Source organism: Trachurus japonicus, chromosome 21, assembly GCF_045865225.1.
Source record: "Trachurus japonicus isolate A0001 chromosome 21, Traja_1.0".
Taxonomy (NCBI): Eukaryota; Metazoa; Chordata; class Actinopteri; order Carangiformes; family Carangidae; genus Trachurus; species Trachurus japonicus.
The window spans coordinates 16783772-16848186 of record NC_140927.1 but is presented as its reverse complement, the minus strand read 5'-3'; the positions used below and the strand labels follow the sequence as shown (position 1 = coordinate 16848186).

Here is a 64415-nt window from a genome sequence, read left to right as displayed (position 1 = left end):
GGTGAAAGGAAAAAAAAGGTATTACAATTTACTTTCTCTCTTTCTCTCTCTTACACGCACACAAAGTGAAAATTAGAGAATGCACAGGGGATAAAAAGTGATTTTTATCAGATACTAATATTAAGCTTCATATTTTAGTGACAGTTTCTCTCACCAAGTCTTTAAAAAATCCAACTCTAACGATCATGCCCTCGGAGTCAATAGGGAGATCAGTTTTGTGAAGGGGGACCCTGGGTTTACAGTGTACAAGGATGATGCCTGTGTGTGGAGCTGCACATAATAAGCTGGACGTACCTCTACTGCCCCATTCACCCACATTCATACATGGACACTCATACACCGATGGAACAGGTTCCATCTTGCCCAGGGGCACTTTGACAGGTGGACTGGAGGAGCCAGGGATCGAACCACCCACCTTCCACTCTGTGAGCCACAGCTGCCTACACGTTGGCAATCTAACTACATAATATCTTTCTAAATCTCTCTCATTGTTCAAATATGTGACCACTGCATGACCATTACATTTGGAGTTGGTCAGTAGTGACTTTAAATATAGGCTGATGTGTCTTTAGCAAGTTGGAAAATCTTTAAATTCTTTAACATCAGTATGAAGCTTCAGGATGTTGCTCATGATTTTGAACAAGAGAGAACAACAACAGAAGAGAGCAATTTCCAATGAGTACAGACAGGCTGTGCGAGTAAATGCTATTTACTCCCTCAGCAACCATCAACATGCCCATAAGCAAGGCACTAAAGCCGGGGCTGCTGCTGCCAGAGAAATGGCTCATTGCCAGGCTGCAATGAGCCTAGCGTTAAAGTATGAATTTGCAAACCTCGCTCCTCTCGCAACAAGTCATCCAGGCTGTAGGCTCTTTGTCATAGTTTCTGGTTAAATATGCTTAATATGAAGCAAAGGAAATGTCACTTTCATAAAAGCAGATATTACAATGGAAAAATATAGTTTTTATGTCTGAGTCAATCTAGAGATTACAAGGAAATGTCATAATGCAACAATAGCTCTGTTTATGCATAAACAGAGTCATTTAAATCAGTATCTTGATGTGATAGCTACTGGAGCATCACTGTAATACAACATGAAGCAATTCCCTGTGTATGAGAGCCCATTATGATTGCACTTTTTCCACACACAAACACACATTTCTCTGTCTGAGTTGTCTCAGATTTTATGCAGAGTTTCACCTGGACTTGATTGTCACCTTGTGCAGTAGTTCTTATAAAGAGTAGTCTTGTAGTACTTGGACAATAAAATGGGCCGATCCAAAACGTGGACACTGTGTACAAAAAGGGCCAAGGCCGTCTTTATTTCCTGAAATGGCGAAGGTCGATGGCCAGGGCCATCCTATATACTGTAGTCTTCTGGGGCAGCAGCCTGGAGGTAAAGGATACTAATAGACTCATGTTGCGAGAGGAGCCCTGGACTCTCTGACAGTGGTGTTGGAGAGGAGAATAATGTCCAAAATAAGGACAATATATCTCTTTCTTTCACACGCTCTCTACCTGATGAGGAGATCAGCCACAAGAACTCCTTTAGCAACTCATACTGTACATCCACGCTGCACCACAGAGCAACACAGGAAATCACTCCTGCCTGTTGCTATAAAACTATACAACTCTGAACTTTAAGAGTCACCTGCCCTATGTATACTGTGTGTATATTAAATGTAATAATATGTATATATGTAAATTACTTCATTTTATTATATTCTATCCTAATTTTTGAAATATTCATATATCGTTGATCAAACTCTTATTACATTTTTTGTTGTTCTTCCATTTACTACTCAGGAGCTTGTAACTAAAGAATTTTCCTCCTGGGATCAATAAAGTAATTCTGATTCTGATTATGAACTGTCTTAGAAATGTGCAGAAATGAGTCACTGCTAATGAACAGAGCTGCCATCAGTATCAAAAACTCACCACAATAACAATTCATATTCAATCTGCAAAGAAAAAATAATTCCTGACAGTCACTGGATGTCTGGATGATTATTTCCTCTCCACTATATGAGCACTGAGACATTTTTTGCTTTTCAGCTCTAGTGTGTGGTCCACAACTTGAGGAACTTGAAAAGCAAATACTTCATGTGTTTTTTTGGAAATGGTGTGCGCAGTGTTTTCGTTTCGATCCTCTCCCCAGTAGAGGTTTGGTGTAGCTCACATCAGTGAGCACTGCATGCGGACCACAGGCAGATAGCACCATGGGATGCATGACAATGAGCCACATCTCCGCCAGATGCCATTAGAAGTGAGGCTGTGAATCGCAAGGGTTCTTGTATTCACACACTTTGAAAAGAAAAGCTTTTCATTATGGGGGCAGATTTTGTTCTTGTTTTAAAACCTCAAATTGATTGACGTTTTGAGGCGACAAAAACAGCAATTATTCACAAGTGCGGCTGTCTAGCTAAAAGTAGAAGACTTAGAGCACCCATCTTGTGAAATGAAGAATGTAGATCTCCCCAGTGAGCGCAACAAGCCTAACTGATTATGTCAGGTCTGAGGGGTCAGTGATATGCTGTAATTTAAGAAGTGGTACGAGGCCACTCCAGAGTGTCTGTACACTGTGGCGTCACGTCGAGTATAGTAGCTTCTCTTAGCGCTTCATAGCCACTGCTCTGTGAGTGGCGGTCTCTGTCCAACACTTTGTGCCTTTGAACACAAGCCACCTGGCGCCACTGAAGGGAGCCACACAATTGGCCAGCCTATCAGAAAAATGCATGTCTACCAGATAACGGGGAAAAAAAAGATTAGTTTACATCGGGAGCAAATTCCACTGTCACAGAAACTAAATGAAAATAGTGGAAATTTACAGCAAGAGGGTAAAATAATGCACTGGTGTACAACAGTTTGGTACCAACTCTATTACTATAGTGAGAGAAAACCAAATATAAGAGGAAGCCATTTGTTCATTATCAGGAAGTCCATTATCTTTGACAAGCCAGGTCTAATTTATAGCAGACACACAGCACACCCACATCAGCCAGCCCGGTGTTGACCGTCCCTCCTGTTTTTCCTTAGAGACTCAATGAAACACATGAATGGACAGCTGAAAACAGCTGGTAAAGTATGAAACAATATATTAGTCTGTCACCTTTCTTCTTCAGCATCTTGTATTAAACAAATCTGAGCGCCTATAGCATGGATGTACTTCACCATGGTGCTACCCTATTCCCTATATCATCAGTTTGCCATCATGCTCTCAGTGATGCGTTTAGCATTTAACATGTTGCCATGTTCACCATCTGTGTTGGCATGCTAGTGTCTGAGTACATCCAAGGCTGTTTGAAACATCATGTTTAGTCATAAATGTGGCGCTGGAGTTAGATGGAAAGTTACCAAAGTTATAAATAGTTCATCCAGAGAGGAAACACTGTACCTTATTTCTGTTGTAATAGTTGGTTGACATATTTCACTCAAAATCACAACCTCACAGTCACCCTGAAGGAAAAGTCAGGGGATCCTCAAAGTTTGAAAGCTTCATCACCAGGGAACAATGTATATCTGTACAACTCTACATCCATCAAGTAGTAGTTGCAAGTTGCTACAATATTTCAGTTTCAAACGAAGCTGTGAACCAAGTTCATTTATGAGTGTGCTACTGTGTTTGTGTACCAAAAAAAAAAAAAAAAGTAAATGATCAATATGCTGTGTTAACACACTGTGTTGTGAATCTGTGATGTTTTTTTGTTTTTTCTACTGTGCTATGGCTACAACAACATATACTTATTGAAAATCTCAGCTTAACCCTTTACCGGGCAAGTGACTGTTTTTGGACACTTCCGCACATGTTATATTTCCGCCCCGTGCTCCCCGTCAGTAAGAGCAAGAAACATGTGGTCTTCACCAAGCCAATCAGCAAAGACCAGGCTACATTACGGTATACATCATCATAGCCTTTGACCAATCAGCAGAGACCAGGAATGCCGCTAACTTTCTCTTTTTTTCGACCGCGGAAAAAGACGCTCAGTCGGCTCGGCTCGCGGTAGTAATTAGATCGATACATCACAACTAATCAAGCTAAGTTGATGACACTCACACATTTTACAGTTGATTAGTTGTGCTAAGTCATGACATAAGTATTGTTTGTGGAGATCTTAGTGAAATGAGTGAAAATACACCATGAAAAATGCAGTGACCATATTTGATCATACGCCCGTTTATGGTAAACACTGAAGTGTCCGTTTTTGGACATTATGCCCTATTCAGGTAACAAACCATATAAGTGCATTTCCCTCACAAATAAGGCAATAAAACTTAGGAAATTGTGTTTTAATGTTGCCTAATGTTTTTATATAACTTAACAGTGATTTAGAGAGAATTTTAGACATTTGAAGCTATAAATAGTGAATATGAGTGATTTTTCTCAGTTTATGACTTATAAACAGTTGTGTAAAATTCTTTAGATTAATTAATGTTGTCTAAGGTTTTTATATAACCATTCAGTAATTCAGAGAGAATTTTAACTAATTTCAAGACATTTTGAAGCTATAAATAGTGAATATGAGTGACTTTGTAATCGTATAAAATACGATATACATATTATTTATACAAATGCTTATATACATATATATTATTATTATTACAATAATATTATAATAATTCCAATTTAAAAGCCATACATGTTCTAAAACTTAATAATTTTTGCACTTTATGTGTTTTTCTTATATTTTCTATACATACACTTCTTGGAATTTTTCTTTACCACAAACGGGCAAGGAACCAAAAATGGTCACTTCGTTGACCTTCAATTTCTACATGAAAATGAAAAATTTTGAAAAATGTCAAAATTGTAATTAAGTCTTGTTATGTCCTAGAATAACAATCTAAGGTTGGAATTTTGAATTTCAAAGTATTTCAATGAGTGCCCTATAAAGGGTTAAATTTGTCATTTCGTGATGTTATATTTACACATTTACAATTAAGAGATTAATGAGTGGCAATAAATGAAATATTCACACAGGCAGCAATGAATGAGATTCAAAAGCTTTTCTACAAAAGTAGTCATAATCAATCAATCTTTTTTTTTACTGCAACTTCTAAGGTAGTGTTTTATCACCTGCAATTTCATATTAAAGCTCTTCCAAAAAGAAAACAAACAACACTTGCAAGAGCAGATCAATGTCACTGCTATGGATGCCGTAAAGCGAGAGTATTGTAGATAATAATGTGCATGCATTGAAAACTCTATATATGTAAATGCTCTTCAGGGTGCACCAGAAAGACTGCGATGAGGATATACTGCTTAGCTTTTCTAATCAGCACTGTAGGGCACAGAAACCCCTTTCCTTTGGTTTTCAAATTGTTTGTAAACTAAATATGTGTGTTTTCTCCTGCTGCATCTTTGGGAAATTATAGGTAGAACATGTCTGAAGCCGTAGCAGCAGTAGGCTACACTCCTGCATGGAACCTGCAGCAGGAAACCTTCTCAACCCTCACGTCAAACCACCTTACGGGCTTTAAATCAAAATTCTTATAAGAGAGAAAATGCTAAATGGGCATCTGAGAGACAAGAAACAAGACTGCAGAGATTTCTCGGGAGGCTTTCTCCACCAGATCAAAATATGTCTTTCCGAACTGTCTTCAAAATATCTGTGCTCGTATTGAGAGTGACATCGTGATCTTATATCTCTCCTGCTGCCTCTCACAGAAAATGATGCAGGTGTTGTTGCTTGGGGCATGAGTAGAGAATGCCAACATACCTATTTTTGACGTTTTAGAGCTGCTGTGCGCAGATTAGATGTTCACTTTAGACATGAGCTAGTTTACAGTATTTAGACGGCAGTTAAAGCGTCTCAGACTCTAAGTTTGTCCCTGATATATTTAGTGTGGTGTTGGGTCACTGGCTGCTGTAGAAAGGTGGTTTCCAATATGATCTTTGAATCACTGAACACAAACAGCATAAACACACACCAACACACATTGAGGCAGGTAGCTGGAGTACCTAGACTGTGTAATATATACAGTATTTGAACCAAATCATGTCATGTGTCAACCAAGAAGCAGCTCTCCATATGCCCACTATGCCCACATCATCCTGTCACAGCCCACAGGACACACAGAGATAAACAAGAATAATTGTTATTTCAAATTCTTCTGAAGTGTTTTAATCATATTTTTTATGATCAGATTAGGACCTGAGATTCAGCATGCTAACATTTTCTAATTAGCGGTAAACACAGCTGATATACTGTACAGTATGTGTCCCTAGTTTTGCTGGTATTCAGTAGAAAGTACTGGAAAAAATTCAGTTCTGTCTTGACATTAGGGTTGGTAAAAAGTCTGAGGTCAATTAAGGTATCAGGATTAATCATCTGAGAAACAACGTCCCTACAGGTTTATGTGCCAGTGCATTAACTGTAAATGTTGAAATATATCATTAGATAAATGAAATGTTTGACTTACTGGTGGTAATAGGAGAAAAGTCAGGGGATCACTAAAGTCATTTAGATAGATTCACCCCTGAGCACAAATGTTTGTACAAAGTTTAATGGAAATCCAGGTTGCCGTCACAGAGATATTTTACTCTGTACTAAAGAGGTGGACCTAGAGACCAGCATGGACAATTCATTTGATGATGAATATAATGGATTCTTTTCCACATTTTTTCCACAATACACTTCGGGATCCTTCAGAATTGCCTCTGAATGGGCGGGGAGTAGTTCCACTTTTGGGAAATAAGCTTAGAGTTAAATGAGGAGATTTGTATCTGTCTCATGTCTGTGCATTATGGAGCTTGGGCCAGGATGTGATTATCTTAGCTTAGCATGAAGAATGAAAGCAGGCGACACAGACGGATGGATCTGTCAAAAGTTCAATTTGTGGTTTTAGATAAAGCTTTCTGGTATAACCATTTCTTGACAGTCACTTTGCTCGCTCATATCAAGATAGCATGCAACTCAGTGCGTTCTCCTGTTTTCTTTTTCTTTTTGGTCTAAGCTGTGCTAATCACCCCCATAATTGACTTCTGTACATAATGCAGAGACACATGGGGTCAGCCTTCTCCTGTATCTCTAAAGAAAGCAGGATCATGCCCCCCACCCAAAAAAAAAAAAAAATTCAAATCAGTGTTTACCTAACAAAACATTTCAATAGACTCTCATACATTGTATTATCACAAGGAACATAATCCTGCAAGAATCAACACATTTGTCCCTGCAGACTTGCAGTTGTTATTGCTTACTGTACACCACAGAGCCAGACTGAGCTCCGAGTGTTTGTGCCTCATAAGACACTGAAGACAGAGGGATTTCTGCGAAAGCTCCAATCTCTCACTCCCAGCTGTCCAAAGCTGCCCTTTAGGAAAAGCCTCACTGGAGAACGCTGACGGACAGAATGGACACATCGCACACATCAGGTAAGTTACTGGAAAACTCAGACAACAATCTACTGTAGCTGGGTTTCTTTGAGGAATTTGCAAAATCGCTGAAACTAGTGGAGTGTCACTGGAATACTTTATATTACACTGAGGTCATTGATGCAGAGAGGAAAGTGTCTTTGGAGCAAATAATCAATTCTTCCTGGTACTGCCTAGTGCCTACCCACACATGCAGGTACTTTGTGCTTTCAAGCCTTCAGCCAGCCTTCAGCGCACAAAAAGCAGACAGCACTTTGTTTCAGAAGCTCAGTGGGGTGGGGCCTGCTTCTGCTCACTTCGTACTCTGTGTGTGTGTGTGTGTGTGTGTGTGTGTGTGTGTGTGTGTGTGTGTGTGTGTGTGTGTGTGTGTGTGTGTGTCCATCCTTGTGTTTTTGCATTCATAGGTGTTTGTGTGGGATGGTAATTGGAAGTATGCTAATAAAGCTGTGTGGCTGATCTTTCCTCCTGACTGGAGTGAGGAACAGGCAGCACAGGGAAAACTCTGATTTGGTTCACTTCACTGTGACACACACACATACACACACACAAATGTTGTCATAGATAACTTTTGGGAACATTACACAGACTTAAACTTGTTTTTTTCCAACTGGGGACAGAGGTGAGATGCTGCTTTTTGACAAGCCATCCACAATTAACTGGTCTTTAGTTTTTCCCAAAAAAGGCCAGACCCAGTGTACTCGCTGTTTTGTTCATGGACTCATGGCAACTAATATAATCCATCATTAACTGAGTAGCACACCAGTGTATTCAGTAAAAAATAATCACTCAGGTGCCCAACAAGGTTAAAATCCAACAATAACACCTAGGGGTATTCAGTGCAGCAATTCCCTCTGTCCTTGACTCCTTAGTATGTCACTGAATTCTTCTTGTAATTTATTATTATTAAATTCATGCAGTGGTAAAGAGCATGGATTGAGGGAAAGTTTCAGTTCCATTCACTGATTTTAAGATTTTACATTCATTCATGACGTTTCACTTTTCTGAAGACTTTGTGGTGTCAAGATCCTTTGCAATTATTAATTTCCAACAGATCAGCTCTTAATAGTAAGTAGGTCACAGAAGTTCATAAAATCTTGATCACGTGTCAACTTTCAATTAACATGTAAGACATTACAAATAAAGGGGGGAAAAAAAGTACACAAGCACAGTGCAGTGCAGCGGACTCATGGAGAAAGGCTGTGTTATGCCCTCCTTGCCCCATGCTGAAGGTTAACGTGTGACTGGAATGCGCCGAGGCATTTTAAATATTTCATCATGTTTGCTGAATTGGGGCAAAGGGATTGCCATGCAATGACCTCTATTCATAAACCAAAGAAAAAAAAACTCAATAACTTCTGGTACTGTTGGGTGGTATTCACCAGCTTCAATTTTGATTACACAGTTATTTTCAATACGGTTTTAAAAATCAGCAGATGTAAAGATGTTACAGCCCTTCACCTTGTCTCTGTTGAATGACACCAGCAAACAAAAGATGGAGGGCTCAGTGAAGTTCAAACACTGCTCATGTTAATTAGATATTTTACATCCAGAAGAGGATTATTATGAAACAATAAAGCAGAAGTAAGCGATCCGGTCGTTTTGGCTAATGCTGCGTTCCAGGCAGGCTTTTGAAACCGTAAATTACAGCTTCAAGTCACAACTTATGACTCTGTAGCGTTCCAGGCAACCCACTCGTGTTTTTCCGACCTGTTTTACCTGTGAAAGTCACTATAACGGCCACTCGTAACTTCCGACCCGTGAACTCGTACCAGATCGAACTGGTACGACTTCACAGGTCGGAAAAACATGAGTTACGGGTTGCCCTGAACGCACCATAACGTCTTGTCAGCCGATGGAGTTAGCAGCCCCCGCCCTCGTCATGGATCTATTGGTCCTCGTCCCTACATCACCACATTCACGCGCATCCCTTGGCTGCACACACAGCCCTTCATGCCGTTCTCTCTCCTCATTGGATAAAACTTGTAGGATACGAGAAAAGTTTTCTCCTCGGCTCAGAGCAGAGTGACTGACAGACCCGTGTTTCGGTCCAAACACTCTATGTAAGTGATTGCTGTCGGAAGATATAACTATTTAAGACTTATATTAACACAAAAATATCGCTTACTTCTGCTTTAACACTTAAGTGGCCTGATTTCTTCAGATAATTGCCCTTTAGAATGATTAAAATAGCACTTCATGACATTAGAGTGACTCCTTGGAGTGATTTTGTCATGTATTAAGCTACCTCACACATCCCATCACAATTTGATCAATTTAACTTCCATCTGCAGAAACAAATAACACAGTTTCCTTGAATCTGGGTCATTCTTGCAGAGGAGGAACACCATTAAAATGGAATGGCAAGTATGCGTTTCCTATGATCATCATGACGGACTGTGTGGTGGCTCCTCACTGCCTCCACCCACTGCTGTCCGTCAATTAGGGTGTCAGGTTTCTGTAAAATAATCAGCCAACCAATAATCAACACTTTTGCCCTGATCACACAAGAGTTTGTAAGGCTTGGTGTAACCAATAAGCTGCTCAAAAGAGGGAAAAGATGATGGCACATGTTCATGACAGATTCTGACTGAGGTAAAGAATAATCAAGACATGCTGACACATGGAGGTCAAGAATAACCATAAGTATCAAGTTCCAGTCATTAACCTGCAGATACTCTGATGCCGGCGACAGACAGACTGTGTGATAACACAGACAATGACACAATCATTTTGTGCAAAAACACACAACACCATCAACATTCATAGCAACAGGGCGTATATTTAGCCTCTGCTTGTCCTATAACACAGTCATGCCTGACACCTAATCTCGGCACCAAAAGCCACGACGGAAACTCAAAAAGAGCCTAAAAATAACTGTCTCAAGTGACAAAAGACTAAGCACCATGACTCAAAGAAGGGTGACCTACATTACTATCAATAAAATGTTCAGTATGCTCAAATGCATCCAAATGACAAATTAGTCCATATATCTAACCTGAGTAGATAGACACTGCCCAGTAGACATAGTGGTTAGGAATGGAAATCTGAACAAGCTGAAATTCACTGGAGAAAAGTGATATTTACCTTACACTTGAAATATTAATGATATGTTTTTAAAATGAATCATCCCATGATTCTACAAAAGACTGAATCTACAAAACTACACAACACGTGTTCAGAGATGACACAGTTGGCTTTCTTTGTCTGTGCTCATGTCTATTTATCTTCCCTGAGCCCTGTCCCTTTCACACTCATCAGTCAAAAATCTATTTACACAGCATTGTTCCATTTCACTCTGGCTATTTTGTTGCTACAAGCTGTTGCAAGGCCAAGAATCTTGACCCCTTGTTTGGTTCAGTGTGTGTACTGTATATACAGCTGCACTACAGCATCAGGGTGTAGTCTACTTTGATGTGCTGACTTAGTATGCTGACCCATACTCATATTAAAGAACCAACGATCTTAGACACTCCAGACCTGAGCTGAGTCCTGATTTTTCCCACTGAAGTGTCTCCAAAAGTTGTTGGCTGACACTAGAAGTGGCTCTGTGTTGGCTGGTAAAGTAACAACAGAGGCCAGTGATGACGTTCCCTGAATATCTATGTTGGTGATGACATTTTCACAAGTACTCCCAAAGGCTCTCTGAAGCCTGGTAGCAGTGTTCAGGTTTTTAAAACATGTTAACCATACCATTAGGGTCATTTGAAGAGGCAATTTCCCCCTTTTTTCTCCCATTTAATGTAATGTACAGCCAGTTGACCAAATAATATGCATGAGTCTGCATGAGCAGGTTGTGTTTTGCAAAATCAGATTTTTAAAGTTACGCATGATCATTGAGTTGTAAACGAAGCGTGATGCCAGTGTTTGATGTTTGAATGATTTTACTGGGTTAATGCGAATAAATAAAAGAGAATTTCCACATGGTAAAATGTGAAAATGAACAAAAATTAGACAGAATACTATCAAGCTATCAAAAATAATCTAATCAAATCACAGATGTGTAGGACATAGCTTTGATATCTAAATATGTGATAGGGCTTTTTTTTTAACTCAAATTAATGGCTTCTTCAATAAAGATTTCTTTTGATCTCTCAATTTAATACATTTTGAACAGATCAAAAACACCCGAGGATGTGTTTTTACATTTCTATTTGCTTCAGTTTTGAGGTAACATTAAATGGGAATATTTAACTTCAGGATTGGGACTGAAACAACTAGTCAGTTTTAATTGAATTGCTTGATCGCAAATATTGTGTATTGTGTTTTGTACGATATGATATGATATGATATGATATGATATGATATGATATGATATGATATGATATGATATGATATGATATGATGAGATGAGATGAGATGAGGAACACACATACATAACACAATGCATTCACACAATAACCAAATTCAAGCTCTAACCAGCTGTCTAAACAGCTCAGTATGTAAATGAAACAGACCATTCTCAGGAACTGCACACACTTCATTAAATTGTGGTAAACTTGAGGTTGTTGAGGTTTAAGGTTCAACTTCAATAATGCATTCGAGCTCATACAAAACACATTGGCTCACATTAATTAACAGGGCAGTGATGAGACACTCTCATTTAATGTAGCATTAACTGTGTTACACAAGTGAGCAACAGAGACATAATGAAGGTAGAGTGGCTGTACCCATGCAGGCAGTGAAAAAGCTTCGGTTCAACTCTGCAGTGGTTGGAGCAGACTCAAAGATACCCACAAGACAGATTTTTCTTCTTGCATCAATTACCAGACTGCCCATAGTGATTTATGTTAACTTAAATTGTTTACTAAACACAAGTGCCCATTATGCAAAATGTATCATGCTTAATCAATCTTTGCTGCAATGAGAGTGTCTTGCGGAGTAAGCATATTAAATCATAAGTCACATCAGCTTGATCTAAAGTAGAAACATTTCACCATTGCACCGGTTTGGCCCATGAGCGATTAACAGTAGAGCAGTCAGCTTTGCAATAGAGATGTAATGAAAGTTTTATTTATGTTGTTTTTAGAAGCGCAACATGTTTATTTGAGTTTGATATATTGAAATCAATCATATTTCCGTCATGCAGCATGTTGTGTACAACAGGGGCACACATTTAAAGTGGAGCCCCAGCAGCAGGTGTTATGTTATTCCATAACACTCATTAAAAAGTTTATGTGCAGAAGAAAAAAAGTCAGGTAGCATCATCCAGTGGAAGAGGAGGAAAGGTATCTTTAAAGAAATTTACATACATTATATGAATAATTTGAAGGGTATATTTTCAAGAGTAAACTGCTGTTGTTGCTGGCAGTAAGTTCAGTAATTAAAGTATAATTTATTCTGTTGTGCCTGGAGAAACAGCCCATCCTCATTGGAGGAGCTTCAAAAAGCCAGTCAACAAAATATTCCAGTCAGGCAGTGGCAGAGTCTTTTCATGTTTTCTGTGTGTGCCTTCCAGCCATCTTGTGGTGAAATACAGTTACTACAATACCAGTCTGGATTAAATGAATGCAGGTGATTCATTCAGCCATTCAGTCTCCTCTGCCACTTTAATCCTTGTCATGGTCATGAGCAGCTGGAGATACTGCACTGCAAGTGTATAACAAGAAGAACACAGAGACAGGAAGTACTAATGACTGAGCCAGTAATCCTATTGCCTTAAACATACAGTAACACACAACACAACACTGATGCCATGTAAAGTTGCAGGTTTCAAGGCGAACAGAAATAATATATTCTATTCCAGGGCTTGGACGTCTGTGCATATATCAGCTATAATATCTCACGCCTGTTGCTCCTGCAGAGGAATGCAAATGAGGACCATGCATAAAGCCAGCCAGCCATTCAAGCTATAACCAGTAAGTCACTGCTGTAAAGTCCCACACAGTGTAACGTCCATCCAGTACTTCTCATTATTTATGTAAAAGAAATTCTGGCTGTGCACTGTCAGATGCAATGGGAGATCTGAAATATGTCATTCAACCAGGCCAATATGCCGCATGCCCCATTTGACATAGATACTGGATAATTCAAACTAAATGAGGATTAACTATTGTGCACATGCTCATTTGTTACAGTTGCCATGGATACCCTGTCATTCAAATTCGTCAGCAGTGTTGGAATATGACGTGATTTGCTCCCACACAGCGAATCATGCATTTCTTTGTTTTGCCAGAGTGTCTCCCTCCATTAAAATCATTCCTGTTGGACTGATTGAGAATTGTTCTCACTGTGTAAAATTAAATAGCAAACAATGAGAAGTTACTGATTCTATACTTTTGTACTTTTGATGCCAGAAGAAAAACAATCATCAAAGTCAAACTTGGCTTTGCCAATTATAATAACTATATATATATATATATAGTTGTTTTTTTTTTAAGTGAGCTTCTTTGTGTGCTCTGGGGTTGCATGGGACACAGAAGTCACTAAACTAAATCAATTTATCTCTGACCTGCATTCCCTATCCACTCAATTTCAGTTTACATGTTTGCACAGAGAATTTCTCATAATAAAGACTGTAGGCCTACCATGCAAGAAAAAAACAAATTAGTACTGTTTACACATTCATGAGACATAAATCAATGCGGCCACCTGAGGGATTTATGACAAATATTGGATTTTCTTTAACTCAGTTTTAGTAACTCTTCAGGAAAACTAGCCACTAACTTTGACGTGTGTTGTTTGATGCAGGTAGCATCCAGAGGGTTTGTCAAAAACCTTTGATAAAAACTGTGGCTGGGATCTTAACATCAAAACAGGGAACAGAAAGACATCCAAATGTTCTGCCAAGCTGACGGGGCTGCATTGTGGGATGATGATTCTTTGTGGGTTCTTTACTTCAACCTCTTTCACATTACATGTAGTGTTGTTAATTGGAAAATATTGATTAGTGCGGCTTCAAGAAAGGTTTGCACTTCTTAGTTTATGTTAGAGCTCATGCTTGTGCCACAGGCTTGTAGGCTTGTAAGAGCTTGTTTGGATGTAATTAACTGCCTTTATATATATTATTCAGAGGCAAATTGTAAACAAGTGTTAAATAGCATTCATGGAGCTAGATATTTCCTGCTAATTCCTCCACCGCAGTAAATGTGAATTCATAGTAACTCGATGCAGTAAAAGGAGCAAGAACATGGGAGGTTATTGTTCATGAAATAATGACAATTAAAAGCCTTCACTTGAAATGGATGTGTCATTGGTGACATTAGACATTTTAAAGGCTAACATGTTACCAAAAGTTACCTTTTCTTTCAGGTGAATAAACATAGTTTTGACTTGCACATCTCTGACATTACAACTGGAGCACTTTAAAATGAATAAGTCCACATAACAGGTGGATTTCTCTGACATTTCTAACATGTAAACGTAATAAAGCATGGTCTGTCAAGGTCATTTTTCCTGCCTACATACTCTACATGTAACTGATTGTGCTAGTAATGCCACATTTATCACTGTCACTTTCCACTTGGCACAATCAACGCTGACTGAGCTCATGGTAATGGCTGTGTTTTTTAAAGCCTTGGCTGGTGGTGATAATTGCCACATACACCTCCCATACCTGACACCGTTATCAGCTTCACACAGTCACACACGTACAGAGACATAAATAGAACAATAATTGTACTTACAACTGATGAGAGTGAAGCTGTTGATCCCGTCTCTAGCCATCCTTTCAGCAGTGAACTCTAATCCAGATGTGTTTAAAGTTCCCCCTTGGATGAATTGACCGATTAGCCGGCGAGTTTGAGAAGGACACGAAAGCAGTTGCATCTCACTCCGGTCCATCTCTTGATTGAATTTCCATTGTGGTGCAATTGTATCACCAGGTACTCTGACTACAGGAGGGAGAGGACACAGGTCACTACACTCGACAGGGCTCCACTTTCTTTGCAGCCTGAGGGGCCTCTATCAGCGACTCTGTAAAGGCACAGAATTGACAGGCTGTGCACAAAAGCCTGAAAAAAGCTCCCTAAAGACAGACACACACAGTAATACGGGTACTTCACCGAAAGCGTTTCACCCACAAGCACAGACATTTACCCACAATTACACCCATAATTGTTCACCAGTAACATAGACAGTTTATAAATAACACAATATATTAATTACTTCTGATAGATATGGAATAATCCTTTTCTCCAAAAGCTTTTTGTGGCTGCCAGGGGAAGGAAAAAAATAGAATAAAATGATTCATCATGGATCTGTCCACTGTGATGTGTTGAATGTGGGACACCAGATATCCACAGTTAACCTGAGAGGAATGCATAATTCAGAAAGGCCAACGCAGAGTGTCACGTATATACTGGTCCTTCACCCATTCACAGCCATCAGGTTACACTGGTACTTTATACTTAGAAGGCACCACTTCACAGCAAACCAGGGGTAAACAAAAATACAATTTCCTAATTAGCGAGAAAAAAAAACAGTTAAAGACATTTCTCTCTGAAATTAACCTCATGAAATATATAAACACATTCATTATCAGCTTCCCCCTGTTTTTTTCCTGTTGCTAACATAAGATAATACATTGTAACAGCAAATTCTAATTAGCACTAATGAGGATGCCAAGAGAGAGTCATGCTGAAATTAAACAGCATTTAGAAACATAAAAACCTTTAGAATACATGGATCCTGAAATGAGGTCTCTTTATGTCAGAACAGTTAGTGCACTGTCAAATCTTCCAATCCAATTTACTGACAGTGTTTATTTATTTTTGTCCTGTAATGCAATATCAGCTAATACTTTAGAAATAATTGTGCAGTTTCCGTGTTGCTCTGTAATAGCTTCATAAGTGTGGTGACTGCACTGAGTCATCAGACGCAGACGCAAGACAATGAAGAAAATAAAAAAAGACACAGGTTAGTCCCATGTGCTGATACAACATGGAGTACACAGTGCAGCAAAAAGTCATTACTAAATATTTGATTGGTCAAGAGCCAGGAGTTATGTGTACGGTTTCTGTGTCGCAGTGGTTGTTGCAGTCATTGGTTGTATTCAAACACTGTATGTGCTGTGTTTTTTGGGGGAGCACAAGCTTAAGTTGCTTACTGCTATAATAAGTAGTTTGCAACCTTTTTCCCTCCAAGAATGATCTTTACATGGAGCCATGCCACTATTATAAGAAAATTAAGTGTGGAAATCAGGGAGAAGCTATAATACAATACAATAAACTTATTTTTTACTGACATGCCAAAGTGGGAAAATCAAAGGTGTAGGCTAACTAATGAAATATTAAATGAACATTAATGAAATTAGAAATTGAGATTCCATTGTGGATAGGGACTATCAAGCTTTAACGTTAGTGAAAAAGACTGTGATTGCTGCAATATAAAGCTTTAGAAAATCAAATGAGAACTACAATTCTATCTACCATTTTTTGACACTTATATGGGATGATGTTGGACCAAAACAGTCCAGTACAAGGTCCTCTTATGGCTGACATTGCAGCAGTCCACTTGTCAATCTCCTCCAATCTCCTATCCTCACTCATAAACAAGAGTCCAAGATATACAAACTCCTTCACCTGGAGCATAAACTCCTAGCCTATAAATCTTTACTTTACTTTACTTTATTTATTTCTCACAACCACGCAAGTGGTATGGAGCACAAACATCTAGACGCACCCTAGCGGCAGCAAAAATATTTTAATGATATAGTCTGGCTTGTCAGGCTAATAAATTCCATCATTTAGGAGAGAAATCTAATCTACAGAGACAAATCCAGTGTTTTCTGCCAGAGAGTTGTGCTTTCAGACAGCACACCTACGACCCTGCTTTGATAAGATCAACAGAATATCATCACAAATTCTGAGGAGCAATTCTGAGTCCCACCAAAAAACTTCACACACCTCTACTGGCTGCGCCCTGAAATCCTGTCGATGAAAATCATAAACAGTATCGGTGACAATTAAGCAACAACCACGTCCAACACCCACCAGGAACATGTTTCACTTCCTGCCAAGAATATAAACACCAATCTCACGTTGGCTGGCAAATTCACCACAGCCCTTTGTGTAGAATGGATCGCTACCAGGATAGAAAATCCAGAAAGCTGCTTCTGAATCGGTGATGCTGCGAATCATTTGAAGCCTCATTTACAGCATCCTTGCATTTCCCGGGGAGACTGAGCAGTGTATCCTGAAAATTTGACCACAATCTCCAACCGGCCTTTCCGAAAATAGCCATTGTCCCCATCTTATAATGTGACACTGAAGAAGCATGTCAGCCAAGACAGCCTTGGCATACAGACCCTTCAGCATCACATCTGCCCTAATCTTACAAATTTCCCCAAATCTCCTTGAGGCCAACTGGAAACTCCACTCATTGGCCTCCCTAAAGTCCTCACGACCCACTTAAAAAGGGGAATTGCCGTTTTTTTTTTACAATCTGGACCTTATTTCTAGCATAAAATAGGATAGGCTATGATCATTTACTCACCCAGATAACTTTGGTGTCATTACAAGTCGTTCCAATGAAATTGGATCCAGCCTAGATGCGAGTACACGGGGCAGCGCAATGCAGCCTCTAACACAGTATCTGCCGCGAAACTCGTTCATTTCACCAATATTTTGTTATGATACGCTCTGAGTCCGGGGTTACCTGTTATCAACATACGGGGTCTGTAGGTTGACCCACTAACCTCTGACCTGGATGATGTCATCTCTGAGCGCTGCCCGGTGTCAGAGCCAGTCTAATGACTCATTAGAAGTTCTCTGGCCCGACTCATTCTGAAAATAATCATTCCGCTTCGGCATTCGGGTCCATTTTAAGCGCAACTAGCCAGAGCTTTAGTAAGTCCAGGTTGCGGAGAGGAAGCCTGTGGAAGTTGAACTTCGTCCAGCTGCTCATTTTGTTCTGACAAGTCGGAAACACACAGAAACGGATCGTAGCATTAGCGGTAGCAACAAGCCGCGCCACACGGCGCTCAGAGATGACATCATCCAGGTCAGAGTTTAGTAGGTCAACCTTTAGTAGGTCAACCTACAGATGTTGATAACAGCTAACCCCAGACCATGGATCCATGCCCCAGACTCAGAGGGGAATAGCACTAGCATATCATAACAAAACATTGGTGAAATGAGTTTCGAGGCAGATAATGTGGCTGCATTGCGCTGCCTCGTGTACTCGCATTATATGGATAGCCTATACGCGGCTCTCGGCTGGAGCTAATTTCATCGGAACGACTTGTTATGACACCAAATTTATTATCTGGGTGAGTAGGCTACATGATCGTATTTTATGCTAGAATTAAGGTCCAGATTGGCAATTTTAAAGAAGGGACAACAAGGACCAAAAAACACCTTTAGCTTGGCAGCTTTCCTCACCTCCTGTGTCCACCATTTGGTATGACTGGCATTGTCGACCCTTTGCCTGTTAATGCTTGGCAGCTGTGGTGCAGTGGAGGCTGTGCATATGGTCCACTCAGATTTCATCCCCAATCTCTAGGAGCTGGACACCCCATGGACGGGGGCCTCAGTAGCCTAGATGTTCGCAGTTCACCACTCCTTGTTTAGGTTTACCAGGTTTATCTGGCTACCTCTCATGTTATGTAATCAACTCACCACCAGATGATGATCATTTGACAGCTCCATCTCTCCTCCTATGAGTGTCCAAGACATGTGGCCATAGATCTGGCAATTCAATCACAAACATGATCACTGATCTTAGACCTGCAGTGGGAGCACTAAAATTTTTAACATTTTCCAAATATTCTCGTTACACCCAATAGGTAATACACATAAAAAAAACTAATTACGTTGAATATGAGCCAAAAGCACAATTTCCTTTCCTCTTGATCTCAGCAGACGCAGAACCAACCATACCCACCCACACTTTTGGCTCTGTCTGGAGTTGAACAGGAGACAGGAGGTTTATAAATTGTCCTGTTCCTAGAGAACAGTTGCAGTTTGAGATTATGTCCACAAGATGGCAGTGTACTTCAACAATTTTCTTTGCCCTCGACCTTGACAAGGCATAGACTACCTTAAGTAGATGACTTGATGCTGAACATTTTATTTCCATTTTATGTTAAATAGAGGAAGCCTCCTGTTGCATCTCTCCTTTTCCCCCCTACATTTGATACATATAGTGGAGTCTGTGGTGTTGCCAAGACAGATTTCTTTCATAAGCCTCTTAACTTCACCTGTTTCATTACCACATTTTAAAAACATAATTATTCCAGAGACTATATGGTAATACAGTGCACTTGAGAGGGATCTCACACACTGTTGCAGCAGTGGCACTGAGATCAGTTTGTAAAAATAACTTGAAGATTAGGTGACAAAATATTTCTGCATGTGAAATAATAAAATGGTAAAAGTCAAAGACAAACAGATCCTCTGTTTAAATCCTCACTCTGAAGTCCAGAATTTAAAAAAAAAAATGCATTTTTGATTGACTTTTCCTCCACTCAAATGACTAAGACTCTGAGACAAAAATATAATTAGATTTGCGTAAATGAATTGCTGCCTGTTATTATATAAATCCCAGCTGAAATATTTTAAACCCTCCCTCTCTCGCCAGAGTCATCGCACATGATGATACAGAGGGATTTTGCGTTGAAGCCACGGTGAGCAGGCAAGCAGCGCTCTGCGGCTGATTCCTGCCTCATAAAACCATGATTGGACGGAGTAAGTCACGTTGTCCGTGAAGCTGTCAGTCTGATGCTGCACCATTGTTCCCCGAGCAGCCGGAAGGGGAACTTGTAATAGCAGTGTTATGTGCGACAATTGTGCCGGTCTGTCCAGTCTACTCTTCGGGAATCCGACACCGGTTTTTAAAACGGTGAGACAATGGTGGTGGAGGATTTCCGCAGAAGAAAACCGAGACAAGGTTTAGGGAGAAATAGTGAAGTCCAGTAAGAGAGGGGCGTCATTTTACCGGTTGGATATTGATAATAGTAACGAAATGAATGGTAAGTATGAGCAAATCTCAGGTGATAGGCCTGTATTTTAACACTTGCATATTAATCAGATGGATTTATAGACCTGATGTGTTTGTTTTGTCATCTATTCTATGTTGCTTAAAGTACCTGGACATTTTATATATTTCCCTGTTGTTTTGTCGGGCTACCTCAGTATGCTGGGACACATCCCTGAATGGTCCATTTGTCAAACTCTTCTGGGCATCACACTTCAGTAGTCACTCTGTTTTGGTCATCTGCTCCAACTGTGTTATCATTTAGATTGTGAAAATTATACAAATATTCCTAGATCACATTTCCTTTGTTCCACCTGAACCAGCGCAGCTAGAACACTTGCACAAAAGGTTCACTACTACTCCTCCACATGTATATATGAAATGGGCACAGAGCCAAAGGGAACATGCATGATAGACCTCCTGTGCCTTTGTGTATTATTTTTGAGGGCATACATGTGTGTCACACAGGCTGCTACACTAGAAGCCAGTTGACTGGTCTATGGCCAATTGGCTGAGAGCCTCTCATGCAGACCACTGGGAGAGGAGAGTCTGGTTCCCCGCAGAGCCTCCAACCCACCCACCCCACCCCACCACCCCTACACACAAGTTATGAAAGGAAAGAGTGGCTCACAAAGAGATTTAAATAAAGCTGTGTAATTCAATCAATGCTAAAACTATCCTTGCATTGTTGTTGTTTTACTCACAATGGACATTACAAACCAATGGCTTTGTGTACATCTTGCTCTGGTCCCTTGTGTCAGCGGCTTAAAGAAATCTTTTAGCTACCTTTTGTGTGATCTGTTGTGACTCCAGAAGTCATTCATGTTTCTCTGTATTTCACAGAACAGAAGCGGGTTGCTGCAGTGTAACATACTAAGCTAAAGGTAAGACCACATCCTCTACTTCCTTGTTTGACACATCACAATCCCAGTCATCTTGAAACATTAACATATTGAATTCATGCCTGCAAGATAGACGGCATGTTCGCAAAGCTTGCACAACTGTTGCTACACTGCCACAAAAGACCCTCTGATAACAAGATATGATGTGATGTTGATGCAGACAACAGTGTTTAGTCAATACAGACAGCTGCACTATTCTCAATGGATTATACTAGAGAGATGCATCTGATATCACAGTGATGAAAAGAGGACATATTCTTTCTAGAGTATGTTGTATTATATGCTTGATATTTATTTTATTTTTTTTGTCTGTGTAAATTAATGTCTGGGGCTACAAAGATGAGAGAATCACAGGCCTCAACCTATTTTGAAGGCTAAAGATAGAGAGATGAGTCTTTCTTCTCTGTGAAGCCATGTAGGTCTAATATTATTATAGTCAAAAGATACAACAGTATGAACTGCAACATATTAGGCCTAAATATGGCAACATCATTGTACGTCTCTGCCTACTTCATTGTTCCTCCTCCATTCACCTTTGTCAGGGATGGTAGATAGATAGATAGATAGATAGATAGATAGATAGATAGATAGATAGATAGATAGATAGATAGATAGATAGATAGATAGATAGATAGATAGATAGATAGATAGATAGATAGATAGATAAAGCAGCACAGTCCATGGCTGTGCACCAGCATGTACTCAAACATGCGGCCATGCATACACAATCACACAACCATTTCTCTTTTTGTGATTGGGATCTGAAAGTTGGGGGTGGGTGGATGGGTTGGGGGGTGGGCAGATGGGGGTGTCGGTGGGTGGGGGGTTCATATGACAATGTTTGGAGAGTGGGGCTATTGTGCTCTTGTGACTGTATATTTTTCCTCCTCAATCTGTTTCCTCAATCCATCAGCACCCAGTCCTCAGAGGAGTAGAATTTAATTAGTACACGTGGCACTGAGTTAAAGGACACTGAAACATTGAGTAGATGTATTTACTTGTGAAAAGCTGCATCATTAAGCTGGCTTATTTGAATACAGGATTCAGCCACGCTGCTATTACATACTGTGGCACAGATGGCTGAAGCTTGATAACAGTAAATGTCGTCCATTAAAGATTTGCAGGAAAGGTGTTATGACTTAACAGCACTAAGGGGAATGGGTGAACTGCCTGGTTCCCAAAGGTTCACATGCGCTGCCTAAATGGATTTTGTTTTTGTTTTTTCTACTGTGTGGGGACAAAATTATGTCATGGCTTTAGGCTTGATCTATACACTGAGCCAGGTTAAATGTCAGATTGTTGATAGTGTGATGGGGGTAGCTGGTTTTTTATTTCACTCTCTGGGTTTGTCAGCAAGGTATAAAACAATCTGCATAAATGTTAATTGTGATTGTGCTATAAATGCAGTGGGTTATTTTATCACCCCCCCGGATTGGATGTGATGACGCTAACAAACTGTCTTTTAAAAATGATTGATACTAACATGATGCAAGAGTATACTGATTGCCACTGCTCCTTGAACCTGAAGTATTACATAAAGAAAGGAATTACTCACACACATAGAAATATACTATTGGTAGCGCTCATTCACAGTTTTATTAGACCTGTGTATAGGTGCTCATATATTCCAGATTCTCCTCTAATTTCATAGATAACCCCAAAGATGGGTTTTAGATATTTACAGTTAACTGGGATAAAACAATGACCATCCATTGAAGGCAACGACCGAGTAGCTGTTTTATCTAGTTTTTATATAGACTGTCTTCTTGATCAGTTGTACACAATTTCGCCAACAGCATTTGGCACTCTCAGTAATTCCACATGCACGCTCTACATTTAACATGTTTTTTTATGAATTGTCGCTGTGCATGTTTTTTAATTGGCGTTTCTCTTTCCAAAACACAGCAAATTAAAATCACTGCATCAATGAATCACACTGCAGTCACACTAATATCAACCTTTCATATTACAGAGCAGCTTTGTGTGTGTCAGCAGGGTTCGTGGTTCCAATTTAGAAGCTTTTGATGTGACTCGTTTTGTGTCTTTGGCTCCTTTCTGCCTGAGCTCTGAGCTTTCACGGGTCAGGATTGTGCTCTCTTGAGATGTTGCCATGACACCTATTTGGAATCTTTTGTCTGTTGCCAGCTAATTAGGTGTTAGGAGAAAAAAAAGACATATTTTTTTCCTCTCTTAATGAGTTTCATATGTCAGTGTAAGGTAATCCACTACATAAATGCTTTATAAATCAACATGAAATAATACATTTAAAGCAGTAATTATTTGTACAATCAGTACAGAGCACATGTTTCAATTTTGATTTCACAATTAATATTCTGATTCAATGATACTGTTGATGTTATACAGCCTTGACTTGTAGGTTTCACCATGCTGACCAAATGAGATATAAAGAGACTTCCTGTTTTAATAAATAAAATAAATGTGCTACATTTAGTGCATAAGATCAGAGTTTAAATCTGAATGAGACTTTTTAAAAGCACTGAAGACATAAATCACATAGTTTACTGACACATAAAATCACATGACACAGATCTGGTGGAACATTTATTTAATTGTTAAACTCTCAATTGTTCTTATTTTGTTGTGCCAATTTAATGTTATAGTGTTTTTCTCTAGTCATTTACAGTCAGAAAGTGTGTTCAGTGACAAATGAGTTACACAAACTGCCAGTAATGTGACCACAGAAGTTAGAGGTTAGTATGTCTCACAGTCACCAAAAGCTGAGATAATGAATGTTTAAACATGAGTCTTTTCAATTCAATTTCAATTTAAGTAGCTCACCATAATTCCTCTTCTTTAAAGCAGATATCAGTGGAATTTTTTTGTTAATATAAGTCCTAAATAGTCCTATTTTCCGTCAGCAATCACTTACATGAAGTATTTCAGCCTAAACACGAGTCTCTCCATCACTCTGCTCTGCTGTAACCCGAGGAGAAAATTTTCCTTGTGGGATACAAGTGTTATCCAATGAGGGGAGAGAACGGCATGAAGGGCTGTGTGTGCAGCCAAGGGATGCGCGTGAATGTGGTGACGTAGCACGAGGACCAATTGATGCCTGACAAGGGCGGGGGCTGCTAACTCATGGTGCGTTCAAGGAAACTCGTACTTTGTGTTTTTCCTTCCTGTGAAGTCATACCAGTTCGATCTGGTACGAGTTCACGGGTCGGAAGTTACGAGTGGCCGTTATAGGGAACTTTCACAGACAACAGGACGGTAAAAACACGAGCTACGGGTTACCTGGAACGCTACCAAGTCGTAGTTGTGACTTGAAGCTGTAACTTACGGTTTCAAAAGCCTGCCTTGAACACAGCATTAGCCGAAACGGCCGTGCCGCTGTTATCTGCTTTAATTAAATTGAACCTAAAAACAAAACTCCTAATATTTTGTAGAGTGTTCTTGCATTTTTGTTACAGGCTGTGAAATAAAAATGTTATACGTTCACATCAAAAACGTTTTTGATATAAACATTTATGAAATGTAATTTCACATCATTTATTATTACAGCTTTTTGATTAAATGCCTCCCATTTGGACTTAATCACAATCATATAAACCTGAAAACATTTTAATGGATTTATAGTAAGTCCTTTGTGTCACTTTGGTTTTCTCCATCACTCTAATTCACCATACTGCAATCACAGGCGGAGCTAGCCTACTTCACAAATTTTCTCAGATAACAGTGCGGATATTTTGCATATAAAAAATGATTCAAGATCTCAACATGATACTGGCTATATATAAATGATAAGGCTTGTCTGCAGAATATGAACCCCATATCCCACAGCTTTCCCAGCCTGCGTGAGAGATGAAAGCAGCCCTGCCTCTATGAAATGTTTTGGCAGCTCTGTTTCTGCCAGCAAACTGGCTTTTGCGAACTTTCAGGTGGCATGGGAAAATATAGTCATAAATAAAATATAGACCCATGAATAATTTAGGTGAGCATTGTGATTGACATGAGGGTGAGAGTACCTGATTATGCCTCTGCACTGTGTGACTTGAATTACAGCAAATCAAAACATTAGTGTGACTGCGGAGCATGTTCGCTCCTTTTTTGTCTGCTGCGCCGTGTTTTGATCACTGCTTGTAACAACAAAGACAGCAGAGATGCTGGATGAAATGTCTTTTGTAAGATTGCGCTTCGATTTAAGGTTAAAACTCTGTTTCATTAAAGCACTGCTAATGATGCAGTGTATGTTGGGAAAGATTTCAGAGTTCACAAGCTCTCAACAAGTTCTTGCCAGAATATTCTCACTCAAGTCATAAACCACAATACTGCTCTGCTCACAAATAATCCAGGCTGTTATCTCCAACTCTTTATGCTTTCACAAGATGTTACAATGAAATGGTTTGCATGATGTCAGATGTGTGCAATTGAAGCAGTGGTCACCCTTTGCTTTTGAGCCATGTGGTTAATAAGGAGCCATGCTTCCTCTATTGTTCCATGAGGAGAACAGATCAATGATTCCCAGCACTTGGCTGTACTGTAGCTGCAGGATGGAGGCTGCAGCAGGCATTACCAGGCTGCGGCTCCTCCGTGTGCTGAGTGCTGAGCAGTGGGCTCCACTTCCCCACCCACCCTCCCTCCCTCTCTCCCTCTCTCTCTCTCTCTCTCTCTCTCTCTCTCTCTCTCTCTCTCTCTCTCCTGCTCTCTCTCCTATTTCCCCCCTTTCATGTGTGTGGAGCAGATCTGTCTGCAGCCTCAGGCAAGTGCAAGTTAACAAATGTACAGAGCGCATGTGAAGCCTCATTTGCATAAATCTGTAGATGTCGCTACATTTCCTTAAATGGATTCCTTTGTGTTTAATTGGAGAATGTTTTTTCACCCTCCTGTTCATGTGTAATTCTTTCAAAGCTGACGGAGAATGACAACAACCAAATTTGACAATTAATATTATTTATTTGCATAATTTGTCCATCTGACCTTTAGTGCAGTACAACGGAAAAACAGCCCGAGCAAATGTTTATTGTCGCTGTCACTGAATGCTGAACTGTCAGGTCTTTTTCCTCACTGTTCATGAATAAAGACAAGCTGCTTGCCAAGTGTGTATAGGTGAATAAGCTATAGGTACAACATGTAGTCAAACTGCAGCAAATCCATTTGGGTTTTATTTATATATAAAACACAATAATGTATGAGAGTTTTCTACTGTGGAGTTTCTTTGTTGAAATATTTTTTCAGTTAGGTGTTTGTACAAGCTATAACCCTTTTATTTTTGACCCTCCACTGCAATAATTTATATTTACTGTGTGGTCCCTATATGTTCTCCAAGGACAGGATGCAAATGATCATTTTCCTGAACATAACAGCAGCACAGATTTAGGCAGCCCCTGACCTCTTGCAAAACATGTTGTACTATAGCATTTTTTTTATATATGATTTAGGAATGTGTCTCACCCCTTCTTGCAAATCAGTGCCAATGAATATAGGAGCAGTGTGTTTGTGTTCTCTCGGTGGCAGGGATCCTCCACTGACATCATCTGTAGCTGTATAATCATCCAGGCCACAGCCTCTCCTCAGGGGAGTCCAGCTGAGACCTAGCCTCTCGCTCTCTCTCTCCCTCTATCTATTTATTTATCCTCCACCCCCCACCCCCACCCCCTTCTCTCTCTGTGCCTAGATTTCTGTCTCTCTCGCTCGCTCTCTTTCAAGGTTGCCGTTTATTGCAAACGTGACACCGGTGATGGATGAGTTTGAACGCAACCTCAGACTGGCTGCGATCTTTTGTGGTTTCAGGGTTTTCTCTTTGCTCTGTGATCCCCTCAGTTGGCTCCGTTGGAATTCACCCTCAGTTACAGACGAAGTGGTATGAAAAAAAAATGTTTCTCATCCAGAAAAAATAGAAATAAAAAGAAAGAATTAATAAAAAGATCTGCCAAGCCATCTGGGAAGTATAAATGTGTTCTTCATCACTGTGGAAACACTAGTAGTCTGTGATGGGACCAGCCATATTGAATAGCATAGGCATTTGGCTGGCACATATACACCACAGGGAAGCAAATTTGGTTATAATATATACCCATATTATATGTCAATAATGACCATATGAATATGTAACTTCTTATATTCATATTCACCTGCAACATTTGATACAAAACCAAATGGGGTGTTCAGATACACCCAACTAGTGTTGCTAATTGAAATAGATTAAAATTGTGTTTAAAGTGACAATGAGCACTTTTTAGCCAGCAGGGGTACATGCTAGTGGCTAATTGTGTAGGTACAGTTTATATGTAAGCAGTTACTTATTTCTGCTAAATTACACAGCCTGCACACACACAACAATATGTCATATCTCACCAAGCACCTAAGTAATAATTCCTTTGTTCACTGAAATATCAGCGTCTTTTCATTGCTAGCTGCTAGTCGTGTCATGAAGTCGTGTTTTTTTTTTTTTGGCTCTTTGCTGTTCCTTGCTGCTAGGATCTACTTGTCCTGTCCAGTCAAGCTACAGTGCTGTTAGAAACTAGAATTTAATTAATTTGGCTATTTCATGCTCCTGTATGAACTGTGTGCTGGTGGGCCACCAGAAAGTGAACTTGCTCATCCAAAGGAAATATCTCCAGCTTTGTTGGTTGGAAAACATTGAAACAGGCTGAAGCTAAAACTTCCCAGCCAACTGCTAGGAATGAGTGTGGCAGTGGGTAGGACCACCGACATAAAAAGCTAAAAGAGGCTCAAAGCTGAGAGCTGCATGTCAGCACAGTGTTGAAAAGCTAATCTTAATCAACCAGGTGTAGCAACTGTAGTACAAACACAATCCACATAAGTGTACCTCTCTAATACACGTGACTCCTTACTAATATATTTATCAAGAACTCAGACACCAGATCTGCCCATTGTCTCTAATAAGCAGGATCCTGCTAGACCAGTCTGAAGATGAGACTGCTGTATTTACTTTAACATGACTCAGCCGTTCTAACAGCATAGCCAGTCTGTCTGAGCTGGTGCCTGGTGATCACTGTGGAAATCCAGTCAATATTTTTCTCCAACTGCTGCTGGATAGCGCTGTGGCAAGTTTGCAAGGCTCTTAAGATGTTGATACGACGAGTGGTCAAGCCCCCTGAGCCACACAGGAGATGAGGCAGCTCGATTCAGAAAAGGCCTGCTAACACAGCCGAGGTGATGTGTTGTGTTTCTGTGTCAGTGTCAGCTTTAGAGGGTAGACAAATAGTACTGGCAAACTTCTGTCTGCTCACTGTTTGTGACTTGTCCATGCATCTTTTATGCCTTTTTTTTTAAATGCACAGTGGCTGCACTGCAATACCTGCTCTGAATAACAGTAGGTGGACTCACAATCTGTAAACTGCAGCTCTATCATGCAGCCACAGAGACCTGATGGTGACTATTATAGTCTTGGTCCTAAACATGTATGTACTGTTATATTGAAGAGCCTGCCATCTGTTCTAAATGGCATTTGAACACAGTGTGAGATAGTTGTGTTGGTTGTTGGGATGGATAATGAAGGTGATAAACAGCCACTGCATATTGCTGATATGCTGTCATAAAACCAGACAGGTCAGAGTCTGATTTGTGGACAGATCGTGGAAGGGTTTAGGCTATATTGGTTTTACGCATACATCCTCCAAGGGTATCATGTAAAAGACCCTGAGAATAGTTATTTCAGGATGTTTTTTTGCTAAAGTCAACCATGTGCCGGTGCATAAGAAAGACAACAGCTCTTAAATTATTTGAATCCCATTCTGAAACAGATCACAAAGAAAGTGTAATTTGTATTCTGTGCAGGATTTTTCAAAAGACTTACAATCTGGTCTGAGAATAAGGTCAATACAAACACTCCTCTATTTTCTGATTTATCTGAAACAATAGCACTGTGTTGGAGATATCATTAAAACATATTCAAAATTTACCTTTCATCTCACAGCTTACGTTACTGTGGGAATTGTGCAGGTCTTTTGCATATGACCTCAATCACAGTATTGCTGCACAAATAATGTTAGATTAATTCTGAACCTTTTTCTTTTCTTTTTTTTTTACATTTTGCCTGCTGTTTGACAATTTCCTTCACTGGAATACGAAAGCCTCTTGAAAGTCAGAGCAAATATAGGTCACCATCACTGGTGCAATGGTGTAACAAATGCTATCTCTCCAGTTTATGTTTTGCATTTTTATGTAATAGGGCAGCCACATACATGTGATGCACATGGATGAATCACTAAAAGAATGCAGATGAGGCTGTCTAATAACGCATTTCATCAAAGGTACCTGAAGAAGTGATGAGAGAAATAATGTGACTGAGAAAAAACGATAAGACTGTATGAAATGTATTATCACAGAACACCCTCCCACCTCCTTCAATTTTCACAATGAAATTGTAACTTATACTCTAATGATCAAATAGTTTATATTGTCATTAAAAGCAGACAGGTTGTTTGTGAAGTACAGATACATTGTCAAGATACAAAATGCACTTCAAACTAACACTCTGATCAGAGGTGGTCTTGATTGATTATTCACTGTATACATTGATGTTTTTTTTACAATGAAAATTAGAAGGACGAGTAACATGACTGTAACGCATAAAGTTAACAGCCCATTCATGGGTTAATGCTGATTTGTCACCATTTCTAACAACCCACTTCGTTGAATATATTATACTTTGTTGACAGCATCAAAGTTAAGAATAGCCACTTAATTTCTAAGCCAAAATCCAAAGACAATCAGGTGGTGTTAAAATAGATGTTTCAAGTCGATCAAAATTGTAGATGGCATTTATTTAAATTCACATTAGGAATGAAAATGGCAGTAGTCAACAGTGTAAGACATGTAAAACCAATTATCTGTTTATGCCCACTCACTTCCATTTTACAAATTGGACCACAGGTGCACAGTAACAAACCAACAATCACACATGGGATTATCATTTTTAGATTTTAGGCACAGTCATAAGAACCACATAGAGTTTAATGTAATGTACTGTAGGGTAGTCCAACAGCACTGCACTACTGCTTTTCTCAGTTCGAAACGTTCAGCTTGGTTAAGACTGCGTCAAAGATACTTACAGACCTGGACAAAATACATTTCAAGTATTGCATTTTTCAGATATGATATTTTTGAGCCATCCCTATCTTGTTTCTGATGCTGTTGTGTTGTTGTGATTGGCTCCTCTTTGCCATGATAGCCAACTATAATCTCTGCTACTACAGAAACTATAACTGCTGTCTAGATTTTATGAATGTGTTGGGTAGAGAAGCTGTTCAGATTGGTTGACCATAGTGGAACATCAGCAACAGAATAAAACATTTTCCATATTAAAGAGAGATTTCATACTACACCGATGTTTGCTTTAAAAGAGTTGTTGCTGGCATCTGTGATTATCTTTGAAGGTACTTGACCAACACGACTTGTTTCTCTGCTTTGTAAAGTGCCTTACTGTGGCTCGATGGTGTTGTGTGGTAAACAGTGAGTGAGGCAGTGTGAGCAATGTTGGGAAAAGACAACAGGGATGGAGGAGGAGTGAAGGAGGGGGTTCAGTGAGGACACTGGTGAGGATGCAGCACAACGCAGAGCTGAATGACATTTGTTGTCTCGGTTAAATTGTAGGAACGACACAAATCATTTCGCATAAAACTCTCAATAAATGCGGGTTTTGACAGACAACTGCTGCTTTTGTAGCAGCCTCGCTAACTGAGCCCTCTCCATCATGTATCTGTCATCGTCTGACATCTGATTTTGTAATTTCTTTTTCCAGAATACTTAAAATACTATTCCTTTCTGCTATACTTTAAAAAAAAAAAATTTTATTCTGTGTATGTGCTCAGACACTGCCTTTTGTTTATGACTACAATACTATGTGGGCTGCAAAAAAATAAAAAATAAAAAACCTCTAGGCTTAAAGCTGTCCTGTAAGAGGAAGTGCAGAGCCTTTCATGTTGACATACAGTCCAATTGAGAGCAAGAATGATATCTTGGCTCTTTGGCTGCACAGGCTGAGGCCCCACTAAATGTTCTGCAGGGCTTCCTGGCATAGGAAGTGTCAGGAGTTCATGCACTTCAGTCCTGGCAAATCTGATTTCCTGCGAATGAGGTAGTGTATGTTAGTATTTACTTGTCAACCTCCTCCTCCTCCTGCAGTCTCCCAGTGCAACGTTTCCTCCTAAAGCTACTTTAATACGAAAAACTTGTAATGTTCAGTTATCGAATTAGATTTATCTAGGATTTTTCCCCCCTAATCTTTGCAAGTCATTCAGGCTTTTATTTTGTAGTTTTTTGCTCTGATGTTGGCTCTATTGTGTTGTTCTTGGCATCAGATGTTTCCCCTTTTCCTTTTCTTTGCCCCACTCTCTCTCTCCAGTCTACCTCCCTACTCTCTCAGTCCACCCCTTCCTCATTCTCCCCCTCCCCTTTACTATTCCCCTCTGAATCCCCCTCCTCTCTGCATCTCTGTTATACCCTCCTCCACCCCTTTTCCCACTGCCCCCCCCCACCCCCCACCCCCTTTTTATCCATTTCTCCAACATTCTGTCTTCCTCCCTCTTTCTGATCCCACCATACCTCTGCCCCCCCCCCCCCCCCCCCCCCCCCTCTCCTCCCCAGCTCATGTTGGTAAAAATATCTGCAGACAGCAGGAGCAGAGGCACGCCTGAGTCTCTCTCTCTCTCTCTCTCTCTCTCTCTCTCTCTCTCTCTCTCTCTCTCTCTCTCTCTCTCTCTCCCTCTCCCTCTCTCTCTCAGACATCCCACCCATGTGATCTCACAGGCTGCTCCACTATACTCCAGTCAGGCTCCTGCCTTTCTGCCGGCTGCAGCTAATGAGCCTTTGTGTGGCCAAAGACAGAGGAAGAGAAAGAGAAACAGAGAGGAACACATTGACAGAGAGGGATTTTAAGTGAGAACGACTGTCATCTTGCAACAATAAAGCATATGGTACAGACAGTGCAGCCAGAGCTGGAAAATTACAAGTCTCGCTCACACTCCTGCACCGGTTTTTTTTTCTCTCTTTCTTTTTTTCTCATGCCCGTGGAGCTCAGGGGTCGCTGCAAGTCAGTGGACCGAGATAAAATGGGAACCTCTTCATTCATCATGTCTCACCTTCTTTGAATTGCCACATTTATGATCGTGTGGCTGTGCTGCTGTGAGAAGAGGTTAAAGGAGTCACGCGGTCTGCCAGTGGATACAGGTCAGTTGTTCCTGTGAGGGCCAACAGACACACACACACATAGAGAGAGAGAAGTGTAATGTGGTCAGTGTAGGACTGATGTGTCATGACTTGCTCCAGATGCCATAGGCTTGCTGTCAGCACTTGGGATGAGTGTTTTGAGTCTTGTGTTGTCACATTGTTTTATTATGACTGTGGGAACCTTGTGAATGACGAGGGGTTGGGGGGGGGGGGTGATTGTACTGGGATGTAAGTGTGCTACAGTGCTGTGAGCACTGCTGATTAAGGACAAGAGTTGGTCTCCACAGTTGATGTGTGTGCACAGAGAGGCAAACACAGGGAGGGGCTTTCCAAGCTGGCTTTTTGCTGCATTATTTTCTCAGGGATATTCTCCCTTGTACCATAGTGCATGCTGCCCAGCCATGATTAGTGGTAAGGCAATACTGAAGACAAAGAACAAGCTGTTGGAGAGGAGCAACAACCTCTGTTTTTTATTTAAGCTGTGATGACAGAGGTTCACCCATAATCCCCTCAGCTCTGATGATGTCAGTAACATCGGGCAAGCTAGTCCAGTTTCAAGATTTTAACTCTCAACTCTTTCTGTCATGACGCACGTAAATGTACTATTTTGAGAGTTAAATGTATAAACATCATTCACTAAGACCTGTGCTGCACTGTGAAAAGCCCTCATAGACAATATGTAACACTGTGGAAACCCTCACAAATGGTAAAGCACTAGTTGTGAGAGTACATTAGAATCTCCATGGAAACCACTTTTGGTATCAAAGCCCAGTGCAGCATCAGCAGAGAGCTGAGAGCTAAGCATACGAATAGGTTTCCAACAATGGTATCTAATTAGGACCCTTGCAAGGAAATGGACTAAAATTGCACAGGCCATTTCTGCTGGAAATTTCCACTCTTGTTTAGCAACAAATGAAGAGGATTTAGAATAAAATCTATTAATCTATTCTATGACTGTTTTGATATTGAGATTAGCTCGTTGATGAATATTCTAAATCTCCCAAGACTAATTTAATGTATTTCAGAACTAGTTCATTAGTTAATGTCATTATGACCTGTCACAGTCACTCAGCAGAGGAAGTGGATTGATGGCTTCTCTTCTTTATGGAATTTAAAAGAGATGATTTCAAGCAAAGTTTACCTCTGAATTAATGTTGGTTCCTTTTAATAAGAAATCCTTTTAATGATTTTACCCCGACTGGCTCCTCTTGCCTCCAGATGGAGGATGCCTCACATTCCTTAGTTGTAGGTCGAGTTGTTGACACTGGAGGTTCTCCAGATGCTGGTGGTGCCATGTCACCGCACTGAACAAGCACAGCATCCTGGGAACAATGACCCTCTTCCTGCCAGTGCTCATCCTCCCTGCACCTCTCTCTCTCTCTCTCTCTCAGGCAGCATTTGCATCTGTAATGACTCAATAGCAGAGCCCAGATGAAACACTGAGGCTGTCTGTGAATGGAACTCCCCCACAAGCTGCTCTGGCACATAGACAGTGTGGGACTGGGCGAAGATACATGCTGTCTTTACCGATTCCAGTTTCCAAGAGAGAAGGCTGTGAGGGAAAAGCTGCCAGTCATAGCAATCCTTGCTGTGCCACAGCAGCAGTGTTGTTCCTGGGTTTATTTTAAAAAATGACATGACGCTCCAGCTGCTGCCATTAAAAACAGGGAACACAAGGCTCTGCAATTAAATACATTAAAGGAGTGCAACAATGTCTGATATTAGATATTACGACTGGCGATTAACATCAAGTAAGTCCCATCATTACGCACTTCAGAGTGACAGTGGGATAATATTAAAAGGTAAAAAAGCTGTGATCAAAATAATATGACAGCAATGTTACAGTGCAGGAATTATTATTGCTACTTCCAGTGTAGTGGTGATTAGTTTTAGTGCGTTTAACTGATGAGCTTGCTCTTGTTTATTCATCTAATTGCATCATCAGTCAGAGAGAGTTAATGGCCACTCTCAGTTGACACTGAAGTGCTCTGTAACACCTCTGTTACAGCAGCTTCTATATGAAGTGCAATAAGCCCAGCTGTTTTAGTTGCACCTAAAACAGAGATACAGAGTTTCTGAATTCTTCCTCAGTGACTGTGCATAATACAACTCTACTTGGTTTAACTCTGGAACTCCAACAATTATATCATATTAATGATAAGAGTCGAGAAGCGTGATATATCTGACGGTCCATTTTGGCTGTTGTTATTTATGATACATGATTATTGACTGCATTTGTAACAAATTACAGGGCAAATTATAGCTCGTTACGGTATAGATTTTCTTTTTCACTCTGTTGACTGTTAGTAGTGTTTCCTTCCCTTTCTGTAGCCGGCGTCTGATCTAATAGATGCTTGTTACAGACGAACAGGATGTCACTCATTATGCTGTCAACAGCAGCTTCACCTATTCCTCCTCTGGCGCAGCAGGATGTGTGATATATGTACAAATCATGCTGGGATCATTGTTGTCACACTTCAGTTAATACACAGAAATCTACATCAGCATGTTTGTAGCAAGATTAAAAAAAAAAAAAGAAGATAAGATTACTTGTAATTTATTTTTATGCCAGTGGATGTTTAACCTTTTTATATGCTTTCTAGGCGTAGCAGGAACGTAACATTGTACATAATACATGTGTGTTGTACATGCTTTCGTCCTGACCAGTAGCACTGTAAGACAATTTGGTCCAGTCTCTTTCTTTTCTCCAGCTGATCCTCCTGTAAGGCTGAAGTAGTATGTAATTAGCAGCTTTCTCCTTCCATCTCAGCTCCTTTGTGCCAAGGTGATCAATCACCCAGGGAACGCCTGGGAGCCGGGATAGTGGCAGGAGAGATTATGTGTGTGTGTGCGTGTGTTAGTGCGTGCACGTGAAGGGAGGAGGGGGCGGAGTCTGGGTCTCACTGCTAATTGAGTGTGCTGAGGATTATGAAAGCCCTAAACTGGATATTAAATAATGTGTGGCCCCTCTGCTGTCTTTCGGTTTCAGGTGCAGATGCGGCGGGCCATGAGCGGAATACTGAAAAGGAAATTTGAGGAGGTGGAAGCCTCCTCCTCCCCGTGCTCTTCCTTGCGGGAGTCTGATGATGAGGTCTCCTGCAGTGAGAGTGGGGATAGCAGTGACAGTGTCAACCCATCTGCCTCGGGCCCTTTCACCCGTGAGTGCCTGTGTCTTTTAAATTCATGCATTGTATTCAGTGTGGCTAACGGTGTGCTATTGATGGTAAGATTAGTGTCATCATTTTATCTGGAGGAAAACAAAGCAAAAGCACTAAGATTGGATTTTTAATCAAGATGGGAGTGACACGAGGAGCTAGCCAGATTTTTGTAGCTCACAGTCAATGCAGGATACAGGTCAACACAAACAAGTCTGCATGTCTGTTGTTGATAAGAGAGTCTAATATGAGTTTACAGTCATGTCCGTGCATGGAGAGGAGAAGAGAGGACTAAGGAGAGGAAAGGACTTAGGAGAGAAGAGGAGAGGAGAGCAGCTGATACTAAAGGTCCAGTCCTGTAATAAAGGATACACAGGCAGCCTCCCTCATTAGGAACAGCATCAGTGTACAGACCCAGCCAGATGAATGAGCTGATGCAGTCTCAAGCTCTTTGTGTGTGCTTGTGTGTGCGTGTGTAAAACTGCTGGTACTGTACATGTAAATGAGCCACTGTCTAAGAATACTGTATCAGCTAAACACAAAATTATTGTTGTAATTAATTATCTGCCTATTTCTTGACGAAATCACCTTTTTTTTTTTTTAAAGAGGAGGGATTTGGAAGCAGGGGTGGGAGGTGGGGTATGTTTTTGTTTTTGCCTGAACCAACAAAAAAAAACATTCAAACAGAAAGAAATGAAGAACTCCTTGCAACAATTGTTTTTGTTATTGATTCATGTCATATTTTCTTGATCAATTGGTCAGCGAGTCAGTTAACTGTTGATGTCCAGAACGGTACAAAGAACGCTGTTGTCAAACATTATTTCCTGAACCCTAAGGTCAGAGACATCCTCATGTCTCTTTATGTCCAACCCATAGTACAAAACCAAAAATGATCATTTTTAAAACAAATAAGCCATGCAATGCATCAAATACGCTTTTAATGTAAGTCAAACAATAATAGAAAAGGTGCCGGTACATTGTCTGAAGATGAACTAAATGTTTCAGCTGTTTCATATTAAAAATATTTACAAACATTAACAAGACATAGCTGCAGAGCCACAAAGGCTGATTTAAGAAAGAACAGTTCTGGTTTACTAAGATAAGGTCACAGCCAAGATGCTATGAAGCTTAACAGTTTTGCTTCTTAATACAAATGCTTCAAAAGAGATCTGCTACAGAGAGATTCCACACTTATTCCTGGCTTGAACTGACTTTGTATTAAAGAACTGCGCTCTTAATCGAAGATAAACTAACCTCAAAAGACATGTCTCCTCCGCAGGTTCAAAAGGACACTGAAGTCGTCCCTAATAAGTAACAACGTGCTCATGTGAATCTTAACATCTCAGAATGTGAGTGAACTAGATGGTACAGTTGTAGTTTATTAATCCTTTGGGGGATTGTGAAATACGTAAGATGCCTGCTGGCAAAAAAAAAACAAAAACAATCTCAGTAATGGGATTCTTGAGGAACAAAAGAGAGGAGTCATGTTTGGACAGCAAGTGTGTGTGTGTGTGCGCAATTTGGCTACTTGATATTTGATTTTCAAAACTTACACTATTTCAGCCAAGTAAGCAAAAAAAAATGTTTCTATACAGTTAAGACAAGTGATAGTGCAGTTTTTTGTCCTAATGACTGACATAGAGATGGTCGTGTCTAAAGCCTGCTTCCTGTGGGGAGGGGGGCAGAGACATAAGTAGGGTGCTGCGTCCCTAGAGGCTGAGCCTGGCCTCTGTGTCAGCTGCAGCTGCTGGGAGCTGGAAGGGGGGTGGGGGGGTTCGAGGAGGTCAGCTAATGGTGACAAGAGAGCAGTGCACTCCTCTTCCTGCAGAGTGCCATGCGCATGTTTGGTGATTGACTGTCTTAGTGGGTTTTACCTGTGGTGTTAGGGAGAGGAGGAAAAACATCTGTAATGTGTGTGTATTTTGTGCATCTTAGAAACAGTTGAGGAGCATTTCAAGGGTATAGAAACAGTTGCTCATTATTGCTTGTAAAACTGTGAACAACATGCGATATGATGTTTTTTCTTTTATGCTTTAATGTAGCCATCCTGAAAAAAAATAAAAAACACAAAAATAACAAGATAACTACATGGACCCTAACATCTGTTAACCGTTTTGACACCTGAAACAGGCTGATACCTGTTTTGCATTTCTTTGCGTGGATAATGAAACGCGCCTCTGCTGTGTACCCCTCAGTCTGACAGCTCTACATCTGTAATGAAATGCATTGTCCCTCTTGCGTGGGGTGGAGAGCTGTTAGAACCAGATGGTTTCTATTTATCCTGTCTGTCTGATACGGGGTGAATGCTGGGAACGCTGCTTCTGTGAACCAGCACTCCTCATCTCTGGGCCAGGCAGGGGATTATTTATGCTCTACCGTTGCCCTCCTCTCTACCCCTCCCTCTCGTAGAGCTCCCCTTAAAAAGACACACTGAGGGATTCGCATGCCAAGCAGAGGCACAGAGATGTGATGAAATCCGCTCCCAACAAAAGCTGTGCTAAGTTCAAGATGTGGAGAAGCGTGTTGTAAAGATGGCCAGAAAGAGTCCTTGATATTTAGGGGCACCTTTTTGCCATAAACATGTCACTTATGTGAACAGGCTTTACACAGCTATAAAACTGCTCCACACCAACATCAAAGAAGGATAAAACAATCAACTGCACTGAAAGTGATTTGCAGCATGGGGCTGTAATTCCATCTATGTGGGATTAATATATTGTCAAAAACTGTTTACAACAAAGGCGACAAGAGCACAATGTACCACTTTCTTTAAACATAAATGTTATTTTTGTTGTTTTTTTTTGTTTATTTTACCTTTTTCCTTTGCAGCTGACTCAATATTGAAGAGGGAGAAGCGCCTGCGGACGAGGAGGGTGCATTTTGAGAACGTGACAGTGTACTACTTTGGCCGGCGGCAGGGCTTCACCAGCGTGCCCAGCCAGGGTGGCAGCACGCTGGGCATGTCCAACAGGCACAGCTGGGTCAGGCAGTACTCGCTGGGTGAATTTGCCCTGGAGCAGGAGAGGATCCACAGAGACATGCTCAGAGACCACCTGAAGGAGGAGAAACTCAACTCAATCAAACTAAAGGTAGAATGATTTGTATCTGAATGAAAGCGTTGTCAAGAGTCTCTCAGATATCAGATCAGATATGTCTTTGTCTTTATAGGCTCAGCTCCTTGTGTCCTCGATGACTGATGTGATCCCTTCTTGTTTTCAGCTAACTAAGAACGGCACGGTGGAGTCTGAGGAGGCCAACACGCTCACGGCAGAGGACATTTCTGACGACGACATTGATCTGGACAACACAGAAGTAGACGAGTACTTCTTCCTGCAGCCACTTACCACTAAAAAGCGCCGGGCACTGCTGCGCTCCTCTGGGGTAAAGAAGATTGACGTGGAGGAGAAACATGAACTGCGGGCCATCCGGATGTCCAGAGAGGACTGCGGCTGTGATTGCAGAGTCTTCTGTGACCCAGAGACCTGCGCCTGCAGCATTGCGGGTATCAAGTGCCAGGTAAATCCCATGACGTGCATATTTTCAGTCAGTGCTCTATTTTTTTTTGCCTGTAAACAGTAAAGTATAATGCATATTTAAAGAAGAAATGCAGGGACCAATGACTTTATTTTGTTGTTTTTGTAGTTAAAGCATATTTTTACCACACTACATTAGACATCTGCTGAAAATAAAATGCCCAGCACAGTAAATGTTATGTTTTCTTTAGGTGGACCGTATGTCATTTCCATGTGGTTGCACAAAAGAGGGCTGTAGCAATTCAACAGGGAGAGTGGAGTTTAATCCCATCCGCGTTCGGACCCATTTCTTGCACACTATAATGAAGCTCGAACTGGAGAAGAGTCGTGAGCAACAGCAGGCGTCCCCCACCAACGGTTACCGCGGCGACGGGAACGACCTGGGAAGCGGAAACGCCCTGGTACAACCCCAGCACAGGTTGGAGTACTCCCTGTCAGACGCCGTTCCGCAGACGGCCAGCATGCACCTGCAGAGCGCTGAAGAGATGGAGGAGCCTCTGGATGACGAGGAAGAGGACGAGGAAGACGACGAGGAGGAAGAAGAAGAAGAGAACGAAGATGACGAGGAAGACGAGGAGGACAGTAGCAGCGTTTGCACCGGCCTGTCCGACTCCAGCACGCAGAGCTTAGCCAACAGCGACTCTGAGGATGAGGAGGAGGACGATGAGGATGAAGAGAAGTCTGAGAACTTTGAGGATGACATGACGACCCCGTCAGTGTCTCACACCGAGGTGGTCCCCTTGTCCTCTGTGCTCTGTTACAGTGATGGCTCTGTGGCACACGATAACCACATGAATGGGAATACTTACTTAATGAACTCCTCTTCGGCCGAGTACTATCAGCTGGGGAGCTCCAGTGCCGTCTCCAATGGCCAAACTAGCCAACCCAGTGAACCCTACGGGGAAGCCTTAGCATTCCAAGACCCAGTCGGCACGACCAATGGCACCGTGGCCCAAGGGCCATTCAACATGACTGCTGAGCAGTACACAGACTACTCGAATCAGGCTGAAGAACAATTCACAGCAAATCACCATTTCGCTCTGAGCAACGGCGCCCCGGCCACCCCTCTGACCTGCTACACACACGATCAGGAGAAGAAGGGGTCGTCCAAAGCGGCGTTTGCGGAGCAGCCTGAAAACCAGGACCAGACACAGTTCCAAGACTACCTGAACAATAACAGCCAGAGCTCCTACAGCAGTCGCAGCTCATGTATGACGGCTGAGCAGCCACAGCAAGAGACGAGCGTGAACAGACACTCCGACCTGACCTTACTAGCGAACAATACTAAGAACCTCCCTTTACCAGACCATTGCCCCGAGGTCACAGCCATTTAGATGGCCACACCTTCTTAAGTGTTCTTTCATTATCGCGTCTTTACTTGAGCCTGACCAAGTGGTATTTTAAGGGGACATAATCATGGCCTTTTTGAATTATCTGACCTTAAATTTCAAAGCAATTTACAGCACCATAGGACACTCTCATCTGTAACTATAAAGCCATAGGTTCATGATGGAAATGGCTTTGAGAGTTAAGTGTTGGCTCCTAAAGGTTTTCTCCACTACTGTGTTTGCTTAACTGCAAAGATGGAAAGATCAAAAACCCATTATAACATCAGTAATGTCATGCTGTGCAATGTATCTTGTAATTTCAGATGTAAAGTTCTAGTTTTAAGCAGATATTGTACTGTAGATGGAACTTTTCTATGTCTACTGTATGTGTCAAATGTGCAAAAAAAGGTTTATTGTCAGTTTATTTATTGTTTCTGAATTATGTGTATACTTATATATTGTAAATGTTTTGATAACAATGTGCATGCTGTTTTGGAAATCTCAGTGACATTTAGGGAAAAAAAGAATTGCCATTATTTTATATGAAAAAATGTGTTGTATACATAATGTACATTTCTTTTTCTTTTTGTCACTATTATATGCTTTTCTATGGTTTTGAAAAGCATGAAAAAGCCTGAATTCTTATTTGTATGTTTGGAATACAATATCAATAGCATAAAATGTCAGACATGTCAATATCAATTCACAGCCTTTTGCACTTATGTGTGGGGGTCTAGTGGCACACAGTTGGTTTTAACTGATAAATACTTGAACAGTGAAAAACTATGGCCCCTAAAGTGTTACCCCGCCCACCACTGTTTCATTCTTAGAATAACATGATTAGCAAGTGCCACTACAAACAAAGATTCATTCTTTGAAACATTTCACTGATGCAGGGATATTAATAAAGCAGCACTTTTGACATATCTCCAAAATTATGACAAGCTCTATGATTGATCATAGGCGTCAGAGCACTGTCTTTATCAGGAAATGAGCATAATAAGCTTAATTTGAAAAGCAACATTAATCACAGTCCTGCAGACAAAAATATTAACCCCAAATAATATGCCAGTATTTCATTAATTAACTGGTTATGAGATTTCTGCTTTTGAAGCGCTAAGATGTTTATTTATGTGGATCTAATAATGATGTCAATTTGCTCTATTGAAATGTTAAGTGCAATAGTTTTAGGAGTTTTAACAGGCTTTTCTCTAAGCGTGGGTTAAGTGGACTGAGATTGCATTTTATTGACTTTCTTTCTGACTGAACTGGAAGCATTGATTTCATCAAATTTATTCCACCATTTTACTAATAATTCTATAAGGGGGAACCAGATGTTCAAGGTCGACAATCAAAGCTTATTACCGAACGTGATTCATATCAGTGAAAAACAGCTATACAATATGACTGCTGAGTCCTATGAGCCATTGAAAGTGACAGCCAGAAAATAAGAGATTGTTTACCAAAAAAATCTGTAAATAACCTTTTACCACATCTTTATAAAATCACTGACAAAAAAAGGAAATTGATGTGACTGCTCAAACAATTTGGGGACTGCAATAATGTAGTGGGTAGTGCTACTGTAATATGTCACTGAAGTTCTCTACCTTGAGCTCTTTGCTCCTGCATGAATACAGGTATCTGTGCCTGTTCCAAGCTTGCAGATATCCCATTCTTTACAATTACGAGCGTTAATACTGGAGTTGCGGTGATCCTGTGTGACTGTTGGAGTAGCTGGGACCTCTCACACCACCTCAGTGGTACAGAAGAAGTGCACAGACTGCTTTCAGGCAATCAGTGGCATCAACATGGCCTATTATAGTACAGATGAATTGTGCCAAAGCATACAGTGTGTGAAGGATAGATACAATGACACAGCATCCACTTAAGAATCCTGTGTTTGATTTTATTTTCCAGTATTTATTATGAATGATATATTGAAATGTGTATTTATTGTGGTTTACTAAAAGTCTGTATTGAGTAAATTGCTTCACTATCTTAAAATTGTCTTCTGTTTTATGCTGGTTGTGAGTTGTTAAGCTTCATGTGCCTGATTTATTTAATTCAATTTCATATTCTGTGAAATGCATACGTTTTGCACAAAATCGTACCAATTTTGTTTTTTCAATATGTTGGGTTTTTCCAAGTGTAGATAGAGCCAACTTCATTTTCAGTTGTTTCATTTTTAACATGATTTTGAAATATATTAAATTAAAATTGCTCTTTTGATCTTAACCACTCCTGATGTAATATTTTTATATCCATGCACCAATGATGCCACAGCATTGAGGTACAGTAACTTGTCATTGATTTCTGAGTACAAAGCGCCCTCTGCAGACCACCGGGAGAAATGACACAAAGTGGTTCTCGACTGAATCCAACTAAATTTATTGAGCTCAAAATAACACATCTTGAAAACCAAGGCACCATACAGCTCCCTTATAAGGAAACCACTCAAACTTGATCTCACCCAGTCACAACATAAAGTAATTCACAATATTCCACAGCCATCTTAACACTAGCGCCTGCACCAGAAATTCACGTGGAGAGGGAGAGTTTCAGGTATTTGATCTGCAAATAAGGTTAAGTATGTGTATTAATTGGGTGCATTAATTTTACTTCGAAATTTCCCTTTTTAAGACACCAAAGTATATTATTTTAAATAATACAGGTAAACACTTCCACAATTAATTGATTTGAAGAGAAATGCATCCAAAAATAATGCTTGTGCTGTTAATGAAGCATTCAAATACAGTTGTATGTTTGTATGGATGACAATATGAGCATTCAAATGATCATAATTCTCTCTTAATGTCTGTTTATATAGCAAAAGGTTTCTGGTCTTAAGAGTTTGAAAGCTAAAAATAATTTTCCCCAGGAAAGTTACTGAATTAAATATGTAACTTGACCCTTGACCCTGATCTGAAGACCTTTTTGATCACAACACTGCAGAAGCGGATATCCTGTAACAGAAAATTGTTACTTGTAACATACCACCACCCATTCCATCACCATCCTCCAACCACCCTCCCGACCCAGAATAAAAAAACATCCAGTGCACTGAATGGTAACAAATACGAGGTTTAGCTTTCTTTAAAAAAACAAACAAAAAAACATTTTCTTAAAAAAAATGGGGGACAATGCACACCATTTTTGTGTGTTTCATAATTTCCCTTCCAGTCTCTTTGGTGTATAACATTTGGGAATTCTGTGTGTAAATGTCGGCGATCTACTGTGCTTTTTTGTTTTAGATTCCAGTACAAATCACAAAGGAAATACACTGTGGCTGGTTTTGTATACCTAATACTGGATGTGTTGGTTGTGAAGACTTAGAGCTGTCAAATACAAAAGAGGCACTTATCAACACAGTACGTTTTCATTGTTTTTTACAAATCTCAGTTCACAGTCAGATTGGGGGCATTGTTTCAATGCTTCCTTCCAGCAGTGGCACACTCCCAAAGTCCAAACTTTCCAGCAGCAACAGTTCAGTTCCTCTACATATAAAAATAAATTAAAACTCAAGGTCATCGATCTAAAAAAAACTTGCATATTAACTCCATACTGTATAGTATACCCATTGTCCTAGTATGCCTATGCATACAGAGTAGCTATTTAAGTGGTAGGTTGTACACTCAGACAAAGGACCAGTGCTGGTATCTGTCTGAAGGGTTGCAGATAGTAAGAGTGGGGTGCTCAAGACGGGCACTCAGACACTTTTTCAGTCCTGGAACGTAGAATAACTGGTTCTATATGAAGAGAAGACAAAGCTTTTACTTTCCCAAACACAAATGATAATCCAGGTATCTCAAATCACATTATAATGCAGAAATGCAAACTAAAAATATGAAAAGGAAAAATAAAAACTCACATCCTTCAGTTCCCATTTTTGTTCTGCTCCTACAAATGTGTTCCCGCCTTTATACTGGCACTCCTCCAGTTTCACAGCCCCCTCTCCCCCGTGCAAACACAGCTCCTTCTGAATGTTGTGTCTAATCTCACGACGTGTGGAGTACTCAAAATACTACAGACCAGAAAACAGATTTAAAAAAAAGCAATCAATCACTGCAATTAAAGGCATTAGGCATTGCGATACGGAAGATCATTAGGGCCAACAACAGAGATTTTTTTTTTTAAGATTCTGAGATAAAAAGTCAGAATTTCTCAGATAAAAATTCTGAGAGTTTTTCTCTCAGAAATTCTAGGTTTTCAACTCAGAAATTCTGACTTTTTATCTCAGACTTTTTCTCAGAAATTCTGATAAATTCTGAAATTCTGAGTTTTTATATCAGAATCTTAAAGAAACGTATCTTCTTAGCATTAGGGCCAACAACGGAGACTTTTTTTTAACCAACCTGGTTTCCTCCCAGTCCGTGACATGGGTACATGATCAGCTGTTTCCCACCCTCATTGTTCTCCCCAGCATCCAGACAGGAGTCTTTGCCCACATTTTTTACCTTTAGAGAAAGAAAAGGGAGGAGGAACTTCAGTCAGAGGAAACAAAATGAAAAACTAACATCCAGTGCAAGCTGTTCAAACAACTTTAGTCTCTGGAGTGCTTTCAGTGGTGTCAAATTGGAACTGCTCACTACCCTCTGGAGATCCTAAGTGGAAACCCACAGTGGCTAGACAGAGCTCTGAGGTTTGGAAAGAGGAGAGCTGGTGGTGTGGTGTGTGATCTTACAGAGCCAAAGCGAAGTGGGTTGAGATCGGGCATGAAGACTTCTGGGTAAACGTTCTTCAAATACCAGGAGAAACTGTTGCATGTCAGCCGCGCCCGGAGGTCCACCCGTTTGGAGATATCTCCAAATGTCCTCTGTTAAAACAATAACAGGGAGGAGATCAAAGCCATTTCTTCGAATTGTTTGTCAGCTTGTGTTGCTGGTGGGCTGGATGCCAACCGGGTAATTTATTTTAAGGTTACACAGCCCTTTCATTGAATTGTTTTCTATGCCATACAGAGCTAGCTGTAAGTAGGAAAAACACAAGCAAGCAACGTTAGCAACTTCTTGTCCCAGTAATTCTGTGGGCTAATTTCTAACATACTGATGTTAAAGCAGAAGTAAGCGGAATGTTTGTGTTAACTCATTGAGTGCCAACCACGTAATTTCTCGTTTTTCGTTCCCATGCGTTGAGTGCCAAAAACGAAATTTTTCGTTTTTTGCTTTTTTTTAAATTATGAAAATAGACACTTTAATACACATTATATGTAAATTTGGGGACTCTACGACGAGGAGAACTGAAATAGATGACGATCAAAGTCACATGACAGCTCATGATCTGGAAGTTTTTATCATAACTCAGCTTCTGCAAACGGAGTTCTGCATGCAGATGCAGCGCAGATGCGCCGCAGCTGCTCTGCTCTCACCCGCGAGGCTGCAGCAGCTGGGAGCTGAACCAGGAAGCTCTCAGCCGACTGTCCCGCCCGGTCTTCATCTGGAGCAACACCGTGTCCTCCCCAAAGTCCTCCCGCGGTAAATTCTGATGGTCTCTGGACCAAAGCAGACCGGCACCACCGACCCGTACCACAGACGGACCGCGACCACCGGCGGGACCGGTGTTCGCGAGCCGCTGTGGCCGGCAGAGCCTCACGTTCCGCGGCGAGAGGCTGTGACACGGCACGGTGCGTCTGTGTTATTGCTGTTTAGTGGCGCCCCCCCCGCCCCCGATGGTGGTTTTGTGAATAGAACAACAATTGTTGTGTATATTTATCTTATACGAGCCCTTTGATCCAGAAATGCGAGTGTCTGAAGAGCGACAGGCACAAACAGCGCACCTTTCATAAAAGACGCTCTATCTCCTTTTCTAGAAAAAAAGGAGGGATTTTGGTGAAACCCAGCCATGTTTAGCTTGACTTTTCTCAGGAACAGAGGCACGTAGAAACAAACGGTTTGTGGCCATTTGAAGGATAAAGTTAAACCTTTCAAATGAGCTACAGTATGTGTTGGTGGCAATAATATAGAATACACTATGGCTCTAAAATAAAAAGTCAAATATGGTCTAATTTGCCGGTACACTTGACTAAAACTTTGGAAAGGAGCGCGGCACTCAATGAGTTAATATAAGTCTTAAATAGTTATATCTTCCGACGGCAATCACTTATATAGAGTGTTAGGTCTGAAACACGGGTCTGTCAGTCACTCTGCTCTGCTGTAAGCCGAGGAGAAAACTTTCCTTGTATCCTACAAGCTTTATCTAATGAGGAGAGAGAACGGCATAAAGGGGCGATCCTCTCTGTGTGTGCAGCCAAGGGATGCGCGTGAATGTGGTGACGTAGGGACGAGGGCGGGGACTGCTAACTCCATCCGCTGACAGGAAGTTAGCCAAAACGACCGGATCGCTTACTTCTGCTTTAAGCAGGTGTGGTATAACATTCACTTCACATGTTAGTTAACCATGTTACTGTGCCAATATTTGCTAATTAGCAACCTACAAAGTACGACCGAGGCTGATGGGAATTTATTTTCTAGGTATTCAATTATAAAGCAGATGTAAATACTAAAGTAAAAAAATTGACCTGATAATAGCACGGAAGGGGAGGTTAAAGGGCTAACTAAAATTATTGCAATCATGTCATCCAGGGACCAAGAGTGTCTGCATCAAATTTAATGCCACCCATCTAAATAGTTGTTAATCTATAGAGATGTGGTATTGATTTAGGAAATGTTAAGATATTGAAATATTTCAGTCTAACGTGGTGGACCCAGTGACCAATCAAAATCTCCATCAACAGAGCCAAACTCTGAACTGTCATCCAATTATGGAAAGAAAAACACTGTAAGAAAACCAACTTAATGTGGCCTTAAAAAAATATTCTACTTCACCACTTTAGTTCTATATAGTCAATGACTGTGTTCTAGTGCTCTAATGTCCTTTCTTAAACAAATTAACCACAGATAAGTGTATTCGATCACTGCCTTTTAAACTGAAGTGTAACGGCACATTTAAAAGGATTTTCAGGCAGCCTCATGCTCTTGAATAATGAGAGCACTTACTATAATGATGAGAATGCTGCTCACACTGATAACTACAACAGTGGATTCCTTGGAGCTGTTGATGATGCCTTGTCTGTTTGAAGGCAGTGGGAGTGGGCTGCCCCGTTTTGTGAGGTGTAGCCCTGAGGGAACTATTTATTGCACCTTTGGGACCACATGTTGGGGAATGCTGAGAGCCAGTGTCATTTACCAGAGCTGACTTCCTTCAGGCCCTTTCCCCTCTGTCGCTTAACAGCCTTCAGCCCTTGAGAGCTAATGCACATCTGTATTCTGAAGAATGTGTTTCATTTCTGCAGAAAACCTGCAGTGAGAATTACAGTAGTGAAAAGCCGAGTCCTCCTCTGATTCCCCTTTCCCCTGCAGAGTAGGCTGTATCAAGTTAGTCATGATCAGGTTGCTGGAGCTGGATTTACTCAAACTTGTCTCAAGATGGGGGCGGGGGATAATGAGAGATCTTAAAAAGTACTTGCATATTGCCATGAGATGTAGAAGTGAAAGTTAATACTGCTGAGCAATGTGCTGTTCCATCAAAGTCAGTGAATTTGACAGAACATCTGAAACAATCACAGAAAAGACACCCAGGATGTCAGAGGCAACGTTTAGAAGCGGTACGTACATCTTTCGCCATCTGTGCTGCTTGCTGGTTACGACGGTAGAAGATCTCCTTATAGTCGTCCATCCACACCTCGGCCAGTCGGACCTGGTTGCGAGCGATCACTTGTGTACCTTTTGGGAAGGTGTGAGGGCTCTTTGTACGGAAAACATGGCCAACAATGGAACAAGGGATGATCTCCAGCTGTCCTCCACACTGCCACACCTGCAAGTTAATGGGAGACAGCGCAGAACAGATGCATAATGATGTGCATTTAGACACAAGCACACCTTTGCAGTTATTTGGACAGTGAAAACATTCAATGGATAAAAGGGATCAATGCTAAATAAAACTGTTGCCATACAGCCACAGTGACAACTTAGTGATGTCTTACCCTGAATGACATTTCAATATTCTCCCCACCCCAGATTTCCATTTCTTCATCATAGCTTCCAATATGGTAAAAGTATTCTTTTGAGATGGAGAAGAGCCCACCAGCAAATGTGGGAGTCCTGTGGGAAAAAAATATTTAAGAGCTTTAATTATATCTAACAAGAAATAAGAGTTCATATAAAGTTGCTAATCTATATTCATGCACCGTTTGTGCTTACTTTATGGGATATGTCTCATCTTTCCTCCTTTGTCGCTCATGATCTGGGAGACTCTCCCAGCCAAAAGCCAGGCCCCAGTCAAAGTTTCCCCGGTTGTGGTTCTGGCCATAAGGGGATGGTTTCATGAACTCAAAGGTATTGAGATCAATAGTGGTTATATCAGGACTGACTACGGCAGTGTAGTTCTCTGCTATCCTTGCCAGCAAAGGCTCCAGCCATCCATTGAAGCATTCACCTGTTGACACACACAGTTCATTCCATGACTTCCTTCCGCACAAAACACAGCAAAACGCACGGCAGCCACACCTATAGGTACTCAAGAGGTGTAACAACTATTGTTGGTCAGTATTTGTTTAAGTCAGGGTGTGGCTAACCACTTTAATGAGTAATATCTGAGGTGTTGACTAACAGTGGGCGTCAAGAAAGGTGAGCGTGTCACCGGTGGCCACAGAGGCACCCAGAAGCCGAGCAGTGATCAGTCCTTTCCTCTCTCGCTGTCGGACAACTTGCACAATGCTCAGCTGCTTCAAATAGTCATCCAGCTTGTCCTTTAATTCATCTGAAAGCACAGGAAATCCATTACACATGGAGTTATACTACAGGGTGAAAACAGTTAAGAAACAATAAGTCACTCTTGTACATAATATTCTCAGTGAAGAGCCAGAAAGGCTTAGACTCTAAACAGATGAAAAGGACATTTTGTCTCCTACCTACACTAGACTTGTTAACTCAGTTAACTGACTCGTTTCTTAGCACAACTTCTGCTGATTCCTCTTAGGAAAGTATTCACTAGCAGCCTCTCACTTCCCGTTGTAACCCACTTCATGGGCCACAGAAGGAGCAGGGAGCTCCTCTCTGCACGTTTCATGGCACACCAAAGAACTGCCCACCCAACACGCAGCATGAAATCGAACCCGAAAGAGAGTGGGGCGGTCCTGAAAGGCCCTATTGAGTTTTACCGTCCACGCTGGCGTCGTCCACCAGAATGATCTCCTTGAGGAGAATGGCAGGGGAGGTGTGGAGGACACTGTATACTGTCCTCAGCAGAGTACTCCAAGCCTCATTGTGAAACACAATTATCACACTGGTGGTCGGCAAAGGGGGGCATCTCTTGAAGGTTTGCTCTATACATCTGCAGCAAGGAGGAAAAAGAGCACAAAGATGTGACTGTCCAGCATAGCTCCTGAGTGGCACAATAGTCTAGTTATTACATCTGCAGACTCTCCCCTGTGGGGTGTCCATTTCAAATGTGACACAGCATGTGTAGCAGCCTCTGCAATAGCTGCCATGTCAGAGTGAGAGAGACTCTGCAACTCACCCCAGACAGCTCATACATGGACGGGATTTGTGTCAGTGTCATGCACTGACTGTGTACTGGCATGTATGTGGACTTACATGTACTTGGATGTACTGCAATTAGCCAAACATAACTGTGCTTCTTCCTGCACTGGCCACAGTAACTGGCCAGACAAGCTGAAACAAAGTCCCAGGCAGAACAATCATCTTTGTGGTTTCTGCCTGAGATTTTCCCCAGTGACGAAAAGCAAATATGATGAATTTGTTTGGGTTAGACTGTCCACTCTGCATTACCCCATCTATATTACAATAATCTGTGTGGGTGTTTTTCAGTGTGTGACTTGAAGTTATATTCTGGGCCAATACATGTGTCCATGGAGTAGTAACAGCCTAAGTGGTGCACATCTTGTACAGCACCAAAGCTACATTTACAACCCACTAGGTGGTGCAATTAGATGATTTCTTTCTTTTTTTTTTTTTTTATCAAACTCATTTGAAGAATAAAGTTACATTATTTGATCAACTCTATTCACTTGCACCACAACCATATTGTTCCTCTCACATTTTAGTGCGACTCTTCATGAAATATTTTGTACAAGTTTAACAAATGTGTAAAGATTATACAAGCTGACATACTCTGGTGGTCTTGTGTCTGCGCCCAGGTCTCTGCTCAGGGAGATGCGGTCACTGGCATACAAGTTAAAGCAGTGTTTCTCTTCACCCCTCTCCTTCTCCTTCTGCTCTTCAGGGCTCAGTGAGTCTGTATGGAAAGGTTTCCCAGCAGCTCCAGGAGCTAGGGGACTCTGAGGTGGCCGCTCCAGAGCTGGCCTGAGCTCAGCAGCAGTGTAGTGACCTGGCAGGCAGGACGTGCCGTCTGCTTTGTCTTGCTGACGTACGGGGGCTCTGATCTGCATCTTTGGCATTGCATCCCTGAAGTTATTGACAGCTCCCATCACCATGCCCAGCATGGCATCCCGCTTCACTGCCATCTCCTTCAGCCAGGGGTCCTCCTGCTGGCTTTGGCTCCCCACTTCCCATTGTATGAGGAACACAAATGTGACAAAGACTAGTGCCACTATCACCAACTTAAGTGGATGCAGTCGCCTTCGAAGAACTCTGCGGAGAGCTGTCATTCTTCTGGAGAGGAGAGCCAGCTGACTTTGGACTGAAATTCAGCTGTGATTAATACATTCAAGTGATTAATGATGATTACCAATCAGTATTGGTACAATAATCTAATTTAGGATTTATGTTTGAGGGGGGAAAAAATACAGGTAAGCAGTGCTCCATATCTTGTCATGTTACTACTTGAACATGTTCACTCAAAGCAACTTTAAAGCTTTTGGTATTTGAAGCAGAAACAAAGTGGAACCGATTCTGATGAAAACTAAAACTGCTCTGCTTGTATCTTCAAATCACATATTTTACATCTGCACATGGAATCAGCAAACAAGCCCTGCTCTGCATTCCTTCAGTGTGAAACACCACGTACCATGAGTCGCTGAACAACAGGTTAAAGTTGGAAAAGCCCTTTTAAATCGTTCCTATGAAATCCATGGCATCCTGCTTTGACCGGAGATCCTCTGTTTGTCGTTTGAACTCCAAACGAACTTTCCGCGGAGACTCCCCCCTTTAAAAAATGAAAAGATTTGCTCTGTTTTCTGGAGTCTCCCACAAACTTCCGTCTCGCTGGATCAAGGTGCGCTGAGCTCAGGTAGAAGGAGGAGACGTGCTTGCGCGCGTGCGCAGAGAGGACTCCAGCGTGTCAAAATCCATAACTAGGATACAAATGAGAGAGACAGACAGAAGAGACGATCCAGATGAACAGGCTTGACAATGATGCAGAGTTTTAACTAATATTTGCCTAAATAACTTCAAACTCAAACACTGATCCGGCTGGAGCAGTCACTTTAACCCGAGGAGCAGAGCAGCCTCTCAGCGGAGCTCCTCTCTCTCCATAGTAGTGTCATTAATAGGATTCGTTCAACTGGTCATTCACTGGGACAGTTGCCGGGTTACTGATATCCGAGGAACGCACTATACCCCACACACAGCCAACCGCATCCAATCAGACTCTCTGAGAAAACACCCAAATTACACATATGGCTTTTTAATAAAAACACGTCCAACATGTGTTATGGAGTAGGAAAGTTAAACGTGCTGTCCTTGTTTTGGCGCATGGAGCTTGCGCGCGTGCTTACATTATTAAACCACGGCTGCGCTTTCGTTGGTAATTAAAGTTGTAAAATGTGACACTCACCAGCGGACTCTGTAGTTTGTCTGATCCTCTTAATTTCTCAGGTTTTCTCGCAGCGGATGGTCTTAGTGGAGAGTTGGATGCTTGGAGAAGGAACAGCGCGGATCCCAGCCGCGGGGAGCCCACTCTGACGCCCAGTTTGAAGTCTTTCTGCCTTTGCCTTTGCACAGTGAGTCCATCTGTAGCGACTGTGTTCCCCGGCACTTCCTATCCACGGCAGGCATCCAGTTTATTGTGTCCATTAAAATGTTCACCGTGTCCTGCATTTTTTTCCAGTCACGCTTGGAAATGTTTGTCTCTGTGGGTACTAATGATGTCAAATACCTTCATTGCTTCAATTAAGGTGGAAAAAACAGTCCAAAGATTCACCATCACGTTTATCAATCACTTTATTTAAAAAATAAGTTCATAAGTAATAATAAAAAAAAGTCAACTTCATTATCTACATCCTAATACTCATCACAAGATAGAACATTTCAATATTTATTTTCATATCAACTGAAGGGGATAATATGAAAATAACACATTGAAAATATAATATGAAAATAATATTTTATTTAAAATAAGTTTTCAAAAAAGGGAAGATTATTTCATTTTTGATAAAGCTTGACTTTTCATTCATTCAGAAAATGTCTCTCTGCAAAAGTTGCTAATTCTTGGTGAGGAGAGAACCTGCATGTGCCTGAACCCCCTGAACTGTTAAATCCAGCTAGTTATAGAGAATAATTACATTGTGCTTAATAAACACAGTTATTTAAATTGGACAGTAACAGCCAAGCGATAACAATGGATTCAATCAAAGTCAACTCATTTTCATCACAGTAACTTTAACATAACCAGTGTGTCTCATGCACACACAGGTACAACACTATGATCTCAGTGCAGCTCGAGCTTTGTCCAGGATGTCCTTTCTTGTTCTTGGATAATTTGGATGAGCAGCCAGGACCTGTGGACGAGAGCAAACGTGATTAGTGGGAGAAAAACGGTTTTGAAAGTCTTCAATTGTAACATCCACAGGTGTCTCACCTTATGACACACATCTATTGCATCAACATGCCTCTTTGCCTTCAAGTAGTTAAAAGCTAGCTTGTAACCTGAAAAAACAAACAAACATCACATGTAAGAAATTCTCTTTTTTTCTATTTGGACTTATAAATACAACTGGACATGTGATTTTGGTCAACTTACCAATAGTTGGGTTGGTTCGATTTCCATATTTCCACGCCAATTCATATTTGACTGCTGCATCACAGAACGCCTGCTCTTTTTCCATTATGTAGCCCAAATATTCATGAGCTTTAGAGCATGACTGTGTGAAAAAAGAATGTAATTATTATCACAAAGCACTTAAAATAAAACATGGTCTCTGCATTATATCATAAAGTGATTTTTTTAAATTAAATTGCCGTAAACCACATCATATTTAGGCAGTGACAATATTTTCAGTACTGACCTTGTTATGATTGAGGCATCTCTCCAAAAGGTCCCTGGCCATGTCATTCTTCCCCGAATGGATGTAGATGTCTGCCAAGAGCAGCCAGCTCTTCTCAAACTCATCGGCATCAACAATGCTCCAGCTCATTTTAGCTATGCGTTTGAGCTGGTTCCTGGCTTGGGGAGTTTGTTTTAGCATCATATAAGCTGTCGCCATGGCCAACAGTGCTGGGACGTGGTCTTTCTGGAGTCAACCAAAGAATTCTAGTTAGACAGGATTAATATGGTGACAACCCTCACTATTGTCCCTCTGCCGTTTGTAATAAAGTTCTGTTTACTACTAGTCTTACTAGAGTTTTGACCCCTCTGCCATTCCTTTACACCGAAATCAAATTGACATAACTTTTTTTAACGAATGAAATTCACAGAATAGAACCACATAATCTATTCAATTCACCTACAGAGACATTGCAATGTGCAGTTTATTACCCAATGAGATGACTGACTGTAAGAGAGTCTGAAATAATTCATGGCTCCTGGGGTTGGTATATTTACACAAGAGAGAGTGATGTAAATCATATGCACCATCTGGAGTTTACTTACCTCATTGTTTGCGATCTCTGTGAAAACATTGAGGGCTTTATCTACATTGGCCTTCTGTTTAGTTAACAGAAAGCAGTAGTGCTCCAGGATGCGGAGATGTACATGTCCGCCTGGCGTCTGAGGCTTTAACTCCTTTAGCAGCTTCTCAGCTGCTGAAACAGCAAGTTGCTCTGACTCCTGCTTCTCTGTGGAGTTCCTTATGAGAGACAGGTGAAGAGGTAAGTGTAGGTTTAAAACAGAAGCTTACATTGTATAGAGTCCATTCCTGGACTTATAAGTTCCTATTTCTACTCACCCAATTTCACCATCTAAATTCTCAAATACTTCTCCTCCCATGGTCTCATTGTCGGGGTTTAGGTAGATTTCTATCATGTTATACACAGCGTTTTGACCCCAATCATTGTCTTTCCGTGCTTTGTTAAAGTGTCGCAGAGCATCATTTGGTTCTCCCGTATACCTGAGGAGAAAGCAAAAGTTTAATCACATAATGCTCTAAATTTGAAACAGATGTCCTCAGTATCTCAAGTTAACACCCTTTCAGACTTACCAAAGATAAAGTCCTTTGCAGTAGTTAAAGCCAGGGTCAAATTTAGTCCTGGGAGAATGCTTTTCTGCCATATCAAGAAATCTGGGGACTTCTTCCAACTTGCCAGCCCTCCTCAACAAGTCAATAAGACGTGACAGAGTTGGGTAGTTGTCTGAAATAACAATCATCAACTCAAAATTATGTTCAGCAAAAATTTGTGTTTAGAAAAAAAAAAGGAAGAAAGAAAATAAACATTGCTGTGATTCACCTGGTTTGCGCTCCAGGAGTTGTTGAAAGTGGAAAACTGCCTTGTCATAGTCCTGCTTCCTAAACATAATGTCAGCCGTCATCTGAGAATAAACATATGGAAGAAATTAGGTCTATATATTTCTTCCAAAGAAAAGGTTATGGTCACAATTGTGGTGGCAGACGGACAGAACAAACCAGCGTTGCGTCTTCATTGAACTGGTCATTCTTCAGAATGACGCTGCATTGCTCCTGGCAGGCATCACTCTCATCCAGTGTGAGGTACAGCCGAGCCAACTCCAGCATCACCTATAAACAGAGAGCGCATTCATTTGAATGAAGTTGATGTGACAAGATTATTTGTGGAATAATGTAGGGCAGATTAATCAGACCCTTTGCATGAATCCAACTATCAACAACCAAGATCACAAAATTTTCAAAACACAGGGACACAACGCTAAAAGATGCCAGAGCTTGTTAACCACAGCTGCAGTGACTACACAGAAGGTTTTTGATTCAGCTGCACTGACCTTGCGATCAGTCTCACAATACACAAGAGCTTCTTTGTAGAATTTGACCGCTCTCTCATAGCCCCTCTGACTTGTGTAGTGTTTAGCGATCTCAGCACAGATCTCTGCAGCAAGCTGCTTCTGCATGGGGACGGCGTCAGGCTGCTCCAACTGCACCCGCTTCAGCACCTTGGCCTGCACATCCCGGGCCTAGGAACAACAAATACACAACCTTATAGTAATCACCATCATCTTTATATCTCTACAAAAAATGATAAAGATTACTGCAATCCAAAAGAAAATGTTTGCATTTTCCCCGTCACTCTACATCTGTTATATTTGGGCAGACTGGTAAAAGTGCTTGAATTAAATAATCTTGCTAAATCCTTGGTACAAAATGTAAAAAGATGAGCCAGAAAACGGGAACAACTTACTCTTTGCAGGGAAAGTAAAGCTTCCTCATTTTTGTCAACCTTATTTTGGATCTTTGCCAGGAGGACAAGATAACGGCAATCATCTGAGAGTGCTGGTAGCTGGTTCACTGGATAGGCCCACAGAAAAATGTTAGAAGTTAGAAACATAACAGAACAATAAATTATTAGAAACAATCAGTAAACACTTTTTTCTCTAACAGTGCAGAAAGATTTGGTTTACAAATTCAAATTAGACTGGGATTCCCATAAACAACATTTGCTAATATCTTTGTGTCAAGTTGTTTATGCAGTTAGTTACATTATTTACTTACGGCAATCCCATCTGCACACAAATTACCCTCATGACCACATTATCTTGTTCTTTTTTATTGTCGTATTTGACGTCAAGAGTTCAGTGTGTATGTGTGAGTCAGCATGGCGGCATCTAAAGTACCTGGTTCGTGGGCCAGAGCTTCGTGCAGGACTCTCTCACAGAGCTCATACTGCTTCATCTTCATCAGCAACTCAGCCAGGTCATAGCGTAAGAAGTTCTGTTGCTCAGTTTTCAGGGCAGCTTCATAGTAATTTATTGCCTATGCAACAGCAGCTTTCTGTCAACATTGGTTTGTTTCTGTGCGAATTTTGTTTATCTTTAAACAACTGTGTAAACAAACCTTGCTGTAGTTGTGAGTCTTGACCAGGGCTTTTCCAATCTTGCTTGCTAAAGCACCATCTTTGGGGTTTTTCTTGAGAGCGTGTTCGTAAACCTCAATGGCTTTCTCCGGCTGAGGATAAACACAAGAAGTGGTATCAAGATGAACTGTTAGTTTGAGGTTTTTTATAAACGTACATTTAGTCATTTAGAGAATGTTGTGGACATTTGATAAACACCTTTGTTGCATGTATACATTTAAGAACTTTTAGATAAAGACACCATTTCCGATTTGGCCTTTTATGGCAACATCTCATCCAAAATCACATTCTGCTCTGATGTGACTGATCTTAGGAGGAGGCAGCTTTGGTTGCTACACAAAAAAAAAAGAAATCATGCAGGTGACCAGACCTTCTTGACTTAGAGATAATGATTAACCTGTAACCAATGCTACAATTATCAGTATGTATGCATGTTATTTCCCTTCACATTTTCAACCATTATTTATCTTCCATTATTCTTTTGGATTGCTTATTTGATGTATAGGATTATTCCCTTTAACTTGCGGACCCGTTACCCTGTTTCCTCCCTAATAATAAAATTATGCGTCACAGTCTACTGCACTGTGTTATTTTGCTCAGATTCTATTTACAGGGGGTGACCTGTTAATGATCCCCTGTGAGCTGCCATGCAGTTAGTGATTTTTTAAATATTAATCAAGCGCTAAACATACCTGTTGTGGCCTTTTGCTTCTGTAGGCTTTAACTGTTTGCTCTCTAATTTCTTTTTGCAAAACATTACTCTCTACATTATTCAGTATATCTTCCAGGTTTTCCAGGAAAACTGACAATAGGCCAAATTAACAACATGGATGCTCAGAGGGAAATTGTTGGTTTTATTTAATGTGTAGTGTTATTTTATCTTCGCTATCTTAACATTATGCGAACTGTTACGCTTCAAGGCAGAGCATGTAAATTAGACAGCTTAGAGAAATGTTGCCTTTTCCTGGTCCACTATAAACCGCCATAGCTTTGTGGAAGATTCCATGAATGTCACAATTTTTATACATTCCCAAAATTACTCTGTTTGATTGTACTACTCTATACTTCAGGGTGAAAATTGGAAGTGGAACATCCTGTGTTCCTTTTAAAACACTTATCATCCAAACTCTGGACCTCAATACAGCTCCATCACTGCACATCAAAATGGGAAAACAGTACAAGACTCCATTACATGAATAGCAAGAGCAGGAAGGTGTAAGTAAACTGAAACTCAGAAAAAGCAGTGATGACAATATGCGGTATCTAAACATTTGCATTAACTCATCTGCATATAACACAGGTTTTCATTTGTGCCTTTGAGTTTTGCTATTTTGACAAAGTTATTAATGATACGAAGATATAATAGACTATGAAATGAAATGTGATTACACAATCCACTACTTTATATGTTAATTGGAAAATTACAAATTAAGTGTTTTAAGAAAAAAAAACCCCACTACAATAAACAAGTTATATGAAGCAGGTAACACCTTTAAAGCCATTCTAGGGTGTTATAGATACATGAAATAGATGGAATCATATCTCCTACTTACTTCTTGAATGTTCATGTAGGCATCACCTAGTAAGAGATATGTATGAGGGCTGGGCAGCTTCTCCACCATTTCTCTGGAGAAAAGACAAAGATACCACATCACATATGGTGTACTTCATTATGCAGACATACTGTATGCCTCTGCTGGTCTGAGGTTCAGTCATGCTTTACTACGTCTCAGCTGTCAAAACAAGTAGCATCAGAGACCAAGAAAAGATTGGAGGCAACTAGAGGAAACTGCACAGTTATTCTTTCCTGCATGAATGGCTTCACTTAAAACAGTTTTAAATTTGTGGTAAATCCTTGCTAGTACAGGCTGGATATCCAAGAGTCACGTATTGAATTCACTTTCAGCCATTACAGTTAACATAAACATTTACAATACATTAGGTTTCAAATGGAGTATATGTGCTCATATGTTCTGCTGCTATCTTACATCAAGATCACTTTTAGATTCTTTTTTTTTTTTTGTAGATTTGGATCCAAATTTGCTGCTCACCTGTAGCAACTTGCATACAGACGTTTCTCTTTTCTGTGGTTCAAATATATGTCTGCCATTTTCTCCTTGGCCTGGATGTAGTAGGGCTGTTCAGGCGTAATGTTTCTTAACATACTCAGTGCCAGCTCAGTGTCACCACGCAGCAGGGCCAGGTCTGCATTGGCAATAGTGACACGCAGTTCCTCAGATGTGCCCGAGAACTCATTGATGGCGTCTTGCATCACCTTTGCTGCTTCATGCTGAAATATAAAATAGTAATCATAAGTTAGTATTGCAGTTTTTTCCTCAAGTTCACACATCGTTCAAAACTCAAAAGGATAGTATTGTGTGGTGGCTTTCTGATGTCAAAACACACTACTTAGTTATTACCTGTTCACCGTTCAGCCACAGAGCTTCAGCTAACTCCAAGAAGACAGAGACACAGACAGAGGGACTCAGCTCAATCTTCCTGGTCTTGGACTTAGACGAGGATCCAGCTCTGCGGACACCAGGAAGACTCATGGCCATTTGTAATGTCTGAATAGCCTCAGTCAGTTCACCCATTTTCTTCTTAGTCTGAGCCTTGATCAGGTGGTACATGGGATGTTCTCGAATCTGAAATGGGAAAGAGATCATGATCCATTTGGACATGCAATCTGTGCATTTAAATTATATCAAGAACATGGGCATAAATCTATCAAACAGGGAATAACACTTACAACATAAAACATTATGATCAGTCTAACTCTGCTGAGCTGTCACTAACAACACTGATGTTGATTCTATTTTAACTTGACTTATGCTGAAACAACTGCTGCTTTTAATGTGTCCAACCTGACTATTTAACAGTGCATGGTATTGATACTGATACCTTGTCACTGTTTAGGATGTCACTAAAGTTCCTATCTGTGGTGACAAAGCTTATTGGCTGGATTCAGCTCTTTTCTTCAAATACGTAACTGAGGACAAGCTGCTGTGGGTCAAGTAGAGGCTTCTATGCACACTGGCTCATAAAAATGTAGTAGCCACTAATACTATCATCTTGATGGTGATCTTACCTCAAAGTTGTGGCTGAGGCAGAGTTCAAGAGACTGGGAAGACAAAGTGAAGTTACCCTGGAGCAGATGTATCTGTGCCATTAGCAGATGAGCATCTGCATGAGAGGGACAATGTTCCAAGCAATGATGCAGACTGCTCTGAGCAGCTTCAGTGTCGCCTGAATGAACACAGAAGCATTGCAGTTTAAGTTAGAAGCAAATGGAAAACAAAGAAAGAAAAAAAGACTAGTACTATATTACAGGGTATTTGATATCTTGCTCACCCGACTGATATCTGACTTTGGCTAACAGGAAGACACCTTGGAGGAGACCTGGCACAATCTTGACAACAGTATCCAACAATGTTGCACAGTGCTGGAGTTGCGGAGCAGGAGCCTGGCCCTGTGGTGGAGGCTTAGACATCAAAGTATTTGTTATTGGAAAGATTCTCAAGCATGTATTAATATCTCTATCACCCTATCCCCCAAATGTGTGAAACGAAGTGGATTTTTTTATTTTATTTTTATTTAACCAATATTTAACCAGGTGAGTCAAATTCTTGAAAAATAAATGCATTCCATCATTGATGAGTCTCCCTGTAATACCTTAGCAGGACACAGTGCAAGATACTCTTTGACGATCTCCAAAAGGAAGTCAGGGTTGAGTTTCTCAAAGTAATCCACTCCCAGAGGAAGACCCTGTAGTGTGGAGAAGTGTGTGTCCACTGCGTCATTCAGCAGGTTGGTCACTTGTTCCTGAGGCCAGCGCTTTTTCACTGCCAGAACAGCACGGAGGTACAGTAGCTCCTAATAGAGTGAAGGGGGAAAAAACAGGAATTAACTAGTAGAAGGAGAAAAGAAAAATGTTTTTGTATAAAATAAAAGTGGTAGAGGGAGACTGCAGGAGGGAAAACTTGACAAGGTATACAAGATAGATCAAAGACACAAGCATAAACAAAAAGTCTCAGAGGAAGAATTACTGAGGATTAAATACTGAAGAACTACTGGGCCAGCTGCTGCTTCTCCTCCCAGATGTTCTTGTTTAGTACATAACATATTGCTTTAAGTAAATAAATTATTATAATCCATATCAAGCCTGTCTTTTCTTGATAGAGTAAAAAGACATTTCATGTTCTCATCTGTCAGCACTTATAACAGTTATTACCCCTGATTTTCCAATAGATTGTTGAATCTCTGTGAGAAATTCCAGTTGTTGTTCTGCCTCATCAATGTGTCCCTCTATCAGCTGGCAACGGATAATGCCTGGTTGACAGAAAATAGAAAACATTAGAATAAAATATACAGACCCTGAGTGTTATGTAGACAACTGATTACTCATTGCAACATGTTACCAGTCAAAGCAGAAACACTGGTTTCATCCAAAGTCATGGCAGTCTTGTACCACTTCATGGCCTCTTTGATTCGGCCTTGAAGGACCATCTGGTAGCCCATCTCTGTGGCTAAATCTGACTCCCCTGATGCCACAGAAAAGGCTTTTTCCAACATCCTGAACGTCTGCTCGATCACTCTTTCATTTCGTCCACACTTAAAGGAGGCAAAAATGTCAACAAGACAAATGAATCCCATGCAAGTCAAGGGTATCTTAGAGAGAATAGTAAAAATTGTCTTACAACACGAGTGAAGGCCAGAGACATTCTGTAGAAAAGCTCAGGATTGTGTGGTTCCAGGGTCTCCAAGTTGCCGATGAGGTTTGAAAGCTGCTTTACTGACTGGCAAGAGACATATGACACAGTGTCTGTAAATTGATCACCACTTTTCCACAGCTTAATTATAAATGTCAGTATTTACTGTTTTATTTTGGTTTCTGCTAAGTTACATCTCTATGTGAAAAGGGTTTAACTTTACCTCAGTAATATCTCCATCTCTACATAAAGAATGTAGTGCTAACATCCGCAGAGCCTCCAGGTTATTTTTATCCTTCTGTAAAAGCCTGAAACATGACACAAGATGGTGTGAATATAATGCATCTCCTCCACTTAATACGCATGGATTTCCTTGATTGATAGTAATAGAAAATCTGATACTGCTGCAGCACTGTGATGAGCTTCCACTCAAATAAAATTAAAACTAATAGGAATAGTGAGGCTGCCAAATAAAGTTCAGTATACTGTAGACTGCTTGGACCCCTCAGCAAACCTGACACTACAACTCCTTGGGATTGTGTTAGACTTTTGCACTTTTGCCTCAAAGGCCTTTTTTGTGAAGTCTGACACAACTAAGGACCAGAGGGGTGAACAAAAACAATGGCTTAGTCAGTATGCAGTGGTTTGAGGCATCACGCTAGTGTTTCATTTGCACTTGAATGTGGAGCGGTTTGTAAAGACAGACTGTGCTTTTTCTGACGTGCCTGGTGGTGATTACAAATGTTTTTTGCTCTTTCCGATCTCACTAGAGATGTTGTTTCCACTTCTTAAGCCTCTATGAATGGAGAGATTTCAGATATGCAAAAGAGATAACAGTGACCTCTACGTATGATTTTACATAAACCTCCTAAACATCTCAACAGTTACCTTTGTGCTGCATCTATGGTTTGCTCCCAGTCTTGAAGGTTGAGCAACAGTTTCATCTTCTTGATGAGAGCAGGCAAGAACCCAGGGAAACTAACAATGACCTGGTTAACCATTTCCAATGCACCAGAGTAGTTCTGTCGATATTCGTAGTATTGTGCCTAGGACAAAACAAACATCACTTAGGCTCTATCATACACAATAACCACAATCATAGGTCTATTACACACTCTGCCTCTCTCTCTCTGACACACCAGCCACTGTGACGGTAAATGACACATTAAATCGAGGACTAAGTCAATTACAGACAAGATAAATACTATAAGATGTAGCGGAGAAATGACGATATTGTAACATTATCAGCTATGGTTAAGGAGGACTATTCAATCTGAATTTGTGTTTCCCAACTCACCTTCCCCATCAAGGCAAAAACATCTGCTTTCTCTTTCAGTCCCTCATCAAAGTATTTTCCAGCCTTCCTGGCCTGTGCGTCTTTACCAGATGTCACATCTATCCAGGCTTTCAGGACGGTCCCCTGGACAAGAGAAATCAATGCAAGTTTTTCAGATTTCACACACTTTAATGCCAAGCATTAAATACCAGTGATGCATCTCTTCAACATATAAATATCTCACCTCTCTAGAGCCATTGGAGAGTTTAATCATTCTGTCCGTGTACTCCCTTGCCTTGTCATTTCTCCCCAACAGCCAGAGAAACATCCCAGCGTGGTAAAGACTCGTGGGAGATGCACTTTTACGATCGTCTTTGACCTTAGCATCAAGTTCCTGTATGACTTCTCTGTCTGTGAAAATATACAATGAAAAAGATCAACACTTGTATCCAGTATCTCAGCTGTGATCTGAATAAGGTGATTACTGTATATTTCATTACCTGGGTTTGTCTTTTTTTTCTCAGCATAGACAAGCGCCATCAACGTGCAGAGAGACACATCTCTATCATCTCTTATTGTGTCGAGCTCTACTGATGCCTCCTGGGTTTGACCTGTAGTCAAATAGCGATGCATTATGACAGTAGCAAAGCCACAAAGCCTTACTCGTGTGCTTTTACTGTATTTGATTCTTTCGAGCTTACCTTGCATCAGTTTACCATATGCATGGAAAAAACTGTAGACAGGGTCGTTGCTGAATTTCCTCTGCGCAGCTGTTGCAGCGTTTACAGCGTGGTTGAAATACTTCTCATAGCAATAGTACCTAATCAAAGCCTGTGGAAAACATCAAGAAGGCAGTGAGTCTCCGATAATTTAAAGACGGTTTGTAAACCAACGTTACTTCCAGAGGGTTGGGGAACCGGTGTTTAGCATGTTAGCTGGTTCATCACGTCCCTCGACAATGGCTGTTTTTAGCACGATTTATCGCACAATAGCACAGTTGGACGTTTTGAAAGGTGTTACGGACGGCTCTTTCGATTTACTATTTCTCTGTATCATGTTGCAACAGTCTCGACAAACAAAACTGTTGCATTAAGTTACTGTATTATTTGCTACGGCTGACGCAAACAGGGTATCATTAAATACGTGTACCTACCAACGCTGTCTCTTCGTCCTCCATCCTGGCTGAGTCGCTTCGACCTTTAACAAGACACCTGAGAATAACTACCGATGTACACTGCCTGGATTGAACTTTCTCGTTAAAACAGTGTTATTGCTGTTTTTTTCGTTGTGTTTTCGCCATCTTGCGACAACTCCTTTAGCGTTGCCCGGTAACTTAGTAACAGCTACGGCTTAGGTGGGTACTAAACCCTGAGTTTTTCCTGGTAGGCAGCACCCTCCCACAGACCTTTCGTTTGAGTTGTCAACGCCAGTATTGCTGCAAGCAGTAAAACCAAACCATAGTTTATAATGACTCCAAATATTTATATGCGCGTTATCACACTGTTTATTGGGCGACAATTGGTGAAGGGTTTTTGGTCTATCAGGCTGGTAACGACCCAGAAATACCGAACTCAGGGAAAAATTTGTTGTGAGAAACGCCATCTTTAAATTTGAGTTGAACAAGCGTCTTCTTACCTCTAGGGGGCGCACTTACCCCTTTTAAAAATGTAATACTGCTGCTTACTTGGCACTACTTTTACTACCACTATATCTACTACTGCTGCTTATAATAACTATGATAGCATAATAATAGAACAATTTGGCTTAAATATCTACACGAGAAAAATATGCAAAACAAATAAGTAGACTAATAATAATAAATAAATAAAAAGTATAATATCAATAAATTATAATTAATCAAAATTAAATCACTTTTGCCGTGAACCAGAATTTCATTGGTTA

At 40.7% G+C, this 64415-nt stretch overlaps 3 protein-coding genes across 4 annotated transcripts; 1 reads left to right on the top strand and 2 right to left on the bottom strand.

Moving 5' to 3' along the window:
* The first annotated feature begins 20048 nt into the window (after nucleotides 1-20048).
* csrnp3 (cysteine-serine-rich nuclear protein 3) lies at nucleotides 20049-41389 on the top strand. Of its 2 annotated transcripts, XM_085765668.1 has the most exons (7): nucleotides 20057-20279; nucleotides 21128-21168; nucleotides 31896-32340; nucleotides 35330-35498; nucleotides 38325-38584; nucleotides 38715-39011; nucleotides 39220-41389. In XM_085765668.1, exons 4-7 carry the CDS (start codon nucleotides 35336-35338, stop codon nucleotides 40360-40362), a joined length of 1863 nt encoding a protein of 620 aa, XP_085621794.1. In that variant the 5' UTR covers nucleotides 20057-20279; nucleotides 21128-21168; nucleotides 31896-32340; nucleotides 35330-35335; the 3' UTR covers nucleotides 40363-41389. The 2 variants fall into 2 exon arrangements, with proteins under 2 accessions (XP_085621793.1, XP_085621794.1); XM_085765667.1 differs by lacking the exon at nucleotides 31896-32340 and having other exon boundaries at nucleotides 20049-20279.
* Nucleotides 41390-43482: 2093 nt separating this feature from the next.
* On the bottom strand, nucleotides 43483-51559 carry galnt3 (UDP-N-acetyl-alpha-D-galactosamine:polypeptide N-acetylgalactosaminyltransferase 3 (GalNAc-T3)). The gene is made up of 11 exons (XM_085765666.1): nucleotides 51340-51559; nucleotides 50484-51023; nucleotides 49511-49683; nucleotides 48961-49110; nucleotides 48552-48786; nucleotides 48335-48452; nucleotides 47965-48165; nucleotides 45038-45169; nucleotides 44709-44810; nucleotides 44225-44377; nucleotides 43483-44102 (listed from the first exon to the last, which is right to left on the bottom strand). The coding sequence occupies exons 2-11, from the start codon at nucleotides 50978-50980 to the stop codon at nucleotides 43989-43991; spliced, it is 1875 nt and encodes a 624-aa protein (XP_085621792.1). The 5' UTR covers nucleotides 50981-51023; nucleotides 51340-51559; the 3' UTR covers nucleotides 43483-43988.
* Nucleotides 51560-52646: 1087 nt separating this feature from the next.
* Nucleotides 52647-64101, bottom strand: ttc21b (tetratricopeptide repeat domain 21B). Its single transcript, XM_085765665.1, has 29 exons — nucleotides 63667-64101; nucleotides 63215-63344; nucleotides 63014-63124; nucleotides 62758-62924; nucleotides 62535-62657; nucleotides 62126-62283; nucleotides 61461-61545; nucleotides 61226-61324; nucleotides 60947-61139; nucleotides 60760-60857; nucleotides 60201-60401; nucleotides 59880-60009; nucleotides 59617-59774; nucleotides 58949-59173; nucleotides 58580-58818; nucleotides 58082-58154; nucleotides 56510-56620; nucleotides 56290-56428; nucleotides 55857-55963; nucleotides 55444-55632; nucleotides 55112-55222; nucleotides 54936-55017; nucleotides 54689-54839; nucleotides 54437-54598; nucleotides 54142-54337; nucleotides 53558-53782; nucleotides 53293-53413; nucleotides 53131-53198; nucleotides 52647-53050 (listed from the first exon to the last, which is right to left on the bottom strand). The coding sequence occupies exons 1-29, from the start codon at nucleotides 63688-63690 to the stop codon at nucleotides 52973-52975; spliced, it is 3954 nt and encodes a 1317-aa protein (XP_085621791.1). The 5' UTR covers nucleotides 63691-64101; the 3' UTR covers nucleotides 52647-52972.
* Nucleotides 64102-64415: the final 314 nt, after the last annotated feature.

Bases quoted from the DNA above. Each gene is read 5' to 3' on its own strand.
- csrnp3 (XM_085765667.1), top strand. From the start codon at position 35,336: ATGCGGCGGGCCATGAGCGGAATACTGAAAAGGAAATTTGAGGAGGTG. The intron at 38,585-38,714 runs GTAGAATGATTT...TCTTGTTTTCAG, and splicing joins TCAACTCAATCAAACTAAAG to CTAACTAAGAACGGCACGGT. The intron at 39,012-39,219 runs GTAAATCCCATG...TGTTTTCTTTAG, and splicing joins TTGCGGGTATCAAGTGCCAG to GTGGACCGTATGTCATTTCC.
- galnt3 (XM_085765666.1), bottom strand. From the start codon at position 50,980: ATGACAGCTCTCCGCAGAGTTCTTCGAAGGCGACTGCATCCACTTAAG. The intron at 48,453-48,551 runs GTAAGCACAAAC...TTTTTCCCACAG, and splicing joins GATGAGACATATCCCATAAA to GACTCCCACATTTGCTGGTG. The intron at 45,170-47,964 runs GTACGTACCGCT...TTGTTTTAACAG, and splicing joins CAGCACAGATGGCGAAAGAT to AGGACATTTGGAGATATCTC.
- ttc21b (XM_085765665.1), bottom strand. From the start codon at position 63,690: ATGGAGGACGAAGAGACAGCGTTG. The intron at 58,819-58,948 runs GTAATAACTAAG...TTTATATTTCAG, and splicing joins TGTGGCTGAACGGTGAACAG to CATGAAGCAGCAAAGGTGAT. The intron at 54,599-54,688 runs GTAAGTCTGAAA...CTTTCTCCTCAG, and splicing joins TGCAAAGGACTTTATCTTTG to GTATACGGGAGAACCAAATG.